At 44.5% G+C, this 72,089-nt stretch overlaps 1 protein-coding gene across 5 annotated transcripts; it reads right to left on the bottom strand.

Moving 5' to 3' along the window:
• Positions 1–17,041: 17,041 nt before the first annotated feature.
• slc39a14 (solute carrier family 39 member 14) lies at positions 17,042–68,594 on the bottom strand. 5 transcript variants are annotated; one of them, XM_055887605.1, is made up of 11 exons: positions 68,347–68,594; positions 56,866–57,092; positions 52,414–52,638; positions 51,314–51,629; positions 49,502–49,679; positions 44,461–44,630; positions 43,006–43,128; positions 35,404–35,553; positions 24,384–24,606; positions 21,689–21,873; positions 17,042–21,475 (listed from the first exon to the last, which is right to left on the bottom strand). In XM_055887605.1, exons 4-11 carry the CDS (start codon positions 51,599–51,601, stop codon positions 21,323–21,325), a joined length of 1,470 nt encoding a protein of 489 aa, XP_055743580.1. In that variant the 5' UTR covers positions 51,602–51,629; positions 52,414–52,638; positions 56,866–57,092; positions 68,347–68,594; the 3' UTR covers positions 17,042–21,322. The 5 variants fall into 5 exon arrangements, with proteins under 5 accessions (XP_055743580.1, XP_055743581.1, XP_055743582.1 ...); XM_055887606.1 differs by lacking the exon at positions 56,866–57,092 and having other exon boundaries at positions 68,343–68,594; XM_055887607.1 differs by lacking the exons at positions 44,461–44,630; positions 56,866–57,092 and adding an exon at positions 45,938–46,107.
• Positions 68,595–72,089: the final 3,495 nt, after the last annotated feature.

The raw sequence follows: 72,089 nt of genomic DNA, 5'->3' as shown, positions 1-72,089 counted from the left end.
ATTCGTTATAGAATGGATGTTTCGGCGGTTGTCTTTCTTCGCGTTCAATGATACCGAATTCCTAGCTGCAGACTAGTAGTCAATATCAAAACTTGTTATTATTCGTATAAGAGTTTAACCACGTGGTATGGTTAAAGATTCAGCAATGGTACTTAACCTTCGTTCTCCTAATCTGGAGAAAACATGGTCTAATGGTAATTTCTCAGAGTTGGCTTTTATTCAGAAAGCAGAGAGGGGTGGTCCCATGGTCTCTGACCCAACTGGCTCAGGGGCGGGTCCTCGGATTTAGTTCAAATAAAAAAGGATTTGTATTTTTCTTCATTAAACAGTTCAAAATCATATTACACAATTATACAAACAGTATCATACTCACTCACTCATTTTATACAACAAACAGATGTAAACCTCATATCTAAGGTTATTATATAAACAGCGGTATGGTAATGTAGTCCCACAGTCTCTCATGAGTTTCCCACGTGGTGGCCAATGGGCATGTTAATAGCTGGACTCTCCACCGATCCTTTATACTTTTGCAGGAACATGAAATATGTTCGTACCTCAAGTTCTGTGAGGTGGGAGAAAATTCCTTTGTCCTGAAAGTTTACCCTCTGTCTAATACTGTTGGGCCATGAGGAGATTCTCAGGAATTTACACCTCTCTGTGACCACAGCATGGGTTGAAGAGGCAGGGAAAGGCAGGGAGAGGGGGATGGGGTTTGCAGTACCCAAGCAGGCAACATCATGACAAAATAAATAATACTAACATAAAATGACGTTATTATTATACGCTATCCAACTCCCCTATCGACACAGTAAATAATACGTGCTTTCGACAATACATTTTCAACTCGTTATCAACAAAAAGGATTTGCCTTTTCAACACAGTTGGCCTAAATATTTCCTAACGATATCACAACTTAAATATAGCTTACTTACTCCTCAATCAGATCAAGGACATCTTGGTCATTATTTTCTCGAAGGAAACTATCTGGGGCATTAACTTTCAAAAATCACATCTGCTGCTTGTAAAAAAACAAAACAAATGAACGTCTGTGTCACCGCCGAGCTCTCAAATACCGTGCCCATCTCTCACTTGTATGAACGGTCACTGCTATCCGGATTCCTTGTGACATCCCTACCCTGAACCCTAAACCCTAAATTATAACCCTAAACTTAACCATTTTACATGTATACTTGATAGAGGTAGGGACATCCCAAGGGTCCCGAATAGCATGGACCCGATGGGAAGGCATATGAACTCTGTTCGACTGAACGCCACAGACACAACTCTAATTGGTTGCCTGATGTAGGCTACTGGGAACTGGTAACAACACAGTCTGTGATTGGCTAACAACATTTAGATCTGTATACAGTGAGATAAGATAACATACCATGAGGTGTTGAAGGAAAGACAGATTACCTATAGATTGGACATCATCTTTTCTAGGCCATTAGCGATAACAGGAAATAAGGTGTTGGTATGACAACATGTTAGTTACACGCAGGCGTCACGCAGACGTTAGTATCATGTCATGTCAGTCAGCCGTTCAATGGTAGGCGACAGCCACACGGTGGTACGGTTTCCTAGGCTTAATTCTGGCACTTATCACCCCTCATATGGTTGAGACAGAGTGCTTTTGCTGCTGCAGGCAGCTCAGCTGAGTCATGTCAGTGAGAGAGCAGCACGCGCTCACATCATGAAGTCATGTGAGGTTCAACAACAAACAGCAGCACTAGCTGAAGTACGCTAACCGCATTCCGTACAAATGTGCGCAACCGCGACATTCAAACAGGGCTGCAAAGAAAACTAATGGGACTGTAGCGACTGTGTTGACTTCAAAATCTGGGGTGTGAACTACGTTTCTTTTCAAGTGTTGATTGACATGGTAATGGCTCTATAGTATTGGAGAAAAGTAGAAAAAACTGACCCCTCCGACGCTGTATGTTACATCGTGACGTGTCATGGCGTAACGTACAGCACGCATAAAGCAACTAATTCTGTCTTATAGCCTCTCTCCACCAGGAGTAGCACTTCTCTCACCGTTTAAAAACAAGAAAGGGACAGGGTAAGGGGGGGATACCTAGTCATTTTTTGCATCATCACTGCAAGCTATCATGACTCTCAAAATTCGCTGTTTACTTCTGAAGGTCACTTTAGCACCGCCCTAAAAAACAGATTCAAATTGGACACAAACCTTTAAATAGGTATGTAATGACCCATTATATACTCTTTGTGTTTTATTTACATTTTAGAGGCGATAAGGTGATAAGTTGGACAGATCGGGTGAAAAAAGACGTTTCCCCACACAACATCTCTCCTTCTCACTATCATGCAATAGGTTTAGCTTCCCCACCCGCCATTTTTAAAAAGACCCGACGGAGCTCATTGCCTTCTTGAATCATGCAGAGATGGGCATCATGAAGGTATCGTCATTAACTTTGTTGGAAAGGGGAGAAATTGTGCTTTACAATGGTATTGATATTACAGTTGAACTGGAAAGGTAAATTGTACAGACCAGCGCGATGTACAAAAGTGAGTGAGCTCACATTAGCTACATACTTCCCCCTCAAAATTATTCTTTGCTTCATTCTTTGTATCCTGACCGCCCCCAGTCTTAACAATTATTACAGAAAACACAGCAAGGCAGAGAAATAGAGAAATAATTATCCAACAGCTTCATAGAGAGGATCGAACAATGTGCTTTCTCTCTGGGTATGTAGCTAGCTAGCTAGCTAACATAGGCAAGAAAGTTGAAGTCAGAGGAGAGAGAGAGCAACGTGCAGAGGTGAGGACAGATCAATGAACCGATTTGACATGCTAGTTTAGCCTGTTAAACAGCCATCACTAACACAGAGCGGCTGCTGCCTACATACAGACTTGAAATCATTGGCCACTTTAATACATGACTCACTAGTCACTTTAATAATGTTTACATATCTTGCATTACTCATCTCATATGTATATACTGTATTTTATACCATCTATTGCATCTTGCCTATGCCGTTTTGTCATAGCTCATCCATATATTTATATGTTTATATTCATATCCCATTCCTTTACTTAGATTTGTGTGTATTAGGTAGTTGTTGTGGAATTGTTAGATTACTTGTTAGATATTGCTGCACTGTTGGAACTAGAAGCACAAGCATTTCGCTACACTCTCAATAACATCTGCTAACCATGTGTATGTGACCAATAAAATTAGATTTTATTTAGACACGATTCTACTGTCAGAATGCCAGGTAAATTGACAAAATATTACAAAGACTGGTAAAGAGAACGGGGTATAAAAGGAAGGGATTAAGAGCATCCCAGGAGATGACAGAAAAACTTACTGTAAGGTAAGAAAAATCAAATGCAAATAAATGCAAATCAGAAATGCGAGCCCACCACGCCGATCTTATTTCTCATGCACAAACTCCAACATTGAAACTGTAGATCGCCTGGGATGTGTTGTTGAAGACATTGCAAAGAAAGGAATCAATATCCACAGAACAAAATGCACAGCGCTCATGAAGGCCCTGCAGTGCATGAATAACTAACGAAAGGACACTGGGAATGTCACAACCAAGAAGCAGCTGTGTGTGGTGATAAGATACCACAATCAGAAACTCTCTCAAATCACACAACAACAAAAAAACAGGGTAAGTAACTTTTTTTTTTACAAGCGTTATTTTTGAGTCTATACACAGACACTTCCTGGAGTCGTCTGTAAATTCTCATTCCTCCTGTTTCTCTAACACATCCCTCATTAGATCTCTGCCTGTTCCTTTAACTCTGTCTCTGTTATGTGGTGATGGGGAATGGCAGCAGCACCAACTTGTATGGGGATAACCAGCATGTATCCCTCACTGGCTGGAACCCTGTTGCTGACTGTCCCCTGAAGTCCCAAAAAATGGCTTCAACCTGGTAGTGGGGCTTTTGGAGGTGAGCAGAACACACATACACTTCCTTCAGTCATCTGTAAACTGTCATTCCCCCTGTTCATCTAACTCATCCCTCAGTATATCTCTGTCTGTTCCTCTGTTCTCTGTAGAGCAACATATGGGGAATGGCAACAGCAGCACCAACTTGTATTGGGACCACTGTAGGCCATCATTGTAAATAACAATTTGTTCTTAACTGACTTGCCTAGTTAAATAAACGTTAAATAAAAAGCCCGGTAGTGCAAGCAAACATTGTTACATTTTTGTAGAGTTCGTTCTATTGGCATGCTAACCAACTCATGATACGTTTTAAGAATTTTAGCTAACATTACTATTTATATCTTCCTGTCACACAAACAACTAATAACTTTTCTGTGCTCAGTGTTGCCAGGTCAAGCTAAAAATTGTAGCCCAATGACCACTCAAAACCCACCCACAAGGTCTGAAAACTAACCCAAAATCTTTTTACAGCATCAAGAGAGTAGTTCGCCCAGCCACACTGTTGCGTATGTTTTGGGGCTGTCATAAACTGTCAGTGTTCTGGGAATTTATATTTAAATGTTTTTCTGATATACATGACACTGTTATAGATCCGTCTCCCCTTACAGCTCTTTTTGGAGTACTGCCCATAGGTACCCCCCTGTCAAGAATCCAGTTGGACACTGTTGCTTATACAACTCTTTTATACTGCAGAACTGGAAGATGGCAGCTCTCCCATCTTATAAATATTGGGTGAGAGATGTGTTGTGCTCTCTGGAACTAGAAATAAAGTAAATTCAATACACGCGGGAACCCCTAACTGTTTAATGAGGCTTGGTTTTCCGGTCTTACTTTAAACTTTCCATCCTCTGATGGCATTCATATTAAAACAAAAATAAGTCTTTATTTGACCCCCCTGTGACTTAAGGGCTGGATGAGCATTTCTTTGTGTTTTCTTTGGGGGGGGGGGGGGTATTAAGGTTGATGTGCCTATTGATTGTGACCTGCGGATGCCTTGTTCATCTTGCCCGGTCAGACTAAAATGTGAGCTTGTTTTGCCCTATTTTTTTAAATTTTATTTTGTTCACGCTTACATAAAATTATAATTATTAATTTAAAAAATGTAAAGCATTGTAAACTTTATTTTTGGTCCAGTGGATGGTCAATCTGTGGCCATGACTGTCTGTGAGTGGTTGCATTTCTCCACCCCTATCCCTTGTCTGTTTACAGGAACAATGAGGTGTCTGCTCTGTTCCTGTACTACAGATTGCCCTTTAACAGTATCTTTAAAGCTATTTTTATTTGTATTTTTTCTAGTTGAGTATAATATTTATATTGTTTTGTGTTGTCTTCTGTGTAAAACTGAATAAAGAGTAAAAAAAAAAAGAGTTTGCACATTTATCCAACAGGTGTCTCTATAAATACTGATTGCCAAATTCATCACACCAAATGATTTAATCTGAACTATATAAGTGATCGATAGTGAATGGTTAAGAGGTATGTTTTTTTCCTTCAGATTGTGTGTGTGAAAGGGTGCTAACACAATGTGATTCATTGTGAAATAGTGTTAATACAAGTCACATTGCTATACAATAATCATATTCCTTTAAACTGGAGTAGAAAAATCTCTAAACCACAACAGTTTGATTTTTGGATTATTATAAATTCATTGGGCCCTAAACGATGGATTTCTCATGACTGGGAATACAGATATGCATCTGTTGGTCACAGATACCTTAAAAAAAGGTGAGGGGCGTGAATCAGAAAACCAGTCAGTATCTAGTGTGACTACTACTTGCCTCATGCACCGCGACACATCTCCTTCACATAGAGTTGATCAGGCTGTTGATTGTGGCCTGTGGAATTTACATTTAAGTCATTTAGCAGACGCTCTTATCCAGAGCGACTTACAAATTGGTGCATTCACATGTTGTCCCACTCCTCTTCAATGGTTGTTCAAAGTTGCTGGATATTGGCGGGAACTGGAACGCTGTTGTACACGTCGATCCAGAGCATCACAAACATGCTCAATAGGTGACATGTCTGGCGAGTATGCAGGCCATGGAAGAACTGGGACATTTTCAACGTCCAGGAATTGTGTACAGATCCTTGCGACATGGGACCTGCATTATCATACTGAAACATGAGGTGATGGTGGAGGATGAATGCCACGACAATAAGCTTTATTTTAAAACGTTAGTTTTGGACTGATGCCCAACTGAGCATTCTACTCAATGCATCGTCAATTAATGCTGATTAAGATTTCATCATAAGTGTGTAACAGTATAACTTTATGGCCGTCCCCTCGCCCCGAGACGGGCGCGAACCAGGAACCCTCTGCACACATCAACAACTGACACCCACGAAGCGTCGTTACCCATGGCTCCACAAAAGCCGCGGCCCTTGCAGCGCAAGGGGAACCACTACTTCAAGCCTCAGAGTAAGTGACGTCACCGACTGAAAGGCTGCTAGCGCGCACCACCGCTACCTAGCTAGCCATTTCACATCGGTTACAAGTGCATTACAGTGACTTGGAAATACAATGCCATTCAAGAGGCAAATCATTTGTATGAAAACCTTTTGATGTCGCCAGATTGACATGAGACGCAATATAACATTAGCTAAGATTGAGGGGAGGACACCGGATTTTAGCTACAGTACCTACCATTAGCATTGGTAGCTATTTTTGACAAACTTTTCTAGCTAATGACAACATTGCCATCTGTCTAAAGTACATTTGACATTTGACAATGTGATAATGCTGGCAAAGTAGTTTCCTACTAAACATTTGACTACTTTAGCGATGTCATCGTATTTCCAGACACTATAGTGTAATTTAGACAAAACAGTTTATTAAACCCATCAGCTCTTATTCGCTCACAAAACAGTTATTCAAGAAGATCTACATGCATATTACCATGAAACTGATTGCCATCAATCGATTGCCATGCAGACAAAGTTAGTACATTTCTCTGATAGAACGTGAATAATTGTTATTCACAATTGACAGTGATGATGCCATAGGCATACCTAATTTCAAAATAGCCTAACCTGGTGTTTGAGGGTATAATTCTTTTTAGAAACATATGTTTTCTTGAGACACTATGGGTGCGTTCGTAAATTCACTCTGGCTGTCTACTCTGGCTGTGTGCAGAATAACTGATGAATTTACAAATGCTCAACGCCCGTTGAATATGGCCGTGTCAGTAGACATCGGCAAAAATGCTCCACGGTTCTGACTAGATGGAGTACAGCTGATCGGAAGTTACTTTTTCGTAACAGGTTAGGAGAATTAACGTGGCAGGTTAAGAGACTTGGGTTTAGGTTAGGAAAGGTTAGGGTTAGCTAAAATGCTCTCCTAACCTGCTACTAAAAGTAGTACTTGCACTCTAGTCAGAACGGAGCTTCACATGGTTCGGAAGTAATTTAGACATTAATTGTAGCCATTGAAGCTCTGTAGAGTTGCTATTGGGCGCATTTGAGTGGTCAGCCGAAAGTAGCAGACTTCCGGAGACAACTTCTTCTGTTTCTAGAAAACACAACAATGGCAGACATTCACCTTTGGTTATTGCCGATGAAGTGGATGCTATCAAAATCCCTTTTCTCCTTCTCGGTCTCGTCTCGGTATTGGATACATTTGTGCTCATCGGACATTGATTACTCATAATTTCTTGTGGAAATCATTAGAGTAAATAACTCATAATTATCAGATTCCATTCAGTCAGCACATAAAATCGCTTTGCCAGGCCAAATACAGTATATACACTCCTTTCTTATAACATTAATAGTGTACCTGCAGTCATGGTGGACTGAAGACAGTGGTGCAGAATGCCTCAAGATAAAAAGGCAATATTCAAAATCTGTAAATTTGACTAAATATTAGCACTTCACTCCACATACAGTTCTCATGGGAAATAACCTTCAATCTGGAAAACAACAAATTATAAAACTAGAGAAATGTATCGACCAATATTACCAACACAGTCAACACCAAAACACGTCAGAGAGTAATAAGCATGGAGAACCAAACCCCAAAAGAAAACGAGACTCCGACGGACACAGACGATTTAGGCTTTACTCCAACGGGGAATGGTAAGTGTAGAAAGCGACTTGCTAAAGTTGATAGATGATAAACTGGGCATACTTAAACTAGTCAGTAAAGATATAAAGGGCGAGCCTCGAGATGAGTGACCACAAAAAGCTGCAACAAAGTGTGGTGGAAATATTCAGTCAATCATATTTCTCAAATACCGGAGCCTGTGAGTTCAAATAGACTTTTATTATAATATAACAAAAGCCGAGATGGTTCATGAAAAACAACTAACTTTCCAATCTTGGCACATACTTCTTATACATTTTTCCTACCCCCTGCTCCCTAACAAAGCAGAGGCTAGGAAAGAGATGAAGAACCTACCCCCTGCTCCCTAACAAAGCAGAGGCTAGGAAAGAGATGAAGAACCTACCCCTGCTCCCTAACAAAGTAGAGGCTAGGAAAGAGATGAAGAACCTACCCCCTGCTCCCTAACAAAGTAGAGGCTAGGAAAGAGATGAAGAACCTACCCCTGCTACCTAACAAAGCAGAGGAAAGAGATGACGAACCTTCCCCCTGCTACCTAACAAAGCAGAGGCTAGGAAAGAGATGAAGAACCTACCCCCTGCTCCCTAACAAAGCAGAGGCTAGGAAAGAGATGAAGAACCTTCCCCCTGCTACCTAACAAAGCAGAGGCTAGGAAAGAGATGAAGAACCTACCCCCTGCTCCCTAACAAAGCTGAGTCTAGGAAAGAGATGAAGAACCTACCCCCTGCTCCCTAACAAAGCTGAGTCTAGGAAAGAGATGAAGAACCTACCCCCTGCTCCCTAACAAAGCAGAGGCTAGGAAAGAGATGAAGAACCTACCCCCTGCTACCTAACAAAGCAGAGGCTAGGAAAGAGATGAAGAACCTACCCCCTGCTACCTAACAAAGAAGAGGAAAGAGATGACGAACCTTCCCCCTGCTACCTAACAAAGCAGAGGCTAGGAAAGAGATGAAGAACCTACCCCCTGCTCCCTAACAAAGCAGAGGCTAGGAAAGAGATGAAGAACCTACCCCCTGCTCCCTAACAAAGCAGAGGCTAGGAAAGAGATGAAGAACCTACCCCCTGCTCCCTAACAAAGCAGAGGCTAGGAAAGAGATGAAGAACCTACCCCTGCTCCCTAACAAAGCAGAGGAAAGAGATGACGAACCTTCCCCCTGCTACCTAACAAAGCAGAGGAAAGAGATGAAGAACCTACCCCTGCTCCCTAACAAAGCAGAGGAAAGAGATGAAGAACCTACCCCTGCTCCCTAACAAAGTAGAGGCTAGGAAAGAGATGAAGAACCTACCCCTGCTCCCTAACAAAGAAGAGGCTAGGAAAGAGATGAAGAACCTACCCCTGCTCCCTAACAAAGCAGAGGCTAGGAAAGAGATGAAGAACCTACCCCTGCTCCCTAACAAAGCAGAGGAAAGAGATGAAGAACCTACCCCCTGCTCCCTAACAAAGCAGAGGAAAGAGATGAAGAACCTACCCCCTGCTCCCTAACAAAGCAGAGGCTAGGAAAGAGATGAAGAACCTACCCCCTGCTCCCTAACAAAGCAGAGGCTAGGAAAGAGATGAAGAACCTACCCCTGCTCCCTAACAAAGCAGAGGAAAGAGATGAAGAACCTACCCCCTGCTCCCTAACAAAGCAGAGGAAAGAGATGAAGAACCTACCCCCTGCTACCTAACAAAGCAGAGGCTAGGAAAGAGATGAAGGACCTACCCCCTGCTCCCTAACAAAGTAGAGGCTAGGAAAGAGATGAAGAACCTACCCCCTGCTCCCTAACAAAGCAGAGGCTAGGAAAGAGATGAAGAACCTACCCCTGCTCCCTAACAAAGTAGAGGCTAGGAAAGAGATGAAGAACCTTCCCCCTGCTCCCTAACAAAGTAGAGGCTAGGAAAGAGATGAAGAACCTACCCCCTGCTCCCTAACAAAGCAGAGGAAAGAGATGAAGAACCTACCCCTGCTCCCTAACAAAGTAGAGGCTAGGAAAGAGATGAAGAACCTTCCCCCTGCTCCCTAACAAAGTAGAGGCTAGGAAAGAGATGAAGAACCTACCCCCTGCTCCCTAACAAAGCAGAGGCTAGGAAAGAGATGAAGGACCTACCCCCTGCTACCTAACAAAGCAGAGGCTAGGAAAGAGATGAAGAACCTACCCCCTGCTCCCTAACAAAGCAGAGGCTAGGAAAGAGATGAGGAACCTACCCCCTGCTCCCTAACAAAGCAGAGGCTAGGAAAGAGATGAAGAACCTACCCCCTGCTCCCTAACAAAGCAGAGGCTAGGAAAGAGATGAGGAACCTACCCCCTGCTCCCTAACAAAGCAGAGGCTAGGAAAGAGATGAAGAACCTACCCCCTGCTCCCTAACAAAGCAGAGGCTAGGAAAGAGATGAGGAACCTACCCCCTGCTCCCTAACAAAGCAGAGGAAAGAGATGAGGAACCTACCCCCTGCTCCCTAACAAAGCAGAGGCTAGGAAAGAGATGAAGAACCTACCCCCTGCTCCCTAACAAAGCAGAGGCTAGGAAAGAGATGAGGAACCTACCCCCTGCTCCCTAACAAAGCAGAGGAAAGAGATGAGGAACCTACCCCCTGCTCCCTAACAAAGCAGAGGCTAGGAAAGAGATGAAGAACCTACCCCCTGCTCCCTAACAAAGCAGAGGCTAGGAAAGAGATGAAGAACCTACCCCCTGCTCCCTAACAAAGCAGAGGCTAGGAAAGAGATGACGAACCTACCCCCTGCTCCCTAACAAAGCAGAGGAAAGAGATGAAGAACCTACCCCCTGCTCCCTAACAAAGCAGAGGCTAGGAAAGAGATGAAGAACCTTCCCCCTGCTACCTAACAAAGCAGAGGCTAGGAAAGAGATGAAGAACCTACCCCCTGCTCCCTAACAAAGTAGAGGCTAGGAAAGAGATGAAGAACCTACCCCCTGCTACCTAACAAAGCAGAGGAAAGAGATGAAGAACCTACCCCCTGCTCCCTAACAAAGCAGAGGCTAGGAAAGAGATGAAGAACCTACCCCCTGCTCCCTAACAAAGCAGAGGCTTGGAAAGAGATGAAGAACCTACCCCCTGCTCCCTAACAAAGCAGAGGCTAGGAAAGAGATGAAGAACCTTCCCCCTGCTCCCTAACAAAGCAGAGGCTAGGAAAGAGATGAAGAACCTACCCCCTGCTCCCTAACAAAGCAGAGGCTAGGAAAGAGATGAAGAACCTACCCCCTGCTCCCTAACAAAGCAGAGGAAAGAGATGACGAACCTTCCCCCTGCTACCTAACAAAGCAGAGGCTAGGAAAGAGATGAAGAACCTTCCCCCTGCTCCCTAACAAAGCAGAGGCTATGAAAGAGATGAAGAACCTACCCCCTGCTCCCTAACAAAGCAGAGGCTTGGAAAGAGATGAGGAACCTACCCCCTGCTATCAAGTCGCTCTGGATAAGAGCGTCTGCTAAATGACTTAAATGTAAATGTAAATATCTAACAAAGCAGAGGCTAGGAAAGAGATGAAGGCTGTTTCAAAATATCACTTTTTTACATGACAGTGTTAAGTTCCCATGACAAGTTTTGTAGGAAACTATAATTTGTATTTTTTTTCTCTCTTTTATGCCGTTATATTCTTAATATAAATATGCGTTGACTGTGATCAGGGTAGGTGTGTTTTATCTGTTTTAATTAACAAAATAGTGAACTATTGATTTCATTAATTTGACATTCTATTGTTTTATAAATATATATATATATATTTTTTTTCTCCCCTTTTCTCCCCAATTTTCGTGGTATCCAATCGCTAGTAATTACTATCTTGTCTCATCGCTACAACTCCCGAACGGGCTCGGGAGAGACGAAGGTCGAAAGCCATGCGTCCTCCGAAGCACAACCCAACCAAGCCGCACTGCTTCTTTAACACAGCACGCCTCCAACCCGGAAGCCAGCCGCACCAATGTGTCGGAAGAAACACCGTGTACCTGGCCCCCTTGGTTAGCGTGCACTACGCCCAGCCCGCCAAAGGAGTCGCTGGAGCGCGATGAGACAAGGAAATCCCTACCGGCCAAACCCTCCCTAACCCGGACGACGCTGGCCCAATTGCGAACCCAGAGACTCTGGTGGCCAGTTAGCACTGCGATGCAGTGCCCTAGACCACTGCGCCACCCGGGAGGCCCGAATATATTTTATTAATCTTATGTTTCTTAGGACATGCCTAAACAAATTAACAATGGATGTATTTTTTATGGTGTATATTCAATGGATTTATTAAAATAGACCTCACCCACATCTGCACACCACTACTACCAGTCCTCATCGGCATGCGCACGGAGGGTATAAAAGGCTACACAGGCAAGAATGTGGTAAAAATGGTCCTGTTTCTGAATGGGTCCTATAAACACTGCACATATAATTTTTTGGGTGGTAAAATACCAGAAATCCTGTGTGAAAGCAGTATTATTGTACAATGATGTTACTGTATTCTCTGCCGCCCTCCACCCTCTCTCTCACTGGCTGGTATGTTATGTGTATGTGTGATAAGGAGTGTCTGTGGACATGTCAAGACCTGAGGAAGAGAGAACATTCTAGAAGGGCATTCTAATGTTCTTTGAATCTTTCCTGGAATTCCATGCGTTTCTTGACAGAGAAATGTTAAGTCAAAGACATTTGAATGCATGTGAAACCTAGCTTACAGTCTTTAGAAAATACATTTAAATGGATGTTTATCCTTTATGGTACAACGCATGGTTAACAATGTGTTGCTAACTGGCTGTGTCCATCAAAACACATCTACGCACTGGACAGAATAATCTCAAGAATGAATTTACGTTTTTATAGCTTTGGAATAATTTGATCCAGACTATCATTGTGTACTCTCCGGTACATAATCCAAGTTGGTATTAATTTTAAATTAATAGGACTAAGATCGGGGAGCGCATGAGAGAACATTTCACCCAGTCAGTCATTCAGTAAACAAAGTTTGTTTGTCCTTCAGTCAGTCAGTCAATCAGTCAGTCAGTTAGTCAGTAAACAATTTGTTTGTCCTTCTTGAAGGGCCCAGGGTACACCACGTGGGGAAATAACATATTTATAGGGGTCAGAAGTGGAAGAGTATTTTCTTGTTTCTGCCTTCCATTGTCACTATGGATGTAGACATCACCAAGAACCCTGTGTCACCTTTTCCTATTGGACACCTGTCTTCCTGTTTCCCCCATCACTAGGGGAGCACTTCAGCACTGTGACACCTCTTCCTACAGAATACCTGTATCTTCCATCACTAGGGGAGCACTTCAGCACTGTGACACCTCTTCCTACAGAATACCTGTATCTTCCATCACTAGGGGAGCACTTCAGCACTGACACCTCTTCCTACAGAATACCTGTCTCTTCCATCACATAGTGTACATGTCACAGGCACTGTATCCTTTCCTGCAGGGATACACAACACACAGATGCACTGAGTGTACAAAACATTAAGAACACCTGCTCTTTCCATTACACAAAAATCAAATAATACATGGGACTTATGTAGCGCTTTTTTAAAGACCTAAAGTCACTTTACAATTGAAAAAACAAACAAAAAACAGGAGTCAAAATATCAGACTAAACAAAACATGAATAAAAGACAGGGGTGGGTTCAAATAAGGGACAAAGACTGATGTATCAGTGTATGAGGAGGGTTGGGATTAGGATACGAACCCGGTTCAGGGTAAAGGTTTGGGTTAGGGGCTGCTCAGTATGGTGATGAGAGCAGTGTCTAGTGTATTTCTTTGCTTGTGTGTGTGTGTGTGTGGGGGGGGGGGGGGGGGTATGACTTGTCAAAGAGGTGGGGTTTTAGGAGGGACTGAAAGCTAGTGATGGAGTCACGGATGGCTGGAGGGAGAGAGATCCAGAGCCTAGAGCCTGACTAACCAGATTGACCAGGTGAATCCAGCTGAAAGCTATGATCGCTTATTGATGCCACTTGTTAAATCCACTTCAATCATTGTAGAAAAATGGGAGGAGACAGGTAAAAGAAGGAGTTTTAAGCCTTGAGACAATTGAGACATGGATTGTACATGTGTGCCATTCATAGTGTGAATGGGCAAGGCAAAATATTTAGGTGCCTTTGAACGGGGTCTAGTAGTAGGTGCCAGGCGCACCGGTTTGTGTCAAGAACTGCAACGCAGCTTGGTTTTTCATGCTCAACAGTTTCCTGTGTGTATAAAGAATGGTCCACCAACCAAAGCACATCCAGACAACTTTACACAACTGTGGGAAGCATTGGAGTCAACATGGGCCAGCATCCCTGTGGAGCGTTTTTTGACATCTTGCAGAGCCCCGATGAATTGAGCCTGTTCTGAGCCAGCAGTGGGATGCAGGGTGATGTGCTGTTGGATAGTCGTTGGCTCTATGACTGGAAGTCTATGGGAACAGCTAGCATGTCATCATTCTGCCACCACTAACAAACAAAAATCCTAGAGGAAATACTAAATACCTCAGAGTAGCAGCCTCTCACTAACGAGAAGCCAATCAGAAACCAGGCAGTTGGTTTGTGATGTGACAACCACAGCTATGGACATAACATAATGTAGCTGAGGGAGTAGTCTTACCAGGAAGGACTGGTTGCGCTCCTTTCCCAGGAGGCAAATAACGTTAGCTAACTTCTGTCACCTTTTGCACGCCAATCAGTATCATGGCCATTGCTTCTCTCAAGTTCAAGTTGATTATTCTAATATAGTGATGGATAGCTAGCTGTATTAGCTACATGGATGAGACACACATTGAACTAGTTAGATAGCTAGCTGTATTAGCTACATGGATGAGACACACAAACTAGTTAGTTAGCCTGCAGATTAAGTTTGCTGATTCCCAGTTTGGGAATGTGGATGATGTGAGAAAAAAATGTGGATGATGAAACTAGCTACAATCATTACGAGTTAGAGTAATAGTAGCTAACTAACTAGCGTGTAAGATCGACGACGGTTTGTGTAGCTGGCATAAATACTGTCGTTTACATGACAGGTTGTGCATAATCTCGGAAGTGGATACACCAAATCAATGTGGCACTGGCAAAGGAAGACCTAGCTAGTTAGCTACAGACAGTTAGCTAGTTAACTATACAGAACAAAAATATGTAAAGTGTTGGTCCCATATTTCATGAGCTGAAATAAAAGGTCCCAGAAATATTCCATACAAACAAAAAGCTTATTTCTCTCAGATTTTGTCCACAAATTTGTTTACATCCATGTTAGTGAGTAGTTCTTATCTGCCAAAATAATCCATTCACCCGACAGGTGTGGCATATCAAGAAGCTGATTTAAACAGCATGATCATTAAACAGGTGCACCTTGTGCAGGGAACAATAAAAGACCACTCAAAAAATGTGCAGTTTTGTCACAACACAATCCCATAGATTTTATGGAGTGTGCAATTGGTATGCTGACTGCAGGAATGTCTACCAGAGCTGTTACCCGAGAATTGAATGTACATTTTTCTACCATAAGTCATTTCTACTCTAACGTCATTTTAGAGAATTTGGCAGTACTTGCAACTGTCCTCACAACCGCAGACCACATGTAACCACGCCAGCCCAGGACCATCCTCATCCGGCTTCTTCCCCTGCGGGATCATCTGAGACCAGCCACCCGGACAGCTGATGAAACCGTGGGTTTGCACAACTGAAGAATTTCTGCACAAACTGTCAGGAACCATCTCAGGGAAGCTCACCTGCGTGCTCGTCATTCTCACCAGGGTCTTGACCTGACTGCAGTTCGGAGTTGTAACCGACTTCAATTGGACACTGGCACGCTGGAGAAGTGTGCTCTTCATAGATTAATCCCGGTTTCAACTGTTCCGGACAGATGGCAGATGTCGTCATGTGGGCGAGCGGTTTGCTGATGTCCACATTGTGAACAGAGTGCCCCATGGTGGCGGTGGGTTTATGGTATGGGCAGGCATAAGCTACGGACAACGAACACAATTGCATTTTATCAACAGCAATTAGAATGCCGTGACAAGATCCTGAGGCCCATTGTCGCTCGACTCGTGTCATTCATCTGCCGCCATCACCTCACGTTTCAGTATGATAAATGCAATGCCCCATGTCACAAGGATCTGTACACAATTCCTGAAAGCTTAAAATGTGCCAGTTCTTCCATGGCCTGCATACTCACCAGACATGTCAACACCCACTGAGCATGTTTGTGATGCTCTGGATCGACCTGTAAAACAGCGTGTTCCAATTCCCCGCCAATATCCAGCAACTTCGCACAGTCATTGAAGAGGAGTGGGACAACATTCCACAGGCTACAATCAACAGCCTGACCAACTCTATGCGAAGGAGATGTGTCGCGGTGCATGAGGCAAATGATGGTCACACCAGATACTGACTGGTTTTCTGATCCACACCCTTACTTTATTTATTTTTATTTTTAAAGGTATCTGTGACCAACCAATGCATATCTGTGTTCCCAGTCATGTGAAATCCATATTAGGGCCTTATAAATTTATTTCAAATTGACTGATTTCCTTATGAACTTTAACTCTGTAAAATCCTTGAAATTGGTGCATGTATATTGTTGTTCAGTGTAGCTACATAGTGAGCTGGCTAATCATTCAGCTCAAAATGAGTTGGTTTGTTCTTACTAGCAAGCTTAGCTACGAAGCATTGGTTAACCCCATTAAACCATGTCATTTTATCATGTCATTGTCCATAAGCACAATGATAAACTCACCTCTTTTGTAATCTATGGCCATTATGAACTGTGCCACTGTTCGGTTTTGCAAGCAAACGAGCTACGCGAGGCTAGCCGGAAGTGTACATCTCGCAAACGCAGCTCCATGTTCGGGGTGACGTGAATTAAGTTGAAGCTTGAAGCGTTTATAAACCCCCATTACAAAACCCCTTTATACCTCAGTGCCTATAGTTCTTCAGAAATCATTCATAAGCGAATGTCATGTATTATGAAAGGGTTGCAACAAAAAAGAAGCCAAGTTTTAAAACGTTCATTTATAAGTATATCTGTTTAGAATATATGTATTAGTTCTAAAAAATGACTTTAAGGAAGTACCTTTAACGTTATACCTTGTATATTGTGTAACAAAGTAATGAGACATGAGTTAATTTAGGAAAATTGTTTATAAAAAAAAATACATGTTCCCAGCTCCCACAACACACTGCAAAAGGTACAACACTTCCTTGACACCACTATTCACAGGAGTCAGACATCTTTACGTCACCAATAAATAACTTATTTAAAGAGTCTAAAGTCAGTTTGAATCAGAGTTGGGGTCAATTCCATTTCTATTCAGGAAGTACACCGAAATTCCAAATCAAATTCTCAATTAACAACATTCGGAATTGGAATTTGGTTTACTTTCTGAATTGACACCAACCCTGGTTAGTCACACACAATTAAGTGTTTCAGACAGCAAAATCCTGCATGGAGGTATGGACTTGTCAAAATGGAGACTGAACATGTCGAGGTGGAAATGTGTGTTGCCTGTGTATGTACTCTGATTTGAGAAGTGTTGTATTGATGTATCCATTTGACTAACAAATCTGTTTTACATGTGCAAAATGTAAAATGATCGCTAAGAAGAAAATGAATAAATACAACAAAAATAGTGCAGCATTGTCTAGTTTCACATGGCTTGTATTTCTAAAACAAAAAAGTGTGTAATGTGCATAAACTTAAAATGTAAAATGCATTTCAAACATTATGGCTTAAACAATAATGTTGATTATCCATACAACTAACCGTTTCAAAACGCTCAATACATTATGGTTGCCATTGTACATAATTCATTTCATGCGATGGTTTATTTCATATAGATCAACTCAGAAAAGGGGAAGAGCAATTATTCACCTAATCTTTAGGATTTTAATCTGCTCTATTCTATGCCAATAATAACAAGATAAATTGTAGACTGACATTGAAGTCAATGCATAGCAACTATAGTACAACTCTGAGCAAATATTCAATGAAGGAAAATATATTCCCTACTGCTCTATGCTGGTTCATTTCAGAGGCAGTGTCTCCCTCTAGGGGTCACGTATAATATTACACACAATTGCATCTGCTAATGGTACAATACATTCTTTCCAATCATTAACAACCCTAAATTCTGTTGAGTGAGGAAGCCTACTCGTCCTGCATCATCCTGGTCATACAGTCCTGTTACTACCACACGGTCCCTGATGGCAAAGCTATAACAACTGTTCTCTTCATATCAATTGTTATATAACCCTATAGCATTGTCATGACCACCGCACTAATAAAATACAGTGCTTCATAACTCCCTGATCGAATCAACCGTTGACATTGTAGAAGCTGAATAACAGCCTACCAAACTGTTATTCGTTACAGGCTAAAACATGGCAAGCCTTACAGATTCAACCATGTGGTTTGGGCATTGCTACATGAATGACACCCTCACGTCACTGAAGGAGCGAGATGTTTCTGTCCTTATCCAACACCCTATAGAAACCATCTTAAAAATGGAGTAGTTCACTATTTTACAACTTTGTTAGATGGTTCCTCACCCTGAATGTAGTCTATGGCGCAGGAGAAACTTATCACCCATAGGCCGTCATAAAATTCTTCAGTTTTTTTATCTTACCCTTTTTCTCCCCAATAGGTAGTTACAGTCTTGTCTCATCGCTACAACTCCCGTAAAGACTCTGGAGAGGCAAAGGTCGAGAGCCGTGCGTCCTCCGAAACACAAGAGAACCAAGCTGCACTGCTTCTTGACACAATGCCCATTGAACGCTGAAGCCAGCCGCACCAATGTGTCCGAGGAAACACCGTAGAGCTGGCGACTGTGTCAGGTGCACTGCGCCCGGCCCGCCACAGGGGTCGCTAGTGCGCAATGGGACAAGGACATCACTGTCGGCCAAACCCTCCCCTAACACGGACAGCGTTAGGGCTTGTGCACAGCACCATGGGTCTCCCGGTCACGGCCGGCTGCGACAGAACCTGGGCTCGAACCCAGAATCTCTAATGGCACAGCTAGCACCACTCGGGAGGCCCAATAATTTGTTCTTTACTGACTTGCCTAGTTAAATAAAAAAATCAGTTTTCATTAATCAGCCATTACCAACTTTAGCCACCGCTAGCTACAAATCTATGGAAGTGATAGGGGCTGGTGAGCATGTTTTTTCTTTTTAAAGGCCAAATCACTTTAAAGTTCCAGCAAACAAAATATAGAATTGATTGTGGGTGATTTGGACATTCTACTTTTTAAAAGCTGCCCATCACTTCCATAGATTTTTAGCCAGCTGTGTGGCAAAAGTTAGCTGAAGTTTGTTGTGGCTGTTTAAAGAAAACCGAACCATGGATTACAGTTTCTCCTGGCCCATTGACTATGTTCAGAGTGAAGAACCATCGAACATTATCTTGTAAAATAGTGAACTACTCCTTTAAGTGTGACTATGATTCTGAGTACAGTCTGATTCTAACCATTCATTCATTACATACAAATAATACAACAATAGACGTTATCTCAATATGACAATGGTATGGATAAGGAATGGAGGATTGCATTCATAGAGATAAAGAGTCTTAGAAAAATCAAGTCAACAACATATGAAGGGCACAGATGGTTAGCTAGATGTGGGAACTGATTGGGAGAAATAGACCGTGGCTTCAGGTGCCACCATAGTCCGTCCATCCATCAAACATATGTTTTGTCCAAAATGGCACTCTATTCCCTACAGAAAACCTTATTTTAGGAAGTGTACTATAATAGGGAGCTATTTGCTGAGATCTTAGCAGAGAATGTCAGCCGAGGAAACCAGGACAGAAAGCGACAAAATCAGGAGGTTTTTGTTCTTCACTTTTGTCACATTTTGGAGGAAAAACAAGTCCCAATGGAGTCCATCATAAATGGTCTGTCTGTCCTCATTTTGCGTTTGTCTGGTTCCTCCTGAAGTAAAACATAACATCTACTTACTCACAGACACACATCAGTCCTATGTTGGGGAAAGGATTTGTTCTTCTTCACGCCGGCTTGCTCAACTTTCCGGTTGATCTGTGTGTCATACATATATATATGAAACACTTTCTTTTTGGTATGTATTGAAAAAAGGGTTTGCACTCTGACAATGAACAAATGAGAAAGTCCAAGGATGTCTACAATACAACTGCTATTACCTGATTGTGCTGCAGAGGCCACCGTAGTTTGGCCCATGGGCACTCAAGAGGCATATGGGTAACATAAATACACTATTTCCAAGTCACTGGACCCTGGGGTGTAATCATTACGCAGATTCTGTTACAAAACATGTTGCAACAGAAACAAAACACATCGTTTCTATTGGACAAATTCTGGTAGGTCCCTTACCGTTTCGTTCCATTTGCTGTTTGCTACTGTTTGGTTCTCAAACGGTTTCCGTAATGAATACACCCCTGGTTGCTCAAAATGTCCAACTCGACGCTCATCATGCATGTCCAAACTAACCAATGACAGAATGATCTCCATGACAACAGCAGTGTCTTTGTAGAGCCAAAATGGTCTCTCAGTAGTCTGGGGAACAAGGAAGTGTTTGATTAAATAACTTTATTTATACCTAGTATAGTTGATATATGAACTGTGTTTTTATAATGGTTTGTAGATATTGCATGTCTGTTGGTCATCAGCGTAGGAGATAATATGGTGGTCCTACCCCCTGCCTATGACTCGTTCCTGTCCCTGCAGGTGGCATAGAACAGAGGGGAAAGGGATCTCTAGGCTAGTCACCTAGCTGGCAGGGGGGAGGGGAGGGGGGGGTCAGAGAAGGCCCAAGAGAGATGAGGGAGGGTGGTACCCCTGCCAGTGTACTAGGGGGGTCAGAGAAGGCCCAAGAGAGATGAGGGAGGGTGGTACCCCTGCCAGTGTACTAGGGGGGGGTCAGAGAAGGCCCAAGAGAGATGATGGCGGGCGGTTCCCCTGCCAGTAAACTAGGGGGGTCAGAGAAGGCCCAAGAGAGATGAGGGAGGGTGGTACCCCTGCCAGTGTACTAGGGGGGGGTCAGAGAAGGCCCAAGAGAGATGATGGCGGGCGGTTCCCCTGCCAGTAAACTAGGGGGGTCAGAGAAGGCCCAAGAGAGATGAGGGAGGCCGATTCCCCTGCCAGTGTACTGGGGGGGTCAGAGAAGGCCCAAGAGAGATGAGGGAGGCCGATTTCCCAGCCAGTGTACTAGTAGCTACTGCATTTGGGAACTGCTTAAGTCTTATAGGGTGCGTTCCCGCCGCACTAGTACCGAAGCCCCGGGTCTCTAAAGTCCTGAGGGAGAATTCAGGGCAAAATGGGGCCTGGGGAGGGAGGGGCATTTCCATTCAGCTCCAAAGGGAATCATTACAGTTGAAAGCGGTTGGATCTGGTTAAAACCGGTAGGGTGTAGTTGTGTGAATAATAATGCTAGTCTATAGTGATGGCTCCAGAGTAGGTGGTCAGTAGCAGCATGATGGCAAAGCCTGTTAGGAGGCCCGCGTTTTGGATGATGAAGGTCACAAGGAAGCTGCTTCCCCCCGCCTCCTCCTCCTCACGACTCACCTCGTTCATCTCCGGGAACTAAGGATAGAAGGGGGGGGGGGGGGGGGGGGGGCAGGTCAGTTCCTTATTGCCCACACACAGAGTTATCCTTAGAAATAACACTGGATGGGCGAATGGTATGTTGTGCTCTATATCTATTCTCAGTGGACACACAAACAGACCCACGACCCCCCCTCATTCCACCGGACCAACACCGACCTTGTCCACCCCACTACGCTCATCCCCTCTCACCATGTCTGCCAGGGCGATGTAGAGGAACATGCCCCCTGCCAGGGCAAAGATCCATTGAGGTGAGAAGCTGTTTCCTGCCAGGATGCCAAAACCCATGCCCAGGTAGCAGCAGCAGGCAGACAGGAAGTTAAAGAACAGAGCCTGCTGGATACTCATCCCAGCATTCAACAAGATCACAAAGTCTCCTGGATGGGGAGAGAGAAGAGGAAAACATCAGCACAGCCAGACATATATCGCTTGGATAGGTGGAAGAGTGCTGGATTCACATAAGTCTACTTCATAAGCCTACTTCATAAGCCTACTTCATAAGCCTACTTCATAAGCCTACTTCATAAGCCTACTTCATAAGCCTACTTCACAAGCCTACTTCACAAGCCTACTTCACAAGCCTACTTCACAAGCCTACTTATACAGTGCACTTGAGAAAGTATTCAGACCCCTTGACTTATTCCACATTTTGTTACGTTACAGCCTTATTCTAAAATGTATTAAATTGTTTTTCCCCCCTCATCAATCTACACACAATACCCCATAATGACAAAGCAAAGACAGGTGTAGACATTTTTGCTAATTTATTAAAAACTGAAATATCACATTTACATAAGTATTCAGAACCTTTACTGAGTACTTTGTCAAAGTGCCTTTGGCAGTGATTACAGCCTCAGGTCTTCTTGGGTGTGATGTTACAAGCTTGGCACACCTGTATCTGGAGAGTTTCTCCCATTCTTCTCTGCAGATCCTCTCATGCTCTGTTTCTCACGGTAAGAGTCCTTTAGGTGCCTTTTGAAAAACTCCAAGCAAGCGGTCATGTGCCTTTTACTGAGGAGTGGCTTTTGTCTGACCACTCTACCATAAAGGCCTGATTGGTGGAGTGCTGCAGAGATGGTTATCCTTCTGGAAGGTTCTCCCATATCAACAGAGGAACTCTGGAGCTCTGTCAAAGGGACAATCGGGGTCTTGGTCACCTCCCTCACCTCTCCCCCGATTGCTCAGTTTGGCCGGGCGGCCAGCTCTAGGAAGAGTCTTGGTGGTTCCAAACTCCTTCCATTTAAGAACGATGGAGGCCACTGTGTTCTTGGGGACCTTCAATGCTGCAGAAGTGTTTTGGTACCCTTCCCCAGATCTGTGCAACGAGACATTCCTGTCTCAGAGCTGTACGGACAATTCCTTCGATCTCATGGCTTGGCTTTTGCTCTGACATACACTGTCAACTGTGGGACCTTACATAGACAGGTGTGTCTTTCCAAATCATGTCCAATCAATTGAATTTACCACAAGTGGACTCCAATCAAGTTGTAGAAACATCTCAAGGACGATCAATGGAAACAGGATGCACCTGAGCTCAATTTACAGTCTCATACCAAGGGGTCTAAAAAACAGTTTTTGCTTTGTCTTTATGGGGTATTGTGATGTCATTATGGGGTATTGTGATGTCATTATGGGGTATTGTGATGTCATTATGGGGTACTGTGCGGTCATTATGGGGTACTGTGCGGTCATTATGGGGTACTGTGATGTCATTATGGGGTATTGTGCGGTCATTATGGGGTATTGTGATGTCATTATGGGGTACTGTGCGGTCATTATGGGGTACTGTGATGTCATTATGGGGTACTGTGCGGTCATTATGGGGTACTGTGATGTCATTATGGGGTACTGTGATGTCATTATGGGGTATTGTGATGTCATTATGGGGTATTGTGATGTCATCAATTTGTAAGTCGCTCTGGATAAGAGCGTCTGCTAAATGACTTAAATGTAAATGTAAATTATGGGGTACTGTAATGTCATTATGGGGTATTGTGATGTCATTATGGGGTACTGTAATGTCATTATGGGGTACTGTAATGTCATTATGGGGTACTGTAATGTCATTATGGGCTACTGTGATGTCATTATGGGCTACTGTGATGTCATTATGGGCTACTGTGATGTCATTATGGGCTACTGTGATGTCATTATGGGGTACTGTGATGTCATTATGGGGTACTGTGATGTCATTATGGGGTACTGTGATGTCATTATGGGGTACTGTGCTGTCATTATGGGGTACTGTGCTGTCATTATGGGGTACTGTGCTGTCATTATGGGGTACTGTAATGTCATTATGGGGTACTGTAATGTCATTATGGGGTACTGTAATGTCATTATGGGGTACTGTAATGTCATTATGGGGTACTGTAATGTCATTATGGGGTACTGTAATGTCATTATGGGGTACTGTGATGACATTATGGGGTACTGTGATGACATTATGGGGTACTGTGATGACATTATGGGGTACTGTGATGACATTATGGGGTACTGTGATGACATTATGGGGTACTGTGATGACATTATGGGGTACTGTGATGACATTATGGGGTATTGTGATGTCATTATGGGGTATTGTGATGTCATTATGGGGTATTGTGATGTCATTATGGGGTACTGTGATGTCATTATGGGGTACTGTGATGTCATTATGGGGTACTGTGATGTCATTATGGGGTACTGTGCATAGATTGATGAGGTAAAAAATCCTTTATTCCATTTTAGAATAAGACCGTAACGTTACAAAATGTGGAAAAAGTCAAGGGATCTGAATACTTTCCGAATGCACTGTAAGCCCAAACATTATAAATCATTAACTTTACTTTCTAGAGGTTTTTTGTTTTTGGGGTGCTGGACCCATTCATTAGACTGTAACACTCACCCAGTTCATGGGGAAACTCCTCACAGAGTATAGCCACGGAGGTGCTGATGCCCTGGAACGTCGAGGCAGTGAAGGATGCTCCGATGGCCAGGCCGTCGATGAAGTTATGGAGCCCGTCGCTCAACGTGATCATCCAGGCCAGCGTGCCGATGTCCGAGTACGCTGTACCCTTCAGCCAATAGCAGCCTCCTCTGCTGTTTCCTCCACCCAGGCTCTGAGAGTCCTGTTGGAGAGGAGAGGTGTGAGGGAGAGTGTAGGACTCACCGGTGGGCTCGGTGAGGGCGTGAGTCAGTATGTGTGATGGCGTGTGTGCGCGCTCGCGCTCTCACACCGGTGGGGTACGTGCTGGGTGAGTATGTGTGTTTTAGAGCTGGGACAATTACCGACGTTCCCCTGCTCTTACCGACACTGCCCTGCTCTTACCGACACTGCCCTGCTCTTACCGACACTGCCCTGCTCTTACCGACACTGCCCTGCTCTTACCGACACTGCCCTGCTCTTACCGACACTGCCCTGCTCTTACCGACACTGCCCTGCTCTTATCGACACTGTCCTGCTCTTATCGACACTGCCCTGCTCTTACCGACACTGCCCTGCTCTTATCGACACTGTCCTGCTCTTATCGACACTGCCCTGCTCTTAGCTTATCCATTATGTTGATTCCTGCTATGAAAGTATCTGCCTTTCCCTGTTTCTCTGTCGGCTGCTAAATGAGCGAGCCACTCTCACTCCCTCTCGCCACTATGAACACGGAGGAGAAAGAGGTGCATTTTGATAAGCAAAGCATATAACTGTTGCTGAAAAACTTAATTTCAAAGCAACTACTGTCCTGGTTACAGAGAGGAGAGTCACAGCTTTCTAGGAGTATATAACTTATCTCTCACCTCTCAATATTGAGTTCATAGCACCACTAGCCGAGCGGAGGACACCAACTGCAGTGAATAGGCCTACATCAAGTAGCCGAGGCCTGGTACCGGAACGTTTAGTAGGATGTTACATTTACTGATACATTAATCAATTAGCCTATATGGCTATCTAGCAACAATATCATATTCAGAGTTATCAATCTAGTGTTTTGAGTTCCCTCTTCCTCAGGTGGTGAATTATATAGCCTATAGGCCAATAGGCCTACGCTTAACGATGTCAGCAAATTCATCTCGGAAGCGACAAAAATAAATCGAATCATTCTGGATCCTATTTCAACAGGTTGCACATCAAAATATCATTAATGCATTCCCAGAATACGTTATATGAAAGTTTATCCTATGATGAAAAAAAAGCTAACTCTCTCAGTTGTCTTACTTTGCACTGGAGAAAAATCCCTGCTGCTAATGGAAAGTAGGATGTAATCATTGTATTTATTGTTATCAAGCAAAAGTTACACATTTATTAAGATATTACTTTTTATCCATATCAACCAGCTCCAGTGTGTTTGTCCTCTCACCAGTGGGGTCAGTGCAGGGGTCAGTGTGTGTGTGTGTGTGTGTGTGTCACTCTCTCACACCGATAGGGTCAGTGCCGGGTGTGTCCTCTCACCAGTGGGGTCAGTGCAGGGGTGAGTGTGTGTGTGTGTGTGTGTGTGTGTGTGTGTCACTCTCTCTCTCCCACCGGTAGGGTCAGTGCCGGGTGTGTCCTCCACCCACTCCTCACTCTCCGTGATAACTTGAAAAGAAGGTCGGCGACATCCGCTCCTCATTCACTACTGAGTCCACTGGTCCCACTCACATAGAACCACCCTACTGAGTCCACTGGTCCCACTCACATAGAACCACCCTACTGAGTCCACTGGTCCCACTCACATAGAACCACCCTACTGAGTCCACTGGTCCCACTCACATAGAACTACCCTACTGAGTCCACTGGTCCCACTCACATAGAACCACCCTACTGAGTCCACTGGTCCCACTCACATAGAACTACCCTACTGAGTCCACTGGTCCCACTCACATAGAACCACCCTACTGAGTCCACTGGTCCCACTCACATAGAACCACCCTACTGAGTCCACTGGTCCCACTCACATAGAACCACCCTACTGAGTCCACTGGTCCCACTCACATAGAACCACCCTACTGAGTCCACTGGTCCCACTCACATAGAACTACCCTACTGAGTCCACTGGTCCCACTCACATAGAACCACCCTACTGAGTCCACTGGTCCCACTCACATAGAACTACCCTACTGAGTCCACTGGTCCCACTCACATAGAACCACCCTACTGAGTCCACTGGTCCCACTCACATAGAACCACCCTACTGAGTCCACTGGTCCCACTCACATAGAACCACCCTACTGAGTCCACTGGTCCCACTCACATAGAACCACCCTACTGAGTCCACTGGTCCCACTCACATAGAACCACCCTACTGAGTCCACTGGTCCCACTCACATAGAACCACCCTACTGAGTCCACTGGTCCCACTCACATAGAACCACCATACTGAGTCCACTGGTCCCACTCACATAGAACCACCCTACTGAGTCCACTGGTCCCACTCACATAGAACCACCCTACTGAGTCCACTGGTCCCACTCACATAGAACCACCCTACTGAGTCCACTGGTCCCACTCACATAGAACCACCCTACTGAGTCCACTGGTCCCACTCACATAGAACCACCCTACTGAGTCCACTGGTCCCACTCACATAGAACCACCCTACTGAGTCCACTGGTCCCACTCACATAGAACCACCATACTGAGTCCACTGGTCCCACTCACATAGAACCACCCTACTGAGTCCACTGGTCCCACTCACATAGAACCACCCTACTGAGTCCACTGGTCCCACTCACATAGAACCACCCTACTGAGTCCACTGGTCCCACTCACATAGAACCACCATACTGAGTCCACTGGTCCCACTCACATAGAACCACCCTACTGAGTCCACTGGTCCCACTCACATAGAACCACCCTACTGAGTCCACTGGTCCCACTCACATAGAACCACCCTACTGAGTCCACTGGTCCCACTCACATAGAACCACCCTACTGAGTCCACTGGTCCCACTCACATAGAACCACCCTACTGAGTCCACTGGTCCCACTCACATAGAACCACCCTACTGAGTCCACTGGTCCCACTCACATAGAACCACCATACTGAGTCCACTGGTCCCACTCACATAGAACCACCCTACTGAGTCCACTGGTCCCACTCACATAGAACCACCCTACTGAGTCCACTGGTCCCACTCACATAGAACCACCCTACTGAGTCCACTGGTCCCACTCACATAGAACCACCCTACTGAGTCCACTGGTCCCACTCACATAGAACCACCCTACTGAGTCCACTGGTCCCACTCACATAGAACCACCCTACTGAGTCCACTGGTCCCACTCACATAGAACCACCCTACTGAGTCCACTGGTCCCACTCACATAGAACCACCCTACTGAGTCCACTGGTCCCACTCACATAGAACCACCCTACTGAGTCCACTGGTCCCACTCACATAGAACCACCCTACTGAGTCCACTGGTCCCACTCACATAGAACCACCCTACTGAGTCCACTGGTCCCACTCACATAGAACCACCCTACTGAGTCCACTGGTCCCACTCACATAGAACCACCCTACTGAGTCCACTGGTCCCACTCACATAGAACCACCCTACTGAGTCCACTGGTCCCACTCACATAGAACCACCCTACTGAGTCCACTGGTCCCACTCACATAGAACCACCCTACTGAGTCCACTGGTCCCACTCACATAGAACCACCCTACTGAGTCCACTGGTCCCACTCACATAGAACCACCCTACTGAGTCCACTGGTCCCACTCACATAGAACCACCCTACTGAGTCCACTGGTCCCACTCACATAGAACTACCCTACTGAGTCCACTGGTCCCACTCACATAGAACCACCCTACTGAGTCCACTGGTCCCACTCACATAGAACCACCCTACTGAGTCCACTGGTCCCACTCACATAGAACCACCATACTGAGTCCACTGGTCCCACTCACATAGAACCACCCTACTGAGTCCACTGGTCCCACTCACATAGAACCACCATACTGAGTCCACTGGTCCCACTCACATAGAACCACCCTACTGAGTCCACTGGTCCCACTCACATAGAACCACCCTACTGAGTCCACTGGTCCCACTCACATAGAACCACCCTACTGAGTCCACTGGTCCCACTCACATAGAACCACCCTACTGAGTCCACTGGTCCCACTCACATAGAACCACCATACTGAGTCCACTGGTCCCACTCACATAGAACCACCCTACTGAGTCCACTGGTCCCACTCACATAGAACCACCCTACTGAGTCCACTGGTCCCACTCACATAGAACCACCCTACTGAGTCCACTGGTCCCACTCACATAGAACTACCCTACTGAGTCCACTGGTCCCACTCACATAGAACCACCCTACTGAGTCCACTGGTCCCACTCACATAGAACCACCCTACTGAGTCCACTGGTCCCACTCACATAGAACCACCATACTGAGTCCACTGGTCCCACTCACATAGAACCACCCTACTGAGTCCACTGGTCCCACTCACATAGAACCACCCTACTGAGTCCACTGGTCCCACTCACATAGAACCACCCTACTGAGTCCACTGGTCCCACTCACATAGAACCACCCTACTGAGTCCACTGGTCCCACTCACATAGAACCACCATACTGAGTCCACTGGTCCCACTCACATAGAACCACCCTACTGAGTCCACTGGTCCCACTCACATAGAACCACCCTACTGAGTCCACTGGTCCCACTCACATAGAACCACCCTACTGAGTCCACTGGTCCCACTCACATAGAACCACCCTACTGAGTCCACTGGTCCCACTCACATAGAACCACCCTACTGAGTCCACTGGTCCCACTCACATAGAACCACCCTACTGAGTCCACTGGTCCCACTCACATAGAACCACCCTACTGAGTCCACTGGTCCCACTCACATAGAACCACCCTACTGAGTCCACTGGTCCCACTCACATAGAACCACCCTACTGAGTCCACTGGTCCCACTCACATAGAACCACCATACTGAGTCCACTGGTCCCACTCACATAGAACCACCCTACTGAGTCCACTGGTCCCACTCACATAGAACCACCCTACTGAGTCCACTGGTCCCACTCACATAGAACCACCCTACTGAGTCCACTGGTCCCACTCACATAGAACCACCCTACTGAGTCCACTGGTCCCACTCACATAGAACCACCCTACTGAGTCCACTGGTCCCACTCACATAGAACCACCATACTGAGTCCACTGGTCCCACTCACATAGAACTACCCTACTGAGTCCACTGGTCCCACTCACATAGAACCACCCTACTGAGTCCACTGGTCCCACTCACATAGAACCACCCTACTGAGTCCACTGGTCCCACTCACATAGAACTACCCTACTGAGTCCACTGGTCCCACTCACATAGAACCACCCTACTGAGTCCACTGGTCCCACTCACATAGAACCACCCTACTGAGTCCACTGGTCCCACTCACATAGAACCACCATACTGAGTCCACTGGTCCCACTCACATAGAACCACCCTACTGAGTCCACTGGTCCCACTCACATAGAACCACCATACTGAGTCCACTGGTCCCACTCACATAGAACCACCCTACTGAGTCCACTGGTCCCACTCACATAGAACCACCCTACTGAGTCCACTGGTCCCACTCACATAGAACCACCCTACTGAGTCCACTGGTCCCACTCACATAGAACCACCCTACTGAGTCCACTGGTCCCACTCACATAGAACCACCATACTGAGTCCACTGGTCCCACTCACATAGAACCACCCTACTGAGTCCACTGGTCCCACTCACATAGAACCACCCTACTGAGTCCACTGGTCCCACTCACATAGAACCACCCTACTGAGTCCACTGGTCCCACTCACATAGAACCACCCTACTGAGTCCACTGGTCCCACTCACATAGAACCACCCTACTGAGTCCACTGGTCCCACTCACATAGAACCACCCTACTGAGTCCACTGGTCCCACTCACATAGAACCACCCTACTGAGTCCACTGGTCCCACTCACATAGAACCACCCTACTGAGTCCACTGGTCCCACTCACATAGAACCACCCTACTGAGTCCACTGGTCCCACTCACATAGAACCACCCTACTGAGTCCACTGGTCCCACTCACATAGAACTACCCTACTGAGTCCACTGGTCCCACTAACATAGAACCACCCTACTCCCTGACCTTTTTCTCCTCTGTCTCCAGATGAAATCCTTCTCCAGACCATCCCCCCATCCCCTCATCCCTTCATCCCCTCATCCCTTCTCCAGACCATCCCCTCATCCCTTCTCCAGACCATCTCTAGAGACCGTCTCCCATTCCTCACTCCCCTCATCCCTTCTCCAGACCATCTCTAGAGACCGTCTCCCATTCCTCACTTTCCTCATCCCTTCTCCAGACCATCTCTAGAGACCGTCTCCCATTCCTCACTCCCCTCATCCCTTCTCCAGACCATCTCTAGAGACCGTTTCCCATTCCTCACTCCCCTCATCCCTGACCACTGGCTGAGTCCCCTCTGACTTCAAAATGGCCCGAGTCGCTCACCTCCTCAAGAAACCAACACTCGACTCCTCGGACGTACAAACACTATAGACCTGTATCCCTTCTTGCTTTTCTTTCCATAATACTTGAGTGTACTGTTTCAGAACAACTCTCTCGCTAAATCTCTCAGAACAATCTTCTTGACCCTAACCAGTCAGTCTTCAAGACGAGACACTCAACCGACACTTCTCTTCTCTGACGCTCAGTTCTGCCACCTCTGGTCTCTTGGCCTCTGGTCTCTTGGCCCTCCCACCTCTGGTCTCTTGGCCCTCCCACCCCTGGTCTCTTGGCCCTCCCACCCCTGGTCTCTTGGCCCTCCCACCCCTGGTCTCTTGGCCCTCCCACCCCTGGTCTCTTGGCCCTCCCACCCCTACAGGAGGGCAGCTCCCACTCAGCCCAGGTCCTCTCTATCCTGGCACTCCGATGGTGGAAACAGCTTCTCTCCTGAAGCTAGGACGGCAGAGTCCCTGCCCATCTTCTGAAAACATCTGAAACCCTACCTCTTCAAATAGCATCTTAAATAATCCCATAGCATGTCCCCTCAACCGCACCTTCTCACCCCGACCACCCCAAAAAAGCCTTTCATGAAATAACACACATTGATGATACCACCCCCCCCCCAGCTCTGACTTTGTTGATAGCTACTTTGAGGAAAAATGTACTTACTATGACTGACAAGTTGTGGGAAAAGTACAAAATGTTCATACTGGAGTAAAGATACCTTAATAGAAAATAACTAAAGTCACCCAGTAAAATACTACTTGAGTAAAAGTATTTGGTTTTAAATATACTTACGTATCAAAAGTCAAAGTAACAGTATAAAAACATTTCAAAATTCCTTACATAAAACATTTACGGACAGTCTGCAACACTCATAATTTACAACTAAGCATTTGTGTTTGTGAGTCCGCCAGATCAGAGGCAGTAGGGATGACCAGGGATGTTGATAAGTGTGCGCATTAGACAATTTTCCTGTCCTGCTAAGCACTCAAAATGTAACGAGTACTTCTGAGTGTCAGGGAAAATGTATGGAGTAAAAAGTACATAATTTTCTTTAGGAATGTAGTGAAGTAAAAGTTGAGACTGGTGTTTTGCGGGTACTATTTAATGAAGCTGCCAGTGAGGCGTCTGTTTCTCAAACTAGACACTAATGTACTTGTCCTCTTGCTCAGTTGTGCACCGGAGCCTCCCACTCCTCTTTCTATTCTGGTTAGAGCCAGTTTGTGCTGTTCTTTGAAGGGATTAGTACACAGCATTGTACCAGATCTTCAGTTACTTGGCATTTTCTCGAATGGAATAGCCTTAATTTCTCAGAACAAGAATAGACTGACGAGTTTCTGAAGAAAGGTCTTTGTTTTTAGCCATTTTGAACCTGTAATCGAACCCACAAATGCTGATGCTCCAGAAACTCAACTAGTCTAAAGAAGGTCATTGCTTCTTTAATCAGAACAGTTTTCAGCTGTGCTAACATAATTGCAAAAGGGTTTTCTAATGATCAATTAGCCATTTAAAATAAAAGACTTGGATTATCTTACACAACGTGCCATTGGAACACAGGAGTGATGGTTGCTGATAATGGGCCTCTGGTTGCTGATAATGGGCCTATGTAGATATTCCATTTTAAAAAATTAGCCGTTTCCAGCTATAATAGTCATTTACAACATTAACAATGGCTCCACTGTATTTCGGATCAATTTGATGTTATTTTAATGGACAAAAAAATAAATAAATAAATATTTATATATTTCAAAAACAAGTAAATTTCTAAGTCACCCCAAACTTTTGAAAGGTAGTGTATATACAGTACCAGTCAAAAGTTTGGACTAGTGTGGACATCAAAACTATGACATAACATATGGAATCATCTAGTAACCCAAAAAGTGTTACACAAATCAAAACATATTTTATATTTGAGATTCTTCAAAGTAGTCACCCTTTGCATTGATGACAGCTTTGCACACTCTTGACATTCTCTCAACCAGCTTCATGAGGTAGTCACCTGCAATGCATTTCAATTAACAGGTGTGCCTTGTTAAAGGTTCATTTGTGGAAGTTCTTTCCTTCTTAATGCGTTTTGAGCCAATCAATTGTGTTGTGACAAGGTAGGGTTGGTATACAGAAGATAGCCCTATTTGCTAAAAGACCAGGTCTATATTAGGAAAGAATAGCTCATATAAGCAAAGAGAAATGACACTCCATCATTACTTTAAGACATGAAGGTCAGTCAATCTGGAAAAAGTGCAGTTGCAAAAACCATCAACAGCTATGATGAAACTGGTTCTCATGAGGACCGCCACAGGAAAGACCCAGAGTTACCTCTGCTGCAGAGGATAAGTTCATTAGAGTTAACTGCACCTCAGATCGCAGCCCAAATAAATGCTTCAGAGTTCAAGTAACAGACACATCTCAACATCAACTGTTCAGAGGAGACTGTGTGAATCGGGCCTTCATAGTCGAATTACTGAGAAGAAACCATTACTAAAGGACAGCAATAAGAGACTTGATTGGGCCAAGAAACACGAGCAACGAACATTAGACCGGTGGAAATCTGTCCTTTGGTCTGATGAGTCCAAATTTGAGATTTTGGTATCAACCTCCGTGTCTTTGTGAGACGCAGAGTAGGTGAAAGGATGATCTCTGCATGTGTGGTTCCCACCGTGAAGCAAGGAGGAGGAGGTGTGATGGTGATTTGCTGTTGACACCGATTTATTTATAATTCAAGGTACACTTAACCAGCATGGCTACCACAGCATTCTACAGCGATACGCCATCCCATCTGGTTTGCGCTTAGTGGGACTATCATTTGTTTTTCACAGGACAATGACCCAAAACACTTCCAGGCTGTGTGAGGGCTATTTGACCAAGAATGAGAATGATGGAGTGCTGCATCAGATGACCTGGCCTCCACAATCACCCAACCTCAACCCAATTGAGATGGTGTGGGATGAGTTGGACCGCAGAGTGAAGGAAAAGCAGCCAACAACTGCTCAGCATATGTGGGAACTCCTTCAAGACTGTTGGAAAAGCATTCCTCATGAAGCAGGTTGAGAGAATGCAAAGAGAGTGCAAAGCTGTCATCAAGGCAAAGGGTGGCTACTTTAAGAATATCAAACATAAAATGTTGATTTGTTTATCACCTTTTTGGTTACTACACTACTCCCTATTATTTCATAGTTCTAATGTCTTCAGTATTATTCTACAATGTAGAAAATAGTAAAAATAAAGAAAAACCCTTGAATGAGTCAAACTTTTGACTGGTACTGTACATACACAACAAAATGTGGACACCACTTCAAATGAGTGGATTTGGCTATTTCAGCCACACCCCCTGCTGACAGGTGTATTAAATCGATCACACAGACATGCAATCTCCATAGACAAACATTCACAGTAGAATGGTCTTACTGAAGAGCTCAGTGACTTTCAACGTGGCACTGTCATAGGATGCCACCTTTCCAACAAGTCAGTTCATCAAATTTCTGCCCTGCTAGAGCTGCCCCGGTCAACTGTAAGTTATGTTATTGTGAAGTAGAAATGTCTAGGAGCAACAACGGCTCAGCCACGAAGTGGTAGGCCACACAAGCTCACAGAACAGGACCGCCGGGTGCTGAAGCGTGTAGCGCGTAAAAAACGTCTGTCCTCGGTTGCAACCCTCACTACCGACTTCCAAACTGCCTTTGGAAGCAACGACAACAGAAAAACTGTTCGTCAGGTTTCCATGGCCGAGCAGCCGCACACAAGCCTAAGATCACCATGCGCAATGCCAAGCATCGGCTGGAGTGACGTAAAGCTCGCCACCATTGGACTGAAACAGTGGAAACACGTTCTCTGGAGTGATGAATCATGTTTCACCATCTGGCAGGCAGAATCCGGGTTTGGCGGATGCCAGAAGAAGGCTACCTGCCCCAACACATAGATCCAACTGTAAAGTTTGGTGGAGGAGGAATAATGGTCTGGGGCTGTTTTTCATGGTTCAGGCTTGGCCTCTTAGTTCCAGTGAAGGGAAATCTGAACGCTACAGCATACAATTACATTCTAGACTATTCTGTGCTTCCAACTTTGTGGAGTGCCCCCGTGCACAAAGCGATGTCCATAAAGAAATGGTTTGTTGAGATAGCTGTGGAACACCTTGACTGGCCTGCACAGAGCCCTGACTTCAACCCCATTGAACACCTTTGGGATGAATTGAAACGCCGAGCCAGACCTCACTAATTCTCTTCGACGAGCAGGTGTCCACATACACTACATGACCAAAAGTATCTTAAGATGAATGCTAAACTATATTACAAAAAAGTTCAATGTAAATTGTCTCACAGGTGGGGTGAGTGTGTCTCTCTCACCGGTGGGGTCAGTGCGGAGGTGAGTGTGTGTGTGTGTCACTCTCACCGGTGGCGTCAGTGCGGAGGTGAGTGTGTGTGTGTGTGTCTCTCTCTCTCACCGGTGGGGTCAGTGCAGGGGTGAGCATGCGGTCCCCCTCTCCTCCGTCCACCTTGGGCAGGTTAAGCCCCACCTCTCCACTCTGCTGCAGCTTCTCTGTCACGCCCTCTTCCATGTCTCCGTTGGCTGGGAAATGGCTGTGGGCATGGCCCTGGAGAGAGGGAGAGGGAGAGAGCAGAGAGAGAAGGAGAGAGCAGAGAGAGAGCAGAGAGAGATAGAGAACGAGAGAGCAGAGAGAGCGAGAGAAAGAGAGTGCGAGAGAAAGAGAGTGCGAGAGAGCGAGCAGAGAGAGAGAGAGCAGAGAGAGAGCAGAGAGCGACAAAAAGAGAGTGCGAGAGAGAGCAGAGAGAGAGAGAGCAGAGATAGAGAGCAGAGAGAGCGAGCAGAGAGCGAGCAGAGAGAGAGAGCAGAGAGAGAGAGCAGAGAGATAGAGAGCAGAGAGAGCGAGCAGAGAGATAGAGAGCAGAGAGCGAGCAGAGAGAGAGCAGAGAAAAAGCAGAGAGAGCAGAGAGAGAGAGAGCAGAGAGAGAGAGAGCAGAGAGAGAGAGCAGAGAGAGAGAGCAGAGAGAGAGAGAGCAGAGAGTGAGAGAGAGCAGAGAGTGAGAGAGAGCAGAGAGAGAGAGCAGAGAGAGAGAGCAGAGAGAGAGAGCAGAGAGAGAGAGCAGAGAGAGCGAGGACCATTAGCAAGGGAATCAGAAGTCCATACAAGTCACATGAAAAGTATTTTAACGACGCCACGTTCAAGCACAGCTTTCAGTAGGCCCCTGTACAGTATATGGGTCAAGTAGACCATATAATTGGTTTAAGAGGCCACACCTGACCCGTGTTAGTTAAGGTATTACATTGGCTTGGCTGTTCCATCAGGTCTTAATCATATGGCTCAAAGCTGCACTATGCTGAAGGTCCAATAGGAGGAAGCATCACCTCAAACAATGTCAACAACAGACCAATAAGGCAGATGGCATATTATTATACACTATTACATACAGGGGTTACTCTGGGTCATAGCAACGCATCAAATAGACATCTCATCAACCACTACTGACCAGATTAAAACTATCCACTGATACTAGCGTCGCTAAGCAACCTTCCCGCGACTTTCCCTGGGCTACAGAGACAGGTGCAGTGACGGTAGTGTTCTTTCATGTCGCTATTCTACATTCTCATGTTCATGGCTTGATCGTTTACTGTGGAAAAATGGCACCGATGTGAAGCATCTTTTTAAGGCAGTTCACACCGTCGCTCCACATAAAACGGGTTTCTTTCCTGGAAGGTGTTCTCATTTATCATCCGTGGCTACTGTACATGCCTTAGATGCCATTCTCACACTAAACAATGTGAAGCACCTCTCTCTGCGCCTTGCTGGTTAGTCTGGCACGTACAGTAGTTGCTGATAAATTAGAATATCGTCAGACGAAAGAATAGTTACGGCAGTTAACCCACTGTTCCCCGGGCGCCGAAGACGTGGATGTCGATTATGGCAGCCCCCCGCACCTCTCTGAGTCAGAGGGGTTGGGTTAAATGCAGGAGACACATTTCAGTTGTACAACGTACTTGGTATTACCCTTTCATTACACAAAGCCCTGAGGACACTTCCACTGCCTCCAGAAAGTATCCATAGCCCTTTACTTATTCCACATTTTGTTGTGTTACAGCCTGAATTTAAAAATGGATTAAAACATTTTCTCTCTCACCCATCATCTACACACAATACCCCATCAAGACAAAGTGAAAAAGTTTTTTTTTTTTTTAAAAGAGCCAATTTATTATAAATGAAATACAGAAATATCTAATTTAAGTAAGTGCACACACACCTCTGGGTCAATACTTTGGAGAAGCACCTGTAGCAGCGAGTACAGCGGCAAGTCTTTCTGGGTCAGTCTAACATGCTGACCAGACAGCACGAGCACGTGCCTCCACTTGCGAAATGGCGCACATGCTGGTTTTGATCACCCACGCCAGACGCGATCGGGACACGCAGGTTGAAATATCAAAACGAACTCTGAACCAACTATATTCATTTGGGGACAGGTCGAAAAGCAATAAACATTTATGGCAATTTAGCTAGCTAGCTTGCTGTTGCTAGCTAATCTGTCCTGGGATATAAACATTGCGTTGTTATTTTATCTGAAATGCACAAGGTCCTCTACTCCGACAATTAATCCACACGTAAAAGGGTAAAAGCTTGTTTCTAGTAATCTCTCGTCCTTCAGGCTTCTTCTTTGGACTTTATATGGCGATTGGCAACCAACTTTAAGGTGCATTACCACCACCAACTGGACTGGAGTATGGACCGCAGTTCATCTTTCAATCACCCACGTGGGTATACGCTCCTAAAAACTAAATGAGGAGTTGGAAGAGGCAGGACTTGCAGCACATCAAGCATCACAAATAGAACCAAGTTCTTTTTTAGCGCCTGGTTCCGCTCGTTGACATGCGCAAGCAGTGTGGGTGCAGTGATTGAATAACATGCATGTGTACATTTATTTTGCAGCGCACACGACGCGAGCGGTGTGGTCAGCAGGTCAGAGCTTTAAACACCTGGATTGTGTAACATTTGACCATTATTATTTTCTAAATTCTTCATGCTGTCAAATTGGTTGCTAAACAACCATTTTCAGGTCTTGCCATAGATTATCAAGTAGATTAAATCAAAACTGTGCCTCCCGGGTGGCGTAGTGGTCTAAGGCACTGCATCGCAGTCCTAGCCGTGCAACCAGAGATTCTGAGTTCGAGCAGCCGGCCGCAACCGGGAGGCCCATGGGGTGGCGCACAATTGGCCCAGCGTCATCTGGGTTAGGGAGGGTTTGGCCAGCAGGGATATGCTTGTCTCATCGCGCACTAGCGACTCCTGTGGCGGGCCGGGCGCAGTGCACGCTGACCAGGTCGCCAGGTGTTTCCTCCCACACATTGGTGCGGCTGACTTCCGGGTTGGATGTGCATTGTGTCAAGAAGCAGTGCGGCTTGGTTGGGTTGTGTTTCGGAGGACGACAAGACTAACTACTACCAATTGGATACCACAAAATTGGAGAGAAAAAAGGGGTAATATTTTTTATAAATAAGGTCAAAACTGTAGCTCGGCCATTCAGGTAAAATTCACTGTCTTCTTGGTAAGCAACTCCTGTGTAGATTTGGCCTTGTGTTTTAGGGTATTGTCCTGCTGAAAGGTGAACTCGTCTCTCAGTGTTTGGTTGTCTGCTTTCCACCAGGTTTTCCTCTAGGATTTTGCCTGTGCTTAGCTTCATTCTGCATTTTTCGCAGTATTTAGTGCCTTGATGCAAAACAGGACGCTTGTTTGGAATATTTTTATTCTGTACAGGCTTCTTTTCACTCTGTCATTCCGGTTAGTATTTTGGGACTAACTACAATGTTGTTGATTCATCCTCAGAGTCCATAGCGTTTTATCAGTAAGTCTATCGGTGAGTCCATTAAACTCTAAAGTCCCCATTACAGACTCACGGACAGAACGCCACAGACTCACCGACAGAACGCCACAGACTCACCGACAGAACGCCACAGACTCACCGACAGAACGCCACAGACTCACCGACAGAACGCCACAGACTCACCGACAGAACGCCACAGACTCACCGACAGAACGCCACAGACTCACCGACAGAACGCCACAGACTCACCGACAGAACGCCACAGACTCACCGACAGAACGCCACAGACTCACCGACAGAACGCCACAGACTCACCGACAGAACGCCACAGACTCACCGACAGAACGCCACAGACTCACCGACAGAACGCCACAGACTCACCGACAGAACGCCACAGACTCACCGACAGAACGCCACAGACTCACCGACAGAACGCCACAGACTCACCGACAGAACGCCACAGACTCACCGACAGAACGCCACAGACTCACCGACAGAACGCCACAGACTCACCGACAGAACGCCACAGACTCACCGACAGAACGCCACAGACTCACCGACAGAACGCCACAGACTCACCGACAGAACGCCACAGACTCACCGACAGAACGCCACAGACTCACCGACAGAACGCCACAGACTCACCGACAGAACGCCACAGACTCACCGACAGAACGCCACAGACTCACCGACAGAACGCCACAGACTCACCGACAGAACGCCACAGACTCACCGACAGAACGCCACAGACTCACCGACAGAACGCCACAGACTCACCGACAGAACGCCACAGACTCACCGACAGAACGCCACAGACTCACCGACAGAACGCCACAGACTCACCGACAGAACGCCACAGACTCACCGACAGAACGCCACAGACTCACCGACAGAACGCCACAGACTCACCGACAGAACGCCACAGACTCACCGACAGAACGCCACAGACTCACCGACAGAACGCCACAGACTCACCGACAGAACGCCACAGACTCACCGACAGAACGCCACAGACTCACCGACAGAACGCCACAGACTCACCGACAGAACGCCACAGACTCACCGACAGAACGCCACAGACTCACCGACAGAACGCCACAGACTCACCGACAGAACGCCACAGACTCACCGACAGAACGCCACAGACTCACCGACAGAACGCCACAGACTCACCGACAGAACGCCACAGACTCACCGACAGAACGCCACAGACTCACCGACAGAACGCCACAGACTCACCGCGTTCTCTTGTTGTGCTCTTTACAATGAACACGTGACTGGCTCAACTGTTCTGGGGAACTACGATGTGCTTCATAATGTGACAGGTGAAATGAAGAACATCTGCTTAATCTAATGTATTGCACAAGTTGACTGCAGGTATTAACTTAAAAGGTTGATACAAATATTCAAATAAAGTTGTGACGCTATAGACTGTATTAACCATCCCTTTTTCCAAATAACCCGGTATACCGACCAAGCCTAATGCAATGTCTGCGTTTTATTTATTTTTACCCATCTACCAATAGGTGCCCTTCTTTGCGAGGCATTGGAAAACCTCCCTCGTCTTTGTGGTTGAACCTGTGTTTGAAATTCATTGCTCGAGTGAGGGACCTTACAGATGTGTGGGGGGAACTTACAGAGATGAGGTAGTCATTCAAAAATCACATTAAAACACGATTATAGCACAGAGTGAGTCCATGCAACTTATTTCGCAAATTTGTACTCCTGAACTTAGGCTTGCCATAACAGCGGGGTTGAATACTTATTTTGAATTCATTTGTTAAAATAAAATCATTATTCCACTGACATTATGGGGCATTGTAGGTAGCTCCGTGAAAATAAATCTCTATTTAATCCATTTTAAATTCAGGCTGTAACAAAACGTGTTAAAAGTCCAGGGATGTGAATTCTTTTTGTCGTCTCTGAATGTGAACTTGTGTTGCAGGTGTCTACTTCACTTCAGTCTGTTTTAAGTACACGCGTAATTATGAATGTGTCATTGACTCGCATCCAAGTAAGGTCTCCTCCAGGCTACACGACACAAAGCAAACAGACCCAATAACATCCGAACGTCATCATCCCAGATGCAATAAGCAGAAGCAACATTCCACACCCGTTTCAGTTGAAGGCCAACTGTTCTGTTCCTGTTCATAAAGCCAACGCCCTGATACACAAGCTAAACCAGCCTCGTCTGACAGGATTTTATCCACATTGTCACAATGCAAACAGTAATATCTGTCTAATCCATCTAAAGGGCGGATGCTTATCGGTGTGTGTGAAAAACCCTGGTGGAGACTAGTGGATGTTTATGAGCACCGTAGAGCCCCGCTACAGAACAACATTTCTCAACCGAGTCTTCTTGGAAGTTGGAATACCGGTCTTTTCACATTTGTTCAATTCCAACACCAGCACACCTGATTGAACTAGCAAAAAAGTTGTTACGATAAATTAGTTGACGAGTTGAAATCAGGTGATCTCGTCTTGGCACAAATATACTAGATGACTGTTGGTCCTGAAGCCTGGGTTCATTGGGCTGAGAAACGGTACAATATGGTCAGGTGTATTGGGTCATGTCTATAAGGTTATAAACTCTTTCAAAGATAATTTGTAAAAATACAAATAACTTCACAGATCTTCATTGTAAAGGGTTTAAACACTGTTTCTCATGCTTGTTCAATGAACCATAAACAATTAATGAACATGCACCTGTGGAACAGTCGTTAAGACACCAACAGCTTACAGACGGTCAGCAATTAAGGTCTCAGTTATGAAAACTTAGGACACTAAAGAGGCCTTTCTACTGACTCTGAAAAACACCAAAAGAAAGATGCCCAGGGTCCCTGCTCACCTGCGTGAACGTGCCTTAGTCATGCTGCAAGGAGGCATGAGGACTGCAGATGTGGCCAGGGCAATACATTGCAATGTCCGTACTGTGAGACGCCTAAGACAGCACTACAGGGAGACAAGACGGACAGCTGATCGTCCTCGCAGTGGCAGACCACGTGTAACAACACCTGCACAGGATCGGTACAACTGCCCGAGTTACACCAGGAACGCACAATCCCTCCATCAGTACTCAGACTGTCCGCAATAGGCTGAGAGAGGCTGGACTGAGGGCTTCTAAGCCTGTTGTAAGGCAGGTCCTCACCAGACATCACCGGCAACAACGTCACCTATGGGCACAAACCCAACGTCGCTGGACCAAACAGGACTGGCAAAAAGTGCTCTTCACTGACGAGTCGCGGTTTTGTCTCACCAGGGGTGATGGTCGGATTCGTGTTTATCGTTGAAGGAATGAGCGTTACAGTGAGGCCTGTACTCTGGAGCGGGATCGATTTGGAGGTGGAGGGTCCGTCATGGTCTGGGGCGGTGTGTCACAGCATCATCGGATTGAGCTTGTTGTCAATGCAGGTAATCTCAACGCTGTGCGTTACAGGAGACATCCTCCTCCCTCATGTGGTACCCTTCCTGCAGGCTCATCCTGACCCTCCAGCATGACAATGCCACCAGCCATACTGCTCGTTCTGTGCGTGATTTCCTGCAAGACAGGAATGTCAGTGTTCTGCCATGGCCAGCAAAAAGCCTGGATATCAATCCCATTGAGCACGTCTGGGACCTGTTGGATCGGAGGGTGAGGGCTAGGGCCATTCCCCCCAGAAATGTCCGGGAACTTGCAGGTGCTTTGGTGGGAGAGTGGGGTAACATCTCACAGCAAGAACTGGCACATCAGGTGCAGTCCATGAGGAGGAGATGCACTGCAGTACTTATTGCAGCTGGTGGCCACACAAGATACTGACTGTTACTTTTGTTTTTGAGCCCCCTTTGTTCAGGGACACATTATTCAATTTCTGTTAGTCACATGTCTGTGGAACTTGTTCAGTTTATGTCTCAGTTGTTGAATATTATGTTCATACAAATATTTAGACATGTTAAGTTTCCTGAAAATAAACGCAGTTGACAATGAGAGGATGTTTCTTTTTTTTGCTGAGTTTATAATGCATGTGCAGTACATAACACTTTTCTGGTTTCTGACCAATCCCAATAGGTTCACACATTAGTCACACATTTGCACCAGGCAAACAAATGTCATGTTTTTGAAAACCATGCAAAAACAGACAGGGTGAAAGAAATTACATATCTCATGTTTGTCATCCTTGTCATTTACCTTCGCTGTACCCAAAACAAATACCAGCAAAAGTTGTTGCACGCGGACTCACCTTATCCTTCGGTTTGAGCAGCATCTTGAGGATCTTCTCGGTGAAGAAGAAGAGGTAAAACCCTCCAAACACCACCGTGGACTTAGACACATAGTTGTCCACCATAGGGTTAAAACCAAATGCCTAGGGAGTACAATATACATAGTTAACTATAACGCATCAGTCAAATTGGTTAATAACAGGGTATTACATCTGACAGTGAAAGGATTTGTGTAAAAATTAGAATTGGCTTGATTGAACTAGCTAGGGACTATTACATGGGAAGAGTGCCAATTATGGCTGCGTCATGACTCAGCACAATTGAAGCGGAACATGTCAGTTATGGCCATTTTCTCACTCTACATCCAGGTCTCTGACCTACTTGATGTGTTTATATGTGCTATTGGGAATGATTTTCAGTACATACATTTAAAAGATTGGTAATACCAATCCCTAACTTCACACGGTCAGTGTTCTTTTATAAAATGGTATGTGAACAATACTAGGTGACAACTAATCTCAGGAAGTCAAGTGTTAAGTAAATTCTCCCTGATATCTTATTGAGACTATGGGGGAAGGACATAACAGCCCCTGGCTGGCTGGCTGGAAGGACAGGATATTACAAACGCTAGCCAGTTTCTCTCCTCAAGGACACAGTACCAGGCTAAGAGATAGCCTACTGTTATAAACATCACCAATAAAAATACTGTTTAGAGTGCTATCAAATGGTAAAATACTGCTTCAAGCATTTAAAAAGGCAGACATTGTGTCTATATTTCACTGTAATCAGCACATTAGCTAACACCTTGGGCTGTTTGTCTGCTAAGGTCATCTACTGTGGCCTGGTTTCCAAATATGGTAGTACTTTTCAGCCAACTCTTCTCTGCCATGTTGGTTTGGGATCATGTGATGGGTTTTCTGTAGCAAAATGGACCCAGGTGGATGAGGTGAATTTTTAGTCCATCTCAGAACAGACTAAAGCTAGAGAAACTATTTTCCCCAGTGCCTCCCCTTTCCAGGAAGGCCCAGCAGCAGCTCAACGGGTCTGCTTTTCAGAATCACATAGGGGACAATAAAGTGATACTGTTAATTAAGTAGGTGGTTCTCCTAATTAATCTATGGGCCGGGCATGACCGTAGTTAGTCTGGTTTCATTTGGGCTGAGGGCTGCTTGAAGGGGGGGGAAACATCTGAGGTAGTGGAGCACATCCTATTTCCTATATAGTGCACTACTTTTGGCCATAGCCTCAGCCAAATGTAGTGCACTATAAAAGGAAATAGGGTGCCAGAAGTAGTGCACTACATAGGGAACAGGGTGCCTAAAGTATTTCACTACATAGGGAATAGGTTTCTGAAGTTGTTCAATAAATAAGGGAAAGGGTGCTAAAGTAGTGCACTACATAGGGAATAGGTTTCTGAAGTTGTTCAATAAATAAGGGAGTGCACTACGTAGGGAATAGCGTGCCCTTCACACTACCTCTGGGATGAGCTGAAACAGGGCGTTGGAGTAGAGGGTGCCAATGGCCAGGGCTATGAAGTAGAGCAGCAGACGCTTGTAAAAGGTTTTCCTCATGAAGGGGACCACACTGGCCCCAACCAGCGAACACAGAGAAATGAAGGTCACACACAGGAAGCCATAACCCCAAACTGACCACGACCAGAGGGGAGAGGGGAGAGGGGAGAGGGGAGAGGGGAGAGAGAGAGAGAGAGAGAGAGAGAAGGGGGACCAAAGAGGAGCGGAAAAAAGGAAAGAAAGGGGAAAATTAGTTAAATTAACATCATGAAATCATTAAAGATATTATTTTTCGCAGTAGAAGGATTAACCCGAGAACACCAGTTAAATGTCAACCCTGAAGAACATAATCACATCACCCTCAACAGTTCCGTTCCCAGAGAACAGGAAATGCCCAATCAATGGACACTGACTGTCTATTCACAATCAATGTCCATTCACAGACATGTGTGTGTCTGATCACTGTATGATGGAGACACCATGATTTGTTTCCCATCAGACCAGTGTTCCAACCCCAAACAGCCTGTGATTAAGAGATGAGGGAGTAATTATGTCATCGTAGATCAGAGGAAGCAGAATCCTCAGGCCTTTATGATGCAGCCTGGAACCACTGGTGCTTTAAACTGGAGCGGTCACATAATACAGGTGGGTATTAGGGAGTACGCAATGCAAGACCGATCAGATAAAACCAGAGAAAGATAGAGAAAGGGTAGCTAAGAACACACACACACACCATTGTCTTTCAGGCCAGGTGTGTGTATGCTCTGCACCACTCTACTAGCTAGCTGCCAGCTTCCCCAGGGCATGGTCTGAGCTCCTGCTGCCGCTGGCTCACTGCAGACACACTAAACAGCCCCACTGCCTGAGAGCGTCATTTTATTTTAAACACCAAATTCACCAATCGTATTTTGAGAAATGGGGTAAAGTTGTGGAACACTGGGAGCAGTAAATTTCCACTTGGCCTGGTTTCCCTGAGGTGAGCTTAGAGAGGTACAGTTCACTGTGCAGCCAGCCAACCAGCAAGTCAGCCATCCAGCCTCTCTCAAAGGAGAACTAGTCTCACAGATGGCATATATATTCCACAGCCAGCGAACAGTGCAGAGTAGCCAGACCAGCCCGTGTAGACACACACACACACACACACACACACACACAGATAAGAGAGAGAGAGAACAACCAGTCCAGAATTCCAGTGGCAGAGAAAATCACTGAAGCAACTGTAGAATCACAGTAGCTCTTTGATGACCACTGGTTGGTTGAACACAACAATTCCCAAGCTGCTAATTACACTCCCAGGAAGAGAGAGAAGGAAATGCCCAGGAGGAGGTGAAGAACAGAGAGAGTTCTGTGGTCAGTGGGGCATTGAGGGAGGGGATGGGGGAGAAATATGTTTTTTGGGGGGAGTGACTTTTTCCCAACAGGGGATTGATGGATACCGCACCTCTGGCAAGAGCTGGAACACAGCCGTGGAGTACAGCGTTCCGATGGAGAGGGCGATGAAAAAGACGAGCGCCCGGCGCATGTGCCTCGTCCTCATGAGGGGAACCAGGAACACACCGGTGAGAGAGAAGGCACTGACCAGGGTCACACTCAGAATAGAGAAACCCCACACTGATTGGACAAGGAGGGAGAAGAGGAGGCACACGACACACCAAAGAGAAGGTTTGAAGTGAACACTGAAGCACACATGCCGTTTGTTGAATATGAGAATTACTCTGTGTGCTGTGACAATGATCACTACAGGAGCAGTAATGATCACAGAGGACTGTGACTACAGGAGCAGTAATGATCACAGAGGACTGTGACTACAGGAGCAGTAATGATCACAGAGGACTGTGACTACAGGAGCAGTAATGATCACAGAGGACTGTGACTACAGGAGCAGTAATGATCACAGAGGACTGTGACTACAGGAGCAGTAATGATCACAGAGGACTGTGACTACAGGAGCAGTAATGATCACAGATGATGTGTGTGTGATGTGTGTGATGTCTGAGGGGGAGGTATCACAGGGCGGTATGGAAGGGAAAGGGGATCAGTGGAAAGGGAGGGGAGAAGTGACATTGTGGAAAGGTGTAGACCACATTGCGGTGGTGTTGAGCATAAAACTCCTGTAATGTAAATGAAGAGTTAAGAGTTCCAAGTTTCCTTTCAGCACACAAAAAACACCTGTATCCTGTGGGAGAGGAAGATTGGTTAACTTTGGTTGTGGTGTGGATTGCAGAAGTGACAAGGTCTGTAAGAAGAATTTAGTTGATTAATTCGTCATTTAAAAAAACAAGCACACATAAAACTTGAAGAAGCCATATATGCACATGGGTTAAATCATTGAGGATAACAAAGTCTGGGACTTATTTCCATTGTGGTCCTCTTGAAACAAGATGACTAGGCAAGATCCAACACGGTTGAACACAGTATGACAGAGAGATAATAAAACATTAAAACAAAGAAGAACAAGATCCAACACGGTTGAACACAGTATGACAGAGAGATAATAAAACAAAGAAGAACAAGATCCAACACGGTTGAACACAGTATGACAGCGAGATAATAAAACAAAGAAGAACATCTCTCTCATCATTGCAGTGACATCATAAGGTACGTTCAAATGGATTAAAAAAGACAAACAGTTCTTTAACTTGATTTTTAAAGCAGGGCAGAGAGGATGTAGTTTTTATGGGCAGAGGCAACTCATTCCTGTGTTATTCAAAACAGGACTAGACTACTACGGTGTAAACACTTGAAAATAATTGATCCATCCCACATCCTTGTCTGAAAGACGCGTCGCTGACAGTTACATCCTGACTCGTGTGGTTAGAACATGACATTTTACATGCGGTTATCGACAGCGACGTACAAGTGACTTACAATTAGTGCACTCAAAGTAGGTCAAACAACCACAAAGCAACATCAGCCCGTCCTCCCTAGCATTTTGTTAACGTAACCTTTAATTAACTAGGAAAATTATAGTGTAACCTGCAAAGAAGAGGGAAACATTTGAAGGACGGACCAAACCCTCCTTCCCTCTGCATAATGAACACACATTGTCTCAATAGGAAGCAGTCATCTTCAAATACGGTGCTTGAAATCCTAAACAAAATGAGACAAGCACAAACAGAGACGGTCATTTCTGTGAACAGAGACTTTTAAAAGGAGGGCAATAGGACATATTGAACCGACGTCCCTCTGCCCCCACTGCAGCAGCTAGTAGCACCTCAGCCTGAGTCACAGCTGGCCAAATACCCTTTCCCAGACCTGGGTCCAAATAGTATTCGAAATCTTTAAAATATACTTTAGCTGTGATTGAGTTTTCCTGGCGCAATAGGGCCAATGGAATCGTTTCAAAAGTGTAAACCATGCCATCTACCACTCCAGGTTTGGCTTAAGCAAACACAATAGATTTCAAATACTATTTGAACCCAGGACGGCACTGGGGAGAGTGCTCTAGACATTAGTGGAAGATGAGTGAAAATGTATCTCTGGCCAAAACACATCCTGTATCAATGCCTCTCTTGAGAGAAATTAGGACACAGAAAGGGACAAATAGCATAAAGAGTGAGAGGTTTTTCTTGAACAACATCCAGAGAAATCCCTGACACAATCACAATGAAGAGCTCTTTTCCAGCATTGTCAGTTCATGTGTTAGAATCTTTGCAAATTGCAACTAGAACTGTTAGCTGGTATCGAGATGAGAGGGCAAGGCATATCAACAGCCTTGAGTTTGGTTTCTAAACACACCACCAAGTGCTGTTAGACCACAGAAACAGAATAGGTAGTACCTGACACAGTTCTAACATCCTCATGACTTTCTACAGCGAGTTAGAATGTCCTTTCTATGTACTGTAATTCTAGGTGGAGCGCCCCAGTGGGACGATCACACTAGTTTACTACATTCTCAAAGCCTGTCATTAACAGTCTTTTTATACCCACCAGCTACACCAGGGTCAACTTAGACTGGGCTCTGATGAGAACTAGCTAGTAGCTACTGTTCTTGTTTGCATGTTAAATACTGCCCATTTATACGTAATAAAACTAAACTATAAAAGCACATGTACAAAAGCCTAGGCTACAAAAGCCTAGGCTGCAGCCTACATACATCCACAACACAATCCCCTAGATTAGAACCAGATACTAAAATGGCTTCCAGAGTAATAACAAGGATATCCAGTTACATGGCCTGCCAACCTCTGATGTCAGCAGGCTGAGAAGCTGTGGGCAGTGTGAGCCAGATCGATCCAAGATGGAGGTGCCTTTACGTATCATCTGTACCTGCTAAGAGGATTCTGTACCTAGTATCCGCTGACAGTGGCCTTCTAATAATGGCTGTTCTGTGCTAAAGTGGACCAGGAAGTACAAGGCGAGGAGAAACATAACCAACTGCCTTATAATTTATGAACCTTCCTCTGAACTTCATACTGTAGACCAAATCTAACCCACAACAGATTTCTAGAGAAGAGAGAATTGTAATTGTTCTAATGAAAACTTCTTGGAGAAAGTTTAACATAAGACAGTCCAGTGGAAAATGGTTGCCCTGGTTGTGTCATCTAGTGACTTAACTGCCTTGATAAACAGAACGTGAACAGTCAGCAGTATACTGGAACTGCAGTACCGGTACATCAAACAACAACAAATAATATGTAGAAAACACGTATATAAAGTATGTAGAAAAGATAAATGGACGTATACATTCTTTATGAGATCATCTTTACCTAAATAAAAACTAGTCGGGGAGAGTCTAAAATTCCCAAAATGTCATTACATGGGTCCCCCATTTATTTTGATATGCTTGAGTCAGACAGCATCACAACACGGCATAAAACATGGCAAAATAGGTGTAATGGCAGTAAACTAGCTTTATAAATGTTTATTTTTATATATATATAAAAAAAATTTACAGGACGGTCTCAACCATTGGCTACGTCCACTACCACGCCCGCCCCCCTTTTTACCGTAGGGGAAACACTGCAAATGTATTATGAAAGACAATAGGAGTTGAGAGGCTCACCTTCAGCAGCAGTGGGTTTGGAAGGCGGGTCTATGATAAGCTCCTCCTTTTTCTCCACCCCACAGGCGCCCGAGTCCAATTGCTGAAGCATGGTGGGGCAGAGCTCCTGTAGGCCACGCCCATCCAGACGAGACTGCTCGTTCATACTGTAAACTGCCAGCGTGTCTCCAGGTAAGCACTGTGGAGGGAAACAGGCAAGCCGTCACTCTCACACACACACCACACACACACACACACACACACACACACACACACACACACACTGACCACAAAAAGAAACCCCAATCACTTCCTATCTGATAAAGGACATGCTGTTTTCCCTTCATGGAAAACTAAAGTGAGATTAACTTATCCATATAGATATGATGGAACTGGAAGGTTCCATGCCTAAGCACACAAACTCTGGACAAAAAAAAGTGAACAGTCATTCCCTTAGCTCAGGGACAAATGACCATGAAACACAACTCTGTGTTAACTTATCCCTCTGCTCTCAAATCAACACGGTAGCGCCTAGTGAGTCAAGACTACGTGGCATTAAGCCTAGTAATAATGCAAAGCGTCCTACATGGTATTAAACCTAGTAATAATGCAAAGCGTCCTACATGACATTAAGCCTAGTAATAATGCAAAGCGTCCTACATGGTATTAAGCCTAGTAATAATGCAAAGCGTCCTACATGGCATTAAGCCTAGTAATAATGCAAAGCGTAATACATGACATTAAGCCTAGTAATAATGCAAAGCGTCCTACATGGCATTAAGCCTAGTAATAATGCAAAGCGTAATACATGACATTAAGCCTAGTAATAATGCAAAGCGTCCTACATGGTATTAAGCCTAGTAATAATGCAAAGCGTCCTACATGGCATTAAGCCTAGTAATAATGCAAAGCGTAATACATGACATTAAGCCTAGTAATAATGCAAAGCGTCCTACATGGCATTAAGCCTAGTAATAATGCAAAGCGTCCTACATGGTATTAAGCCTAGTAATAATGCAAAGCGTCCCATCTCAGTGTTTCCATTGTAGTCATTTACACTGTATTACAAGCCGCTGATGCACGCCTTTGGAAAATCTACATTTTAAAAAAGTATAATAAATCAATTTAATATACACCATCATAATAAATACATGATCTATTTTAGTCAGGTCTAAAGAAGCACTGTAATATGAAGAAAATGTAACTAGTTAAAAGACCACATTTTGGAATCTGGCTAATGATTAGCCCAATAGGGTAATCATTTTATTTATAGCATATTTATTTATAGCCAATATGCTGCATCAGTTGGGTTGATAATGATTATTGCTAGTAGCATACCTGAAAATATAGACCATGCATACATTGGCTAAATGCATGGTCCAATATGATAAAAATAATTAACAAATAATTGTACCAACATGTTATTGGGCTAATTTCTGGAGTTGGAAATTATATTTGAGATGGTGTCAGCCTAATTTATTTTCATTCATTTTGGAGTAGAATGTCCACTTAGAAAGTCACCAAAACTGAGATTCTCAGTCCTTCTACGTAAAGAATTATCCGGAGGGACCAGAACCTCCAAAAAACAAGGGGAGGGATGCCCCATTCAACCCCCCCTCTCCACAACCCCGGAGACAGACTGGATATAGGGATGTCACTACCTTTGTTTTGACATGAACAGCAATAAATCAATATGATTCGTTACAAATGTTTTGAAAACACAAAGATTAAAGTTTGTGTGGGACAGATCTCAGGGAGGGGGTCTGAAAGGAAGGAAATGCAGGGAGAGAGCGGCTCCTAATGCTTAGTATCAGTCAATATAAATCGCTTTACTTTGGACAGGTTGACTCTGGGCGGCGCCGGTGGAGCTGTCGCCTCTGCAGTGGTGCCGTTGTCTCCCAGGCCAGGTGCACCGAGTCGGGCCAGCAAAGAGCGCAGCTGGGGGACAGAGATGGTGGCATTGTCCCCATATCGCTCCAACAGGCCCTGCAGCACCTGGGCCGGAGAAGCCTGGTCTTGGCCGAGCGCTCTCCCCAGGGGACACAACAGCAGGGCAAGGGAGAGGAAGACTGTCAGCTGGGCCACACAGACCGAGCAGCCATGGACGGGACTCTGAGTCATGATGACCCCTCCACTGGCTGGGTTACGGCTGGGGAACAGGAAGAGAGCAACATGGGTTAGTTAGTAGTTCTGGCTGGCTGAGGAGAGGTCCCTGAGGTGGATTGGTAGGTCTGGCTGAGGAGAGGTCCCTGAGGTGGATTGGTAGGTCTGGCTGAGGAGATGGGAGAGCCAAGGTGATTTAGTTAGTAGGCCAACACAGTGGATTCTGGCTGGGGAGAGGAGAGGTCATAAAGGTCACAGAGGGGGTCAGTAGGCCAACACAGTGGATTCTGGCTGGGGAGAGGAGAGGTCATAGAGGTCACAGAGGGGGTCAGTAGGCCAACACAGTGGATTCTGGCTGGGGAGAGGAGAGGTCATAAAGGTCACAGAGGGAGTCAGTAGGCCAACACAGTGACTGGTTCTCAAACCTTTTTGTGCAGCCAGCCGGCCAGCCACACACACCAAGTTTCACTGTCTTACACCTGGTACAATGAACAGAGGAGAGAGCAAGGAAAACCCGATCCCCAGCAACCCGAGCCCAAACACAATTACACCCTGATCTCACATAATAACAGTAGCCATTCCATGACAGGAAGATGGGTTAGCTACAATGACACACAGTTATGCATCAGAGGACAAATTCAGTCAACAGTCCAGAGTCTAACACACACACACACACAGAGGACCAATTCAGTCAACAGTCCAGACATCAATAATCCATATTACATCATTGCAGTTGACTAAGTGAGATGAGTGAGGGAGGCTAAATAAACGCAAAGTAAACGGTTCAGAACAAGGTTTCTATTCATTGCCTTGCAGTATGAAAGACTTACCTCTTCCAACCGGAGTAGTGTGACGGGGCTTAGAGCTCTTATGTAGAGCCCTCGGTACAGGGTAGAGCCCTCGGTACAGGGTAGAGCCCTCGGTACAGAGTAGAGCCCTCGGTACAGGGTAGAGCCCTCGGTACAGGGTAGAGCCCTCGGTACAGGGTAGAGCTCTTAGGTCTTCCGTCAGACTTGGGTAGTAGAGTGAAGAGATAGAAAGAGCAGGGCAGTCAACTGTGGGAGAGAGAAAAATATGAGTTTAAAACTTAGAGCTAAAATGGAAAAGTACAAACAAAACCTCAGTGTAGCAGCCAGCCACCATGGAAACACAACTTGTATACCCACTTGCCTCACACTAGACTGTAGCAGTCAGTTCAGACATTGGGAAACCAAGCAGATGCCACAAACCCACAACAGTCTAAGAACTCCAGTCACTTCCACTGACATTCCTTGTCGATTCCGGTTCAGTTTGAAGATAAAAAAACAGTTTAGAATGTGTATGTGGCCTGGGATATACAGATAGTTTTTAAAAGCCAGTCTGGTTCAGGGGTCAACAGTATACTGTCCCATAGCAGGACTTGGCGTGTACAGTCTCTCTCTTGCCCTCTCTCCCTTTCTCTCGGTTTGTTTCTCTGTGTGTCTGCTGGGAAGAGACTCAGTGTGACCTGTCCTTGTATGACACACAGAATTGGAAAGGGCAGAGAGAGGTAAAGAGCCACGGAGGGGCAGAGAGAGGTAAAGAGCCACAGAGGGGCAGAGAGAGGTAAAGAGCCACGGAGGGGCAGAGAGAGGTAAAGAGCCACGGAGGGGCAGAGAGAGGTAAAGAGCCACGGAGGGGCAGAGAGAGGTAAAGAGCCACGGAGGGGCAGAGAGAGGTAAAGCGCCACGGAGGGGCAGAGAGAGGTAAAGCGCCACGGAGGGGCAGAGAGAGGTAAAGCGCCACGGAGGGGCAGAGAGAGGTAAAGCGCCACGGAGGGGCAGAGAGAGGTAAAGAGCCACGGAGGGGCAGAGAGAGGTAAAGAGCCACGGAGGGGCAGAGAGAGGTAAAGCGCCACGGAGGGGCAGAGAGAGGTAAAGCGCCACGGAGGGGCAGAGAGAGGTAAAGCGCCACGGAGGGGCAGAGAGAGGTAAAGCGCCACGGAGGGGCAGAGAGAGGTAAAGCGCCACGGAGGGGCAGAGAGAGGTAAAGCGCCACGGAGGGGCAGAGAGAGGTAAAGCGCCACGGAGGGGCAGAGAGAGGTAAAGCGCCACGGAGGGGCAGAGAGAGGTAAAGAGCCACGGAGGGGCAGAGAGAGGTAAAGAGCCACGGAGGGGCAGAGAGAGGTAAAGAGCCACGGAGGGGCAGAGAGAGGTAAAGAGCCACGGAGGGGCAGAGAGAGGTAAAGAGCCACGGAGGGGCAGAGAGAGGTAAAGAGCCACGGAGGGGCAGAGAGAGGTAAAGAGCCACGGAGGGGCAGAGAGAGGTAAAGAGCCACGGAGGGGCAGAGAGAGGTAAAGCGCCACGGAGGGGCAGAGAGAGGTAAAGCGCCACGGAGGGGCAGAGAGAGGTAAAGCGCCACGGAGGGGCAGAGAGAGGTAAAGAGCCACGGAGGGGCAGAGAGAGGTAAAGAGCCACGGAGGGGCAGAGAGAGGTAAAGAGCCACGGAGGGGCAGAGAGAGGTAAAGAGCCACGGAGGGGCAGAGAGAGGTAAAGAGCCACGGAGGGGCAGAGAGAGGTAAAGAGCCACGGAGGGGCAGAGAGAGGTAAAGAGCCACGGAGGGGCAGAGAGAGGTAAAGAGCCACGGAGGGGCAGAGAGAGGTAAAGAGCTACGGAGGGGCAGAGAGAGGTAAAGAGCTACGGAGGGGCAGAGAGAGGTAAAGAGCCACGGAGGGGCAAAGGGAGATAAAGAGCCAGCAGAGACCAGGCTTTGTGGACTCTAGCTCAGACTACATCGATTTGCTCAAGGTCAATACTTCAAAAATGAAAATCATGAAACGCCCACCTTGTAGCTACGTTTGTCCTCTGTAGTTGCATGTCTTTCTTTGTTTGTCAATGACAACTCACAGCAAATGTGTCAGTTGATGTCCTCTCCATTCTGTTGTCTATAATGAACTTCACCTTCCTTCACCATGGAGTGAAGTCCGCCAGAGTAAAATCAAGCAACTGGTGCTCAAAGTTTCATGGCAAACCTCCAGACTCTGTCTAGCGAGGTGTGGAGCTAGGTGGGAGTGCTAACCATATGGAACACAACCCAGACTACTAAATCATCAGGTTAGAACGAGATGTAGAAGTTTAAACACATCCAAAAGATTAAGCAGGAACTGCTGAGTATAAACATTAAAAAAAGGCCCAGTGCAGTCGAAAATGTGATTCTCCTGGGTTTTATATACACTGAGTGAACAAAACATCAGGAACAGCTTCCCACTATTGAGTTGCACCTAGAGCTGTTTCTGTCATGACATTTTGTCAGCCGGTTATTGTCACGTAAAAGACTGCTGGTCTCACTAAATTTGACTGTTTATTAACATAAACCCATTTAGCATCTCCAGGTCTGCAGCTGTATACAAGCCTCTGATGCCTTTGGAACGAACACATTTTTAAAAAATGAATCCATTATATATTTTAGTCAGGTCTAAAGAAACACTATGATATGAAGAAAAGATTATGAGTTTGCCTACTGCATGTTATCTGGCTGTGCTCTGTGACCTTGGCTGTAGGCTTGTTCATTTAGCTGACAAGATATGCTTATAAATCCTGTGCCATTATTTTATATTATAGGATTTTACAGTAAGAAGAATATAACTGAACTCAGTTGAATAAAATAGAAAGGACATTTTTCCCATTCCTGTAAACAAATAATTAGTCTGGTCAGTCTGTCATAAAAAGAGTGTTCCTAATGTTTTGTACACTCTGTGTATATTTCTAAACTATGAGATTGGAATTATACTGTGAAATTGTCACACACAAAAATAGTCTTTTTAGTGTAAAATCGCCTGAAATATCAGCCTGTTTTGGTGAGATTAAGTTTTGGCGTGACATCACCAGGCGGTAAATTAGTTTGACCAAGAAGAAAACTTCTCTGCCAATAACAGGTCGTTTTCAGTTTCCCCCTTCCCAAGTCAGATCACTCAGACAGTCCTAGCAAAATTCTTGCTTGAGAAATTCCTCTCTGCTAAGAAGATATTTCTCTTCCTTTTTGACCATTTAATTGAAAACAAAAATCACAGTAAGGTACTTCAATTGTTACCCAGAAATGATTTGATAGAGATAAAAAAACAGTTGCACTGGACCTTTAAAATACTGTGGTCCTGAATGGATAAAAATACCCATAATACTGTGCAGGGCTGACTCAGAGTTCTCAGGATGACAAGGTAAAGTAATAGTAGTGAAGAGGTTTATAATGTCCAGGCATGTCTCCAGAGGTTATATTTAGACCACATATAGATAAGGTGGTAGGATCAGTCAGTTTGCTCTAGTCAATACCAGCCAACCTGACTCCCTGCCAGGACCCTGGTCTCTGACCTGTGTGTCGGCTACACTGCTGCATAACAAAACTAGGGTTTGGGGACTATGACGTAAAAGATCACACATATTTAGGTTATTACAGGAACATACAGTACTTGACATGGATGGAGACTGAAGAGACGGGGAACCAATAGGCTACATGATGGAGACAGAAGAGACGGGGAACCAATAGGCTACATGGATGGAGACAGAAGAGACGGGGAACCAATAGGCTACATGGATGGAGACAGAAGAGACGGGGAACCAATAGGCTACATGGATGGAGACAGAAGAGACGGGGAACCAATAGGCTACATGGATGGAGACAGAAGAGACGGGGAACCAATAGGCTACATGGATGGAGACAGAAGAGACGGGGAACCAATAGGCTACATGGATGGAGACAGAAGAGACGGGGAACCAATAGGCTACATGGATGGAGACAGAAGAGACGGGGAACCAATAGGCTACATGGATGGAGACAGAAGAGACGGGGAACCAATAGGCTACATGGATGGAGACAGAAGAGACGGGGAACCAATAGGCTACATGGATGGAGACAGAAGAGACGGGGAACCAATAGGCTACATGGATGGAGACAGAAGAGACGGGGAACCAATAGGCTACATGGATGGAGACAGAAGAGACGGGGAACCAATAGGCTACATGGATGGAGACAGAAGAGACGGGGAACCAATAGGCTACATGGATGGAGACTGAAGAGACGGGGAACCAATAGGCTACATGGATGGAGACTGAAGAGACGGGGAACCAATAGGCTACATGGATGGAGACAGAAGAGACGGGGAACCAATAGGCTACATGGATGGAGACAGAAGAGACGGGGAACCAATAGGCTACATGGATGGAGACTGAAGAGACGGGGAACCAATAGGCTACATGGATGGAGACTGAAGAGACGGGGAACCAATAGGCTACATGGATGAAATACCAGGCAGTAGTCACATCCACCTACCGGCTCTTGATATGCTGTAGTAAATAGGCTAGCCTGGAGACGAGGTCACCAGTGCCCCATCACTGTTCCCACATCGCAACCTGGGCCCTAATCCACAAAGTGTCTCAGGAGTACTCATCTATGATCAGTTTTGCCTTTTAGATCATAAGGAATGAGATGATATGGATTTATGGACAGATCCTAGATCAGCACTCCTACACAGATGCTTTGCAGATACGAGTCCTGATCTGTCAAAGAGTGAAAGAGCGAGTGAGTTCTTCATCGATTACATAACAGTGAAATCAGCAGTGCTATCAGAACAGTGTTGCCCCAATGACCCCCCCCCCCAGCAGCGGTGGTAAAGTTAGCGTGGCACAGTCTCTGACCTAACATTTTAGAGGTCCCTCCTCTTGGCCGCTACAGAAAACATGTTGCTGTTTTAAAATGTTATTTCCTGCATTTCTACACATTTTGCCATAGCATAAGCCTACTGAGTGACTTAAACACTAGAACAAAATGTGGGTGCCATGAAAGGACATTTTAGGATTTTTGATTATTCTTTTTTAATCTTGTGGTTGTTAGTTCTTAAAGATTATATTATTTATAAATATACAGCTCTATTTTCGACATACTTTATATCTGGTTTTAGTCGTTTCAAGTTCAAACTGAAAACTTTATCATCCTGAAAATTATTTTTGGTGGTGAAAGAGCTGAGAAGATATATATTTTTTTTTTTACCATTTTAATTTAAAACAAATCACAGTAAGGTTCCTGTTAGCCAGTAATGATTTGATATTGAGATAAGAATAAAAAACTGCTGCATTGTACCTTTAACTAGCCTGCGACTGCACAAACAGCTCTGGGACCAGGTTTAATGACCTTCCTCTGGAGTCAGCAGGAAACTCATGATAGAACTCAGGGAAAGTGGAAGACAACCAGCAGGAAACTCAGTGCACTATTACTATAATAACCTCAAAAAAAAGACTGGTGTTGTCTTTCATCACCGTCTGCCTGACACCACACTGCCCCAAGTCTGCTAGAGGTTAGTCAATGTAGGCTATCACAACACACAGACAGGACATCTAGGAGGTTAGTCAATGTAGGCTATCACAACACACAGACAGGACATCTAGGAGGGGAGTCAATGGAAGGAAGTGAGACGGAGTTAGAGTTAAGACACTACAGTAACTTAAATGAGCTTGGCGTTTATGCATGCAATACGCACACAGATGACTTTCTCTAAAACTTGGCAATAAGTTGTGCCATAAAGGCGATACGCCATTGCATAAATCATATATTTATGAGAGAAAGTCAATCATTATGAAGGCGCTACTTTTGACTGAACACGTCGCAGCTTCTCTTAACTGTGAAGTCAGCCTGGCACAGACAACCCACATTCAGCTCCTGTAACAAGTTGCCGCCTGGCCTCCATAACACTCAGCGGAAAGTTCATCAAAGCAATTTGACGATTGGGGGAAAAAAATAAAAATAAATAGTGACAGAACATTTAAAGTCTGTTTACGATGTGTTCATAAAGTTGCCACAAATCTGCTGAAAACAGCACTATCCTCAAGACGTAGGCTAGACACATGATACACCACCAGCAACACACTTAACCAGAGTTCTCAGCCTACTTTAGAAACCTTTGTAATATTCTGTATCCGACAAATCACAATTCCCCCCCCGAACTCCACATAGCCTAATGAGGAACAAACTATGTAACAGGTTGAAAATCAAAACGTTAACTTGCCAGCTTTAGAAGATCTTTCTCGTCAGGAAAAAAAACGTTGATAAAAGCTGAAGCTTTCACCTCAGAAATAGGTTGCACTGAGTCTTCTTCAAGAGGTTTTGACTGACAACAGTATCTTATAGTGTAGGGGGAGATGGGGGGAGACGGGGGGAGGGGGTGGGAACTATGTAGAGGGGAGATGGGGGAGAAAGCCCACAACACAACCCTAACATTCTGTGAGAACTTAATTATAGAGTTCAGAAAAATCTCAGGACAGGTGATGTTATTAACCAACACTGACATTGTCATTAGATGACAAAGCATTTAATAGATCAGGGAAACTCAGAAAACACACACACACACGCTCACACGCTCACACGCTCACACGCTCACCTCAGAATGAGTATGAGGCTGAGTGCTGGCAGGAGTGGAAAAACATGAGAAAGAATAATCTATACATTGTAATTTTATATGTATTCACTATTGGGCTAGAATACTAATCCATCCATTAATAGAATTCCTCACAGTAGTGAAATAATAAGTTACACCACCTTCTAAAACAGCTTCTGGCAAGATCGTAAAAAAAATAAAAAAAATACAGTGTGCTTCTTCTCTGAGGGCAGCCTTGTGAGAATCTGTAGGCGAGCGAGTAAACTCCTACTGCCATCCGCTCTTCATGCTAAAGTGCAAACATCCCTGTATATATTGTTATTTTTTTTTACTGCTGCTCTTTAAATACTTGTTACTTTTATCTCTTATCATTTTTCTTTAACTGCACTTTCGGTTAGGGGCTCGTAAGTAAGCATTTCACTGTAAGGTTGTATTCGGCACATGTGACTCATTTGATTTGATTATTGGAAAATAAAATTGATAACCTACATTTAAGATTATCCTACCAACGGGACATCAAAAACTGTAACATTTTATGTTTCACCGAGACGTGTCTGAACGACGAACCGGACAATATAGAGCTAGCGGGATTTTCCATGCACCTCTGGTAAGATGAGGGGTGGGGGTGTGTGTCTATTTGTCAATAACAGCTTGTGCGCAATGTTTAATATTAAAGTCTTGAGGTATTGCTCGCCTGAGGTAGAGTACCTTATGATAAGCTGTTGACAAAATTATCTACCAAGAGAGTTCTCATCTATATTATTCGTAGCCGTCTATTTACCACCACAGACCATTGCTGGCACTAAGACCGCTCTCAACCAACTCTATGAGGCCATAAGCAAAGAAAATGACACCCTGAAGCGACGCTCCTAGTGGCCTGGGACTTTAATGCAGGAAAACTTAAATCAGTTTTACCAAATCTTTACCAGCATGTCACATGTGCAACCAGGAAAATAAATAAAATCCTAGACCACCTTTATGCAAACAAATCTCTCCCCCGCCCGCCCTCCATTTGGCAAATCTGACCATAATTCTATTCTCCTGATTCCTGCTTACAAGTAAAAACTAAAGCAGGAAGTACTAGTGACTCGCTCAATACGGAAGTGGTCAGATGACGCGGACGCTACACTACAGGACTGTTTTGCAGCACAGACTGGAATATGTTCCGGGATTCATCCAATGGCATTGAGGAGTACACCATCTCAGTCATCGGCTTCATCAATAAGTGCATCGACGACGTCGTCCCCACAGTGACTGTACGTACATATCCCAACCAGAAGCCATGGATTACAGGCAACATTTGCGTCTGGAGCTGCCGCTTTCAAGGAGCGGGAGACTAATCCGGATGCTTATAAGAAATCCCGCTATGCCCTCAGATGAACAATCAAACAAGCAACGCGTCAATACAGGATTAAGATTGTATCCTACTACACCGGCTCTGACGCTCATCAGATGTGGCAGGGCTTGAAAACTATTACGGACTACAAAAAGGGAAACTCAGACGCGAGCTGCCCAGTGACGCATGCCTACCAGATGAGCTAAATGCCTTTTATGCTTGCGTCGAAGCATGCAACACTGAAGCCTGCACAAGAGCACCAGCTGTTCTGGATGACTGTGTGATTATGCTCTTGGTAGCCGATGTAAACAAAACTTTTAAAACAGGTCAACATTCACAAAGCCGCGGGGCCAGACGGATTACCAGGACGTGTACTCAAAGCATGCGTGGACCAACTGTCAAGTGTCTTCACTGACATTTTCAACCTCTCCCTGACCAAATCTGTAATACCTACGTTTCAAGCAGACTACCATATTCCCTGTGCCCAAGGAAGGGAAGGTAACCTCACAACCCTCACAATCCTCCCTAAATGATATCCGCCCTGTGGCACTCACGTCGGTAGCCATAAAGTGCTTTGAAAGGCTGGTCATGGCTAACATCAACAACACCCTCCCGGACACCCTAGACCCACTCCAATTCGCATACCGCCCCAACAGATCCACAGATGACACAATCTCAATCGCACTCCACACTGCCCTTTCTCACCTTGACAAAGGGAACACCTATGTGAGAATGCTGTTCATTGACAAGAGCTCAGCGTTCAACACCATAGTGCCCACGAAGCTCATCACTAAGCTAAGGACTCTAGGACTAAACACCTCCCTCTGCAACTGGATCCTGGACTTCCTGACGGGCCGCCCCAAGGTGGTAAGAGTAGGCAACAACACGTCTGCCACACTGATCCTTAATACTGGGGCCCCTCAGGGGTGTGTACTTAGTCCCCTCCTTTATTCCTTGTTCACCCACGACTGCATGGCCAAACACGACTCCAACACCATCATTAAGTTTGCTGACGACACAACAGTGGGAGGCCTGATCACCAACAACGATGAGACGGCCTATAGGGAGGTGGTTAGAGAACTGGCAGTGTGGTGCCAGGTCAACAACCTCTCCCTCAATGTGAGCAAGACAAAGGAGCTGATTGTGGTCTACAGGAAAAGGCAGGCTGAACAGGCCCCCATTAACATCGACGGGGCTGTAGTGGAGAGTGAGGGTCGAGAGTTTCAAGTTCCTCGGTGTCCACATCACCAACGAACTATCATGGTCCAAACATACCAAGACAGTCGTGAAGAGGGCACGACAAAACATTTTCCCCCTCAGGAGACTGAAAAGATTTGCCATTGATCCCCAGATCCTCAAAAGGTTCTACAGCTGCACCATCGAGAGCATCCTGGCATCACCGCCTGGTATGGCAACTGCTCGGCATCTGACCATAAGGCGCTACAGAGGGTAGTGCAAACGGCCCAGTACATCACTGGGGTCAAGCTTCCTGCCATACTGGACCTATATAATAGGCAGCGTCAGATGAAAGCCCATAAAATTGTCAGAGACTCTAGTCACCCAAGTTATAGAGTTTTCTCTGCTACCGCACGGCAAGCGGTACCGGAGCGCCAAGTCTAGGACCAAAAGGCTCCTCAACAGCTTCTACCCCCAAGCCATTAGACCGCTGAACAATTCATAAAATTGCCGCCGGACAATTTACATTGAACCCCCCCCTTTTGTACACTGATACTACTCACTGTTTATTATCTATGCATAGACACTTCACCCCCACCTACATATAGAAATTACCTCAACTAACCTGTACCCCCGCTCAGTGACTCTGTAACGGTGCCCCCTGTATATAGTCCCGTTATTCTCATCGTGTTACTTCTTATTTTAGTCTACTTGGTAAATATTTTCTTAACTCTTCTTGAACTGCACTGTTGGTTAAGGGCTTGTAAGTAAGCATTTCACGGTAAAGTCTACACTTGTTGTATTCGGCGCATTTGACAAATAAAGTTGGATTTGATTTTGTCACGTTGAAACAATAGCTATTGAAGAGCGCAAAGTGGTAGCAGCAATCAACCCTCTTTAGTTCTAGATAGACGTCTACTGTATCTCCCTCATCCTTGATCAAACAGGTCACATCAAATCCAATTTCATTTGTCACATACGTCGAATACAACAGGTGTAGAGCGAACAGTGAAATGCTTACTTACAAGCCCTTTACCAACAATACAGTTTTAAAGAAAAATAAGAGTTAAGAAAATATTTACTAAATGAGCTAAAGTAAAATAAATGAGTAATAATAAAATAATCCAGATTAGTTAGGGGATTAACTAGTAGATAGTAAAGCTAGCTAGCTGGTTACATGTATTTCTAGCTAACTAGATTGAGATGAGTAGAGTTAGTTGAAGATTATGATAGTATCTTCTGGCCGGGGAGGTTTTGTTAGACATACTGCGGTACTTTGGCGACTAAGAAAGTATTTTTAAAAACATCCCGCTTTGGGCTGGATGTGTCCATGTGTAGTACATACAGTGCCTTAAAGTATTCACCCCCTGATACTTTCTCTACATTTTGTTGTGCCTGAATTTAAAAAGGATTTAATTGAGATTTTGTCAATGGCCTACACACAGTAGCCTAAAATGACAAAGTGGAATTATGTTTATATACATTTTAACAAATGAAAAGCTGAAATGTCTTTAGTCAATAAGTATTCAACCCCTTTGTTATGTCAAGCATAAATAACTTCAGGAGCAAAAATGTGGTTGAACCCTTAAAGTCGATATAAATATAGTTTGCCCTAAAAACTATTATGACCCCTCTATGGAAAGCTGAGACTCTCACGATGTCAGTGTTTTTCTCTGGGACGCCCACAGGCCTCAAGACTTATTGAACGTTCCCCTGTACAAGTCGAAAAAAAAATAATGGAAGTATACTGAAGAAAAATATAAAAGCAACATGTAATAATTGCAGTAACGATTTTACTGAGTTACAGTTCAATTAAGGAAATTTGTCAATTTTAATTAATTAATTAGGCCCTTATTCTATGGATTTCACATGACTGGGCAGTGGCACAGCCATGGGTGGGCATAGGCCCATCCACTTGGGAGCCAGGCCATCCCACTGGGGAGTCAGGCCCAGCCAATCAAAATGAGTTTTTCCCCACAGAAGGGCTTTATTACAGACAGAAATACTCCTCAATTTCCCCAGCTTTCCGAGTGGCTGGTCTCAAGACGATCCTGCAGGTTTAGAAACCTGTATTGGAGGTCCTGGGCTGGTCTGCGGTTGTGAGGCCAGTTGAACGTACTGCCAAATTCTCTAAAACGACGTTGGAGGCGGTTTATGGTAGAGAAATTAACATTCCATTTTCTGGCAACAACTCTGCTGAACATTCCTGCAGTCAGCATACCAATTGCACGCTCCATCAAAACTGGAATCTGTGGCATTGTGTTGTGAAACTTTTTGTCCCCAGTACAAAAGTGCACCTGTTTAATGATCATGCTGTTTAAAATCAGCTTCTTGATATGCCACACCTGTCAGGTGCATCTTGGCAAAGGAGAACTTCTCACTAACAGGGATGTAAACACATTTGTGGACAACATTTGAGAGAAATAAGCTTTTTGTTCGTATGGAACATTTCTGGGATATTTTATTTCAGCTCAAGAAACATGGGACCAACACTTCACATGTTGCGTTTATATTTGTGTTCAGCATATGACTGTTTAGTGCCAAAAATAGGAGGATAAATACAACAAAAAAATAATATGTATATATATATATATATCTTTTCTGATCTCTCAGATAAAGGATAGACAGTTCAGAATAAACTTCCTTTAAATGTTTATTTTAGGACTGTTGTGCCATGTAGTAAATGTTATTCTATGTGTTTGTATTGGCTAATAGCAGTAAGGCCAAATAAATGTTACTAAAAAAATATATATATATATATATATTTTTTGATACTTCAAGGAGTCTAAAAATTCAATATCAAATAGCAAAATGATCCTTGGTATGACCTTCTTTAAAAGAATCCATGTAGCTTAGTAGAACCGCCCCTCCCCCGGCTTAGACAGCTCTTAGACTTATCGGTTGACAAGTAACATAATACGTTGCATGGACTCAATAATAGTGTTTAAAATGGTTTTTGAATGACTACCTCATCTCTGTACACCACACATACAATTATCTTTGTTCCCTCAGTTGAGCAGTGACTTTCAAACAGTCTCAATCACAAAGACCAGGGAGGTTGGTAGATGGGCACCTAATGGTAGATGTTTTTTTTTTTTATAATTAAAAAGCAGTCATTGAATGCCCCTTTGAGCATGGTGAAATTATAAATTACACTTTGCATCCATTCACTGTGAAGACACAGGCCTTCCTAACGCGTCCTTCCTAACTCAGTTGCCGAAGAGGAAGGAAACTGCTCAGGGATTTTACCATGAAGCCAATGGTGACTTTTAAACAGTTAAAGTTTAATAGCTGTGATAGGAGAAAACTGAGGATGGATCAACAACATTGTAGTTACTCCACAATACTAACCTAAATGACAGAGTGAAAAGGAGGAAGCCTGTAAAGAATACAGATATTCCAAAACATGCATCCTCTTTGCAATAAGGAACTAAAGTAAAACTGCAAAAAAATGTGGCAAAGAAATTCACTTCATGTCCTGAATAAAAAGCATTATGTTCGAGAAAAATCCAACACCACATCACTGAGTACCACTTCATATATGCAAGCATGATGGTGGCTGCATCTATTATGGGTATGCTTGTCATCGGCAAGGACTAGGGAGTTTTTCAGGATAAAAAGAAACAGAATAGAGCTAAGCACAGGTAAAATGCTAGAGGAAAACACTGGGAGACAAATTCACCTTTCAGCAGGTCAATAACCTAAAACACAAGGCCAAATCTACACTGTAGCTTACCGAGACGACATTGAATGTTCCTGAGTGGCCTAGTTACAGTTTTGACTTAAATCTGCTTTAAAATATATGGCAAGACATGAAAATGGCTGTCTAGACATGATCAACAAACAACTTGACAGAGCTAGAGGATTTGTTTAAAGAATAACGTGCTAACACTAATGTTAGATTTTTGTTTTAAAAACTTTGACATTACAGTATTATGTAGATCGTTGACAAAAAAAGTTATAAAATGGAATATATTTTAATCCCACCTTGTAACACTACAAAATGTGGATAACGTCAAGGGGTGTGAATACATTCTGAATGTACTGTACATGCATAATCTATGAGCATAATTACTGTTTAAGCTAAATTACACGCAAAATTCCTCATTTGAAAGCAACTTGTATGGATGCTGCTCCGTGTCTTTTCCCCTACATTTCACCCCACATGGGCCAGCCCCCAAGCAATTCAGATTGTAGCCAATGAGCTCCAGCCCCTTGCATTTGAGTGACAACTACCAAGAGACCTGCCCAGTATTATACATTCTTTATTTAAGCCTTATTTTACCAGGTAACTGGGCTGAGAACACATTCTCATCTTACAGCAACGACCTGTTGAATAGATACATGGGAGAGGAGAGGGGATGAATGAGCCAATTTAAGCTGGGGATGATTAGGTGGCCATGATGGTATTTATTTATTTATTTATTTTTATTTAACCTTTATTTAACCAGGTAGGCAAATTGAGAACACGTTCTCATTTACAATTGCGACCTGGCCAAGATAAAGCAAAGCAGTTCGACACATACAACAACACATAGTTACACATGGAGTAAAAACAAACATATAGTCAATAATACAGTGAAAAAGATAAAAAAATAAGTCTATATACAATGTGAGCAAGTGAGGTGAGATAAGGGAGGTGAAGGCAAACAGATATATGTATAAATAAATAAAAATATAAAAAGGCCATGGAGGCGAAGTGAGTACAACACAGCAAGTAAAATAAAAACTAAAAAAAACACTGGAATGGTTGGTTTGCATTGGAAGAAAGTGCAAAGTAGAGACAGAAATAATGGGGTGCAAAGGAGCAAAATAAATTAATAAATAAATACAGTATGAGGGTGAGATTGGGAATTTAGCCAGGACACACCCCTACTTGTAGGATTGGCTCTCTCCAAACATAACACACTTGATTCTATAATGGGCAAAAAAAAAATGTTTGCTTTTTTTAACGCAACGAGCAGCAATTTGAACAATTTTACTGAGTTACAGTTCATATAATGAAATCAGTAAATTTAAAAATTAATTAGGCCCTAATCTGTGGATTTGGGGAGCCCTGGCTATAGGGTTAGGGTCCCCTACTCGGCCATATTTCCATGTTTTACAGTGCTTGTTTATGGACAACAGATGAAAGACAGTGACCTACCTTTGCCTAAACATCAGACTGTTAACATGGTTACCCCATGGATATTCAGTCTGAAATAAATCTGCCTTAAAAAAAATACCACAAGAGTCTCTTCAACCCAGAATGTTGAATAAAATATTTACACACGGTTGCACAGTGCATTTGGAAAGTATTCAGTCACCTTGACTTTTTCTACATTGTTACATTAAAGCCGTATTCTAAAATGTATTAAATTGTCGTTTCCCTCCCCCCTCAATCTACACACAACACCAATAAATAAAAAATATACATTTTAAAAAAAAATGTTAGCAAAAAGTGAAATATCACATTTACATTTAAGTCATTTAGCAGACGCTCTTATCCAGAGCGACTTACAAATTGGTGCATCCACCTTATGATATCCATATCACATTTACATAAGTATTCAGACACTTTACTCAGTACTTTGTTTTCGCACCTTTGGCAGCAATTACAACCTAGAGTCTTCTAGGCTATGACGCTACAAGCTAGGCACATCTTTATGTGGGGAGTTCCTCCCATTCTTCTCAACAGATCCTCTCACGCTCTGTCAGGTTGGATGGGGAGTGTCGCTGCACAGGTATTTTCAGGTCTCTCCAAAGATCTTCGATCAGGTTCAAGTCCAGGCTCCGGCTGAGCAACTCAAGGACATTCAGAGATTTGTCCCGAAGCCACTCCTGTAATTGCTGCCAAAGGTTCTTAAACAAAGTACGGGTCTGAATACTTATGTAAATGTCATGAGTTTTTAAAAAGTCTAATACATTCGCTAACATTTCTAAAAAACTGTTTTTGCTGTGTCATTATGGGGTATTGTGTGTAGATTGATGAGGTGGAAAAAACGATGTAATACATTTTTGAATAAGGCTGTAACGTAACAAAATGTGGAAAAAGTAAAGGGGTCTGAATACTTTTCCGAATGCACTGTACATTCTGTTGGTCCTTTTGATGGTAGGTGGTAAGGTTTACCCAATTTTTTGCAGCAGCCTTAGGTTCTGTCGCTTGTATTTTAAATTTCTAGAAGCATTGCACAATATGTAAACAATAACTGATTGTGCCACTCACTGCATGTTACAACAATCAGCGTGCAGCTCAGACCCAGTCAATTTAACAAGAGCAGGTCCTTGTTTTGTTTAACCAATAAAAATGCCCCAGTAAATAAATATATATTTTTTTTTTGGGGGGGGGGGGGGGGGGTATTGTTGAAACACAATTATTCCGCTATTACTGTAGACATATTAAATACATTTTAAGGAATTACACTGCATACTTGTTATATTTACAGTAGCTCCTTTAACACTGGGAAAAACAGTGTACAGTAAGTGTACATTTCGCATACGCGCAATTATTTTGATGTCATATGAAAGTAAGATAGATGGCTTTATGTTTCTTGAACTGTACCGCAATTGTGAATTGATTCACGTTTAAATTGAGTATTTGGCCGTTTTGGCTGCCAAAGCGAATTCGCGTCTAAAGAGAACATGTAAGACCCTTCATAAGGAGAAACGTTAGGCTCATTTAGTCCATTATTGAGCTAGCAGCTAACGTTAGCTAGCTAGCTTTGTTAGCTAGCTTTGTCAGCTAGCCCATTCACAATTAGACCCACATTTAGCAAAGCCTATATGTTAACATTGATAATAGTCAGCTAAAGTGTATATTCGTGGACTAGCTAGCAAGCTACGACGAAAGACCAAGAAGCATCATTGGATGATGTGATGCATGCTCACCTACCCGCTGGGGAAGATCAGCTAGCTAGCTAACTAACTCCCGCACGTGTGATGTCTTCCTTACTTTGCATATATTGCAATCAATCGTCCATAAAGAGGGCCCCTTTTCAATGCATCACAAATGCAACAAAGGCTACTGATCTCTCTCCCATGCCAAAGATAACGCTGGACCAGATATGATCTTATTTCTCGGCCCATTCGCTGTATGAGAAGCAGTGACAAGCGGTCGATCGGTGACGTCGACAGTTAAAAGACCGCCCCTTACGGCGCATTACATTTTGGACCGGTTTCAATCGGACTCAAATCTGTTTATGTTTGAGCTCTCGTTCCTCCCCTCTAAAATGGTCAAAATTGATATTGTAGTTAAACTATGCTTTTCAGGTACTATTCTGATTAGGGCATAATAGACATGAGGACTTATTAGCAGGCTTTGCATTGATATAGCTACTGAAGAGTTTTCTGGAATGACATGTTGATGATGACATTCCATTCATGAATGTCGTTAACTAGTATTTTCTTAGGATTTAGCGCCTTCAAGCGGGTATAACAGATATGCCACATAATACATCACAGGATAGGACCCAATTTGGTCAGTGGGTCCCAGGGGACACTAATTAATGGGTAATAGTTAGGTACCATTGACTTGGGCCATGGTTCCGGTCTTGAAGCACGGGTTCGACTGCTCCTACAGTTTTGTTTCAGTACTGCAGTTTAACTGACGTTAAATTTCCATACACGGCCACATAGAGAAATCAGATTAGAAAATTCCTAATAAGACACTTTAGTCATCACCTTTGTGCACAAAATATCCATTACATTATTCAAATAATTGTGTATAGGCTGTGTGTGTAAAGGCTGTGTGTGTATAGGCTGTGCAGTGTATAGTGTATAGGGTGTGCAGTGTATAGGCTGTGTGTGTATAGGCTGTGCAGTGTATAGGCAGTGTGTGTATAGGGTGTGTGTGTATAGGCTGTGCAGTGAATAGGCTGTGTGTGTGTATAGGCTGTGCAGTGTATAGGCTGTGTGTGTATAGGCTGTGTGTGTATAGGCTGTTCAGTGTATAGGGTGTGTGTGTATAGGCTGTGTGTGTATAGGCTGTGCAGTGTATAGGCTGTGTGTGTATAGGCTGTGTGTGTATAGGCTGTGTGTGTGTATAGGCTGTGCAGTGTATAGGCTGTGTGTGTATAGGCTGTGTGTGTATAGGGTGTGTGTGTATAGGCTGTGTGTATATAGGCTGTGTGTGTATAGGCTGTGTGTGTATAGGCTGTGTGTGTATAGGCTGTGTGTGTGTATAGGCTGTGCAGTGTATAGGCTGTGTGTGTATAGGCTGTGTGTGTATAGGGTGTGTGTGTATAGGCTGTGTGTGTGTATAGGCTGTGTGTGTGTATAGGCTGTGTGTGTGTATAGGCTGTGCAGTGTATAGGGTGTGCAGTGTATAGGCTGTGTGTGTATAGGCTGTGTGTGTGTGTGTATAGGCTGTGCAGTGTATAGGCTGTGCAGTGTATAGGGTGTGCAGTGTATAGGCTGTGCAGTGTATAGGCTGTGTGTGTATAGGGTGTGCAGTGTATAGGGTGTGCAGTGTATAGAGTGTGCAGTGTATAGGCTGCGCAGTGTATAGGGTGTGCAGTGTATAGGCTGTGCAGTGTATAGGGTGTGTGTGTGTGTATAGGCTGTGCAGTGTATAGGCTGTGCAGTGTATAGGGTGTGCAGTGTATAGGGTGTGCAGTGTATAGGGTGTGCAGTGTATAGGCTGTGCAGTGTATAGGGTGTGCAGTGTATAGGCTGTGTGTATATAGGCTGTGCAGTGTATAGGGTGTGCAGTGTATAGAGTGTGCAGTGTATAGGCTGTGTGTATAGGCTGTGTGTGTATAAGCTGTGTGTGTATAGGCTGTGTGTGTATAGGCTGTGCAGTGTATAGGCTGTGTGTGTATAAGCTGTGTGTGTATAGGCTGTGCAGTGTATAGGGTGTGCAGTGTATAGGCTGTGTGTGTATAGGCTGTGCAGTGTATAGGCTGTGTGTGTATAGGCTGTGTGTGTATAAGCTGTGTGTGTATAGGCTGTGTGTGTATATGGTGTGCAGTGTATAGGCTGTGTGTATAGGCTGTGCAGTGTATAGGCTGTGTGTGTATAGGCTGTGTGTGTATAGGCTGTGCAGTGTATAGGCTGTGTGTGTATAGGCTGTGCAGTGTATAGGCTGTGGCGGTGTCATTGCTCTCCTAGTAATTTGTTTGAGGTTTTTGAGAGCCGTTTGAAAACCATGTTGTCCTAATTGTTTAGGGTGCTAGAAGGTATGTTTGTTTTATCAGTGTTCGTTTGTTTCTTTGTTTCTTTATGTTTGATATTGCATGATCAGAGATTGTGTTGAGTTATGCCACTGCAGTAATGTCCTGTTTGGAGAGGCTTTGCGTTCCAAGCAGTTTAAAGCACCCTCCCTTATAAGGTGATTAATTGTCTTAGTGAACTAATTTGTATTTCTATTCAGTTTATTTGTCTAGTGCAGACAATCGAAACTGTGCATAAATGATAATGAACCTACAGTCATACCGTTTATTGACAGTGTCCAGTGCGCTAATAATCACTGAGATGAATGCTAAGACAGTCAAGCGAGCATCGAAACATTTGAAAAAGGATGGATAGAGGACTTTTTTTAAACAAATTTTGACTGTGAGGAAACTTTTAAATATCATCAATCACTTAAAAATCTACATATCAGCCATTATCATAATGACCCTTCAGTGTGTGTCTGTTTGTGCTGTGCCAGAGCAAGTGGGCCGTCGCCCGAGGAGAGAGAGCACGACATGACAGACTAACTAACGTTAAACTCAAAACATCATTTTGAGCAGTAATCTACAGCAAAAAAAATGCTGGGTTGTTTGAATGACCCAACTGCTGGGTTGCAAAGCATTGGCTCACTTAGTTAGGTTGTTTTCTTTAAAAAAGAGCAAGCTTGGGTTGTTAATACTGGGTTATTGATGTTGCTTTATTGAGATATGACCCAGTGGTTGGGTTAATTCTCCCGCCATATCCAGATGATCAAAATGATCTGGCGAGCTAGGGAATGAGGATTGTTGCAGCTGTGTAGCAAGTCTACCAGACAGTGCAGCCGACACTGAGTGGAATTAGCTAGCTCAAACTCATTTTTAAATATTTAGTTAATGATTTCTTGCACGTCATAATTATTCAACCTTTTTTTCAGTTCTCAGTTGTCCTGAAAACACCATATATCCAGAGAAAGCCAGACTTTGATGACAAAGTTTAATGACAAAATCTGCCCACAAAGGACCGCCGCGCCACCTTCCTGTTCAAGTGAGCACAGCACAACAAGGTGAGTCCAAACATGTCTTGTCTGCTGCTGCATCATTTATGTAATATGCCAGGGAGATAACTAATTACAAGTACTCACATTACTGTTATTGAGTACCTTTTCCAAGTACTTTTTGTATTTTTCAAAGTCAATCATTTTACTCCTACTTGAGTCAAATTGAAGTATTAGTAACTCTACTTGAGTAGGACATTTCAGTACTCCTCCCACCCCTGCTGTAAACCATGCACAAAGTGCCTGGACTCAACTCAATGCAGATTAACGTCCCACACACCGCAATAGACTGTTTGGGAATATAGCGTGTTCTGAGCAATAGACTGTATTGGAGTATAGCATGTTCTGAGCAATAGTATGGGAGTATAGCGTGTTCTGAGCAATAGACTGTATGGGAGTATAGCATGTTCTGAGCAATAGTATGGGAGTAT

Source organism: Salvelinus fontinalis, chromosome 28, assembly GCF_029448725.1.
Source record: "Salvelinus fontinalis isolate EN_2023a chromosome 28, ASM2944872v1, whole genome shotgun sequence".
NCBI lineage: Eukaryota > Metazoa > Chordata > Actinopteri > Salmoniformes > Salmonidae > Salvelinus > Salvelinus fontinalis.
The sequence above is the reverse complement of the archived record's forward strand: the minus strand, read 5'-3'. Positions and strand labels throughout refer to the sequence as shown.

Bases quoted from the DNA above. Each gene is read 5' to 3' on its own strand.
- slc39a14 (XM_055887606.1), bottom strand. From the start codon at position 51,601: ATGACTCAGAGTCCCGTCCATGGCTGCTCGGTCTGTGTGGCCCAGCTG. The intron at 43,129-44,460 runs GTAGTGTGAAGG...TGTACTCCCTAG, and splicing joins TGTTTCAGCTCATCCCAGAG to GCATTTGGTTTTAACCCTAT. The intron at 24,607-35,403 runs GTGAGAGAGAGA...CCTCTCCAACAG, and splicing joins CCCCTGCACTGACCCCACCG to GACTCTCAGAGCCTGGGTGG.